Source organism: Thermobia domestica, chromosome 12, assembly GCF_964235325.1.
Source record: "Thermobia domestica chromosome 12, izTheDome1.hap1.1, whole genome shotgun sequence".
Classification (NCBI taxonomy): Eukaryota; Metazoa; Arthropoda; class Insecta; order Zygentoma; family Lepismatidae; genus Thermobia; species Thermobia domestica.
The window spans coordinates 185,956,114-186,028,202 of NC_137465.1; the positions used below are offsets into that span (position 1 = coordinate 185,956,114).

General features: G+C 36.5%; 1 protein-coding gene across 1 annotated transcript; it reads left to right on the forward strand.

Moving 5' to 3' along the window:
* The first annotated feature begins 20,197 nt into the window (after nt 1–20,197).
* LOC145666895 (uncharacterized) lies at nt 20,198–35,473 on the forward strand. The gene is made up of 2 exons (XM_081734480.1): nt 20,198–20,890; nt 33,536–35,473. Exons 1-2 carry the CDS (start codon nt 20,419–20,421, stop codon nt 33,823–33,825), a joined length of 762 nt encoding a protein of 253 aa, XP_081590606.1. The 5' UTR covers nt 20,198–20,418; the 3' UTR covers nt 33,826–35,473.
* Nucleotides 35,474–72,089: the final 36,616 nt, after the last annotated feature.

The following is a 72,089-nucleotide window of genomic DNA, read 5'->3' on the forward strand; positions in this document are numbered from 1 at the left end:
GGGAGCCCATTCAGATGCAGAAGGTATATACCTATATATGAGAATTTTAAGACAAATTACATTCAAATTATGCAACACCTCTGGTGCTTGAGGTCAATCGTTCGATCCCAGCTCGCGCCGTGTAGACTTTTTTGATGGACAAACACTGTGTTCGTGGGTTTTCTCGGGGTTCTCCCGTTTCCTCCCACTTTCTTCATTCCACAATTTCACTCATCTCTCATCATCAACGTCTCTTTTAGCCTACCGGCATAACCGTGGGACGTAAAACTTAAAGATTTCATTTCATTTTCATTGAGCTTTGGGGGGCGGGTCCCCTCGGGACCCCCAGGATCGGCGCCCTTGCTACTAGACAACATATTTTATAATAACAACCTATAAGAAAAAGAAATTTTTACTTAAATATTAACATTGTAAATAAAAAGTGTTTATTTACAAGTCCCTAAAATACGTACTAATTAATAAAATAAATTTTACAATTCTTAGTGTGTAAGCATTTCTAAATATTGGAGGTAAAGCGCACCTCGTCAGAAATCTCTTAACACAGCAAAATAAGTCTATTTAAGTGTTGTCATTAGACATACTCTAGGGATTAGAAATGAAATAAATGTTTCGAATTGTTTTAGATACGTCTGATATCACACCATAATCTCAGAGGACTCGAGCAATTTTGTCTTATAAAGCCTATTTGATAGTAATAACACAGGGGTCTTAACCATTATATACATCCCAACATTGCAAATGCAATGTACTAGATGAATATGATACAATGAACCTCTTGCTGTACCAGCTTCACACTTTTAAGTCCGAACTAGTCCTTGGTACCCTCTAAGAACCAAGGGCGCCGATTTCTCGTAAATTGGGGGGGGGGGGAATTCAGATGCAGAAGATAGGCTATATATATGAGGATTTTAAGACAAATTGCATTAAATTATGCCAAATATTGTATATTTATAAAAACAATAGGGGAGCCCACATGAGCTTTAGGGGGAACCGGGCTCTCCCGGCCCCCCCAGGGTCGGCGCCCTTGCTAAGAACCCTCGTTTCCCGGGATCTCTGAACTTTTCTTGAACTTGATAGTTGCAGCATAGAGCTTATAGCTAAGACTTTATGAAACTCCTTACAATGTACTTTACATTTAGGGAGTAAACTATTGACAGTTTCCGTTCTATACCATTCACAAAATATTATTGAAATTTTGAGTATTTTAGACTACTATTACTGTTCAGCGAAAAACAAAAATGTCCCAGGGCGAAACATACTAATTGATACATTTCATTCAGCTGATGAAAATGAAATAGATGAGTCTAAATCCTCATTCGTAGTTTTCGTTAAAAAAAAAAAAGAAAGAGAGAAAAAGGAAAAAGAGAAAAGAAAGAAAGAAAAAGAAAAGAAAAGAAAAAGTGAGAAAAACAACTATTATATTTTGTAAAAATTTTTTCTGCTGTACGATAACCATGCTACTTATTGAAATGAAATTGATAACTTCTTATGACACCAACACGATGGCGGTATAAAGTACAATTAATGAGATGTGGCCAAAAAGGGTCATATTAACTCTTAATTTTAATTTCTGTTTAATTAAGAAAAATATCAAAATATGAAACATATATTAGCTGATCGATCGTATCAAGCTACACAATACACGTAGAGTCTAACATGCTTTGCGTGTAAATTCTCAGGTGTAGTTTTTGAAGAAAAGTGAAAGAAACTACCAACTTGTGTGCTACTCAGAAAAAGAATATTCAGCGTATATCGAAAACGTATGGCAAAGTGTGGTACTAAGAAGTATATACAGGATTTAACTGAATCGCACTGCAAAGTGTGGTACTAAGAAAAACTGTATACATGGTGTAACTAAAAGATACAGCAGTGTGAGCTGACTTGATTTAGAGAGAGTCTCTTTCAGCAGTGAGGCTATATGAGAAGGGGCCTCCTGAGTAACGTTGAATCCGAACCACATGAGCTCACATCGGGAATTGAACCCGAATCTCCCACGCCAAAAGCGCAAACGCTAACCGCTCTGCCACGAAGCTCACGGCAAAGTGTGGTACTAAGAAAAAGCATATACAGGGTGTAACTAAAAGGCACGGCAAAATTTCAGGGGTGGATTATTTATGGGTAGACAAGCAAAAAAGTTCATATGATCATATGTCGGGAAATGCATCGTTACAGAGTTACGGCCATTGAGCCACCTAATGGTGTAAAATAGTCACATTCTGGTCGCTCCTTAATGTGATTAAGTTTAAATCTCAATAACTCAGACCCTATTTGAGCTAAGAAGATAATTTTAATAGCAACGTGATCCTGAAGGATGAAGCTTTCCGCCGATATGCATTTTATGAGTGTACCCCCAAGGAGGAAGGAATGTCACCCCAAAATCCTTATGCAAAAATTAAAGAACACGTAATTACCCTCCCATGTCCGCCGTGGTATCCCCACATACATAAAATACATACCGACGGAAAGCGTCGTCCTTCGGAAATACGTAGATACCAAAATTATCTTCCTAGTTTAATTTCGTGTGAGTTATTGAGGTTTAAATTGAGTCACATTAAGGAGCGACTAGAATATGACTATTTCATACCATTAGGTGGCTCAATTGTCGTAACTCTGTAACGATGCATTTCCCGACATATGGTCATATGAACATTTTTGCTTGTCTACCCATAAGGAATCCATCCCTGAAATTTGGCCGTATCTTTTTGTTACACCCTATATATTGTTCGTTAGCAATAGTGCTGTTTATTAACTTTTTTTCGTTTTCTAGAAGTAAATATTTATTTATATTCTGCATGTGTAGCAAAATATACTCTGTAAACAAGCAGATTGTTGTGACATATATATTCTTTACGCACATACTACTTGCTTACTGACGTAGACAATTGATATTAAATGGAATATAGGAAATTAAATAACTTTTTTTTAAGTGCGCTGATACTTCTTAGCGCCCTCTTTGGGGTTTTATTTTATTTATTTATTTATTTAACAATCACCAGATACAGCTTAGAGGCCATTTTATACTAAATATCTAACAACAACAATAACAATGGAAAGGATTTAAGAAGGTATTGACCAGGACCTGTTTCAGCGGCGCCGACTTTCCATAATTAATGTGGGTGCATATCAATGGCGGGGCGTGTTATATGTTTTCAAGGAAGTCTCGATATTTGATTGATTTATTTTTAGTTAAAATCTTTTACGAACACTATCATAAAGGGATGCGCTGTGATAAAGTAAACTATATCGAAACTTTAAGGATAAGTTGGGACTGCTCTAGCTCAATCAGTAACACGGCTGACTTAAACGCAAGAGAAATGGGCCCATACCCGGTTCAAAACTAAAAAACCTTGTGGGTGCCGGTGCCCCAGAACATCCACGTAGTCGGCGCGCATGGCCTGTTTAGTAAGTGCCATCCCGGTATTAGCCTGGTAGCAATGAGGAAAACCCTGGAAAACCCAAGTCAGGATGGTTGGCAGCGAAAATCAAATCCACAACCTCCCGAATGCGAAGCCAACGCTCTACCACTTCTGCTACTTCGCTTTATAACTACCGCATACATATAAAATAGAGGAAAATAAGACTGCGTCAGTGGCGTATATAGAAGGTATAAACTAGGGGCCAGGCAGAGCCCATACTATGATAGATGTATCATAACTACAGTACCGGCAAAAAAAAAAAAAAACTCTTTACAATGTGAAACAAATCAGAAATCATTGCAAATTCATAATATTGAAGTATTTTATTGTGGCTAATACTTTACAATTAGTATTTTGTCATATCGCCTTTACATTTTATCACCATCTGCAGTCGTTTAGGCATTGATTCAGCCAGGCTGGCGAAGTATGAAGAGTCCATGGTTATCCGCAGTGTTTTGATCGTTTTCTTTAAATCCTTGATATTGTTTGGTCGTGTTTTTCATGACGTGAACCTTGTTTTTCATGACGTTCAAGACTTTTTCGATTGGATTAATGTCAGGAGAATTACCTGGCCACTCTAAGAGAGGAATATTATAATCACCGAGAAACTTTTGCACGGCCTTGAACATGTGGGCCGGGGCCCCATCATGCATAAAATAATTACACTCATGAATGTCCCAAAAAGGAAGTAAATGTTCTTCCAAAACATTAATATAACTGCTTGCTTTCATCGTTTCATTCTTGGAAAGAAAGTACAAACCACCCCTGCCCTTGTTACCACTGAATGCCCCCCATACCATCACACTATCATGGTATTTAACGGTCTTAACTGTAAATTTCGGGTCATACCGTGAAGCAGTACTCGGACGATGCACCATCTTGGATTCATTCCAGATCAACCTAAAAGTGCTCTCATCACTAAACATCACTTTTTTCACTCTTCAGGTGTCCAATCTTGATATTTCTTACAGAAGTCGAGCCTCTTTTTCTTCATTGCTGCTGTGAGAAGGAGCTTCTTCGCTGCACGGCGACTTGTCAAGCCCAGATCCTTTTGCAGGCGGTGACGAACTGTCCTAGTTGCGACATCCTGGAGGAGCTCAAGTTACTTGTTTTTCAATTCTACAGCTGTTATGAAGGGATTTGACCTTACTTCACGCTTTAAAAGTTTATCAGTCTTTGGTGAAGTCTTTCTAGGTGCACCGGAGCCGGACTTCCTACGTGGTACAGTTCCAGGAGGCAATGACGCCGCTGAACGCTTTAACTGGTAAATTGTCTCTTTTGATACTCCAAGATCCCTGGATACAGCGATTACCGAATCATCTTTTTCCAGATGAGTTAAGGCCCTGGATTTCTCTGCCATTGTCAGCTTTTTACAACCCATTGTGTGTAGTCAGAACAAAGTTATAAGACCACTTACTTTCAAAAACTTAAACAAAAATCTAGCTGCAGAGAGCAAAGAAAGAACTATCTCGCCGTACAACGCTACGAGGTACACTGAGCTTCTGCTGGGTGAGGGAATATTGCAAGTGGCGCGCTAATCACTGACGTCATCATCAGGCTTCTCTCATATTTTTATGGCGAGAACGGCGCTTGACCACGTTACGTGTATTTTGCATCTAGTTTTTTTTTTTTTTTTTTTTTTTGCCACACACTATAAAGATTTTTTTTTTTTTTTTTGCCGGCACTGTATACAACTTTTCATAGGTAATACAGAAGTTTCCAACTTACGCCTCTCCCGATGGATATTATGACTAGGTTGAACGTTGATATTGTAGACCTCAAGTATTATGTTACACATTGCATATTTAATGTTCAAAAATTTTCAAATAAACAATAAAAAGCAATGTTTACTATAAACTTTCAAAAATATACAAATAATAGTTTGAATGACTTTTGTCACTCAAAAAACTGTGGAGGCCTAGCCCCCCAGCCCCGTGCTACTTTCGCCACTGGACTGCATATGTAATTTAGAAAACTGTCTTGCTTGTGGACACAGATAGATAGACAAGAAGCTAAATATTGTAGAATATGACTTGTATTTACATGATATAAAACTCCTATACTTTAAAAAAAAATCTGAACCTTTTTTTCATTCTTTGATTCTTAAGCACCAGATGACTTCTTTAATTGTTTCCCATACTCCCATTGGTATCATTCTCCTCGTTGGAAGGAAGTTAGTTCGAACGTAAACGTTCTAGTCTACTATTTACGCGGATGCTCTGTTAGGCTAGAAAGGTATGCTTTAGTACGGACAAAAAAATAATTTGTCAATTAAAAATCGCCAGGTCGGAAATCATAATAAAACGTATACTAATCGTTAAGTCTAGTTACTGCTACAAAATCGCTACTTTTACAAATTAGCTTTGAGGAGAATAAAAGAGGTGGCAATCGTTAGTGCTACGTTAGAGCCAGTTAGTGCTACAAGGACAACGTTAATTTTTCTACGTTAAGAAATTCACGTTAACCCAAATTCAACCACTTTTATAAAGTAACTTTGCAAGAAAAGGTGTCAATTATTAGTGCTACAAGCATAACGTTAGTGCTCCTACGCACGAAAAGTAATTAACAAATTAATGTGACGACATTGCCTTGACTTTTACAAATAAGCTTCACGGAAAACGAAAAGAGTGGCGATCTTTAGTGTTGGTTATTGCTAGAAGTACAACGCTAATGCTGCTATGTACGATGAGCTATTAGCATCTAAATATGGAATTCTAGCTTGACTTCAAACAGAAATAGCCATTTTTAGAAATAAGCTCTTCGGAATACGAAGAGTGAGTATACCATTAGTGTTGCGTTAGTTCAGGTTAGTGCTTCTACGTACGGATAATTATTAACAAATTAAAGTGTCGATACCTGCTTGACGTAAAGCCAAAATCGGCACTCTTAAAAATAAGTTTTGCGGAAAACAAAAGGAGCGTCAATCGTTAGTGTTACCTTAGTTTCGGTTAGTGTTACACGTTAATGCTTTTTCGTAAGGAAAGGTATTAACAAATAAAAGTTGCCATTCTTGTCGGAGTTCCGAAGTTTTCTTTATTTAAAAAGAAATACTCTCTGCCAGATCATAACTGTCTTCAAATCTAGAGTGACTCGAAAGTAAAAATCATACTTGGTAGGCCATCGTGATCTTAAACACAGAAACATTAGGTTATCAGGAAATGAAATATAACGGGAAGCTTATTGTAAAAATCTTAACGGAAGAGACAAATCTGTTTATTACAAGAATGAATAGGCCCTATATATATTTGCACGAACGTTTTTGTTTCGCACTTGCAATAACTAAACTTGTTGAACCTGTTAAAAGGAAACTGCAAGTCAATTCTAACAAAGAGCACTAAACCATAAGATTGACGATGAACATCTCTGGATCGCATTCCATTTCGTGAGTGACTTGTATTAGACAAAGAACCATATCGTGTGAAAACCTGCCAAATAATCATCTGTCGTTACATGTATTCGAGATTTAAAAGAAGAGTGACCTCTATAACCTTAACCATCTGTCAGCATCAGGCATTTTGTTTACTCCCACAAAGTATATCGAATCAACCAATAGGCTCGCTTCTGAATACCTTGATTTAAAATCGTGTACTACCTGCACATGATAATAAGTCGTGCTGTAATATTATTACAATTGAGAAGGCAAAATAAGGAGAATTGTTGCTTTGATAATATTATATTTTTATGAGTTTCGGAGATGTCATATGTCGGCTTCTGTTCATTATAACATTCGTTATTTGAGGACGAAGCAAAAGAAGAGAAAAATCATATAGAGAGGTGACATCCAACAATATTTATACTGTTATGGGGTTTTCCAAAATGGCACGTCGATTAGGGTTAAAATACTCTTACAGTTAGTACTAGTGTTGCGCACGAGACGAGACGAGACAAGAAATAAGGTTTTCTTGGCTCGATTCTAGAAGAATTTTTTCACGCCTCGTCTCGATTCTTGAAAAGCTATTCTCATTTCATTTTGTAAATTTATGTAATAAATATATATGTTTTTTACTCAATATCATCTATAAATAATCACAACTCTTCCGCGTCACGAAGACTGTGATATAATAACATTTAAACAATATTTATTATTTGAATATATTGTGTATCTTTAAACATTGATAAATGCACTTCATTGTATTCGTACAATCACTTTATCTAGCTATTATTTCAATTTAACGTCCGACGATTATGCCCTTTAGGCTAAGGGAGACGGTGATTAAAGAAAATCAATGATGATGGGAGAATTTGTGAAATGAGTAAATGGGGGCAAATGGGAGTACCTCGAGAAAACCCAATGACACGTTGTTGTACACCACAAACCTACTTGGCCGCACTTCATCTATGTGTACTTTTTTATACTAGTGTTGTCCACAAGACTTGTCACATTTCTCGTATCTTCTCGAATTTAAATTTCTCGTCTCATTTCGAGACAAAACGGGAAATTTCTGCTCTTGATAGCAACACTATTCTAATGTAAACGTTAGTACGTTTCTCGCTATATACTATAAAACATTTTATAACGGTAAATGTGCTGCAATAGCCATCATCTTTGGTTACCACAACTTGAGAAACTTACATACAATAATGTTTTTAGGAACTCTCTTCGTCTTTAACGTTACAATTAAGGATTTCAATAATATCTATCAATAATAATATTCTTGTTTCCACCTTTTTTTATCCACTATTTCTTCTTCCATGTTCCTGAGGATACAGCTCTTCACAGACTATATTCTAACCAGCATCTCTTCATTTAGTCACACTTACCTTCCGTTTTAGTCAAGGATGAAATTTTTATGTGACTCTTTAGGGAAGGGATCCAAAAGAATTTATTCAGTGAAATTAAATAAAATCGTTAGAGCTAATTCCTATAAAACCATAATTTTCGATTTTCACCCTCCAGTAAACTACATTCCGTTTGAGGGGTACAATGTTAAAAATGCTTTCATAAATTGAAGAAACCGTTTCTTATCTATGCACCGAGACAATATTTTCTTATTACAAAACGAGATATAACAATTCTCATTCATGAGAAAAACGAGTTTTGTGCCTCGTTTATCTTCTCTTTCTTTCTCATTAATGAACATTTCAAACTCTCTTTACCGAGAAAATATATTCTAGATGCGTAGATAAGAAATGGCTTCTGAAATTAAAAAAAAAAAAAAAAAAAAAAAAGTTTTTAAACACTGTACGAAAAAAAAAAAACTTTGAACGGAGAATCTCATTAAAGTCTTGAGTTAAAGTTTGATACGGTCTTTTCTCTAGACCTGTGTGTATATATAGTCCAGACTAAGAGATGAGCATGCAAAAATAACATTTTCGGTATGTAGCGGCAATGGAACTATAAATAAGGTAAAATCTCGTATTTATTTATTTGTTTTTGAAGATCACAAAATGTTATGTATTCGCTCCTGTTGTCACTTGAAAGTAACAACTGGAACAATTTTCGTAATTAGACGATATTTCGCCAACGGTTGCTGTCTCAAGGAATAAGACATCTTAAGGATATTTAAACCATTAATAAGCTCAAATCTAAATAATCAATTTATTGGTGTTTTTATTAGTTAAACATTAATAGATTTAACATTATTCAATAAATTATTGTTTGTGTGATAAATATCTCTGGAATACAGTATCTCGCACAAAATTATTTTGTTTCTTTGTGTATAATTTCGGGTATATAGCTACTGAAACTATAACTTTTTTTTAGTATTATGTTCCAGGATTATCCTCCAGGGCTGAGGAAGACAGTTACTATGACGAAACAAATTAATGGAGTAAGGAAAGAGGGACGAAACGGAAAAACCCTGACAAAATCCACGGACACTGTGCTCGCCCGTCACCAAGCTCACTTGGGGCGAACTGAGATTGTCATATGGACCTTACTACATACTACTAAGTCAACTACAACTAAGCCACGGCGGCCCTGTCACATCTTGTAGTTTAATGAATTGTCTGGTGAATAACACAAATATTCCTTCCATTTTATCACTCTCTGTTCTAGTAATCTAAATAAAAGTATTTCTAGAAAGTTCACTGCGTTTTGCCTAACATTTTATCATTATCCCTTTCTTAGATCAGCAATCTCTCGATCTCTTTAACATGGCTTTCCATTCTTCCTATCCTTAGCAAGATTTCTAATTTCTTTGTAGTTTTTTCTAATTTCTTTGTATTTGGTCCGTATCTCAATCTCAGCCTTCTTCTGGGTCTTTTTTCTCTCGCATTTCCTTCATAGAGAATAGCATAATTCTTCCATCTTTCGTACTATGTCCTATCATCCTATTTCTTCTATTGAAATGGTCTTCAGTAAAGTTTCTTTTTCTCCTACCTTATTTACCACTTTAATCTTCAACTTATTTTATAGGACTACATTTCGAAACTTTACGTTCTCCATTTTTCTCCTCCTGCAGACCATATCTCACACCCTTAGAACGGCACACTCTATAAATATGTTTCCATCACTATTTTCTATAGATCTTCATATAGATCTTTCTGATTACACATTCTGTTCATCTTCACATGCCTTCTTCGCCAGAGCGCCCAAGAAAATATTATTCCCATCTGATCCTTTAATTTATGAAGCACCTTACCTACAAAACAAGAGAGCTCCCTCATGGATAAGTGGTTAGCGTACAAGCCTTTGGCGTGGGAGACCCCCGTTCGATTATTGGCGGGAGCTCATGTGGTTCGAATTCCACGTTAATCAGTAGGTCCACGTCTCATACAGCCCCGCTGCTGAAAGGGACACTAAACTAAAATCAACTCAACTACAAAACAAGAGGTGAGGCTGTCTCGTCTCGAAATTGTATCGTGATGGTGTTTCATCTCGGATAGTGTTTCGAATTGGAAGTATCCGTGATGAAAATGGTATCTCGTCTCGCCTTCTCTCTTGAAATATACATGAAAGTCAATGGTCGCTCGGAAATCCTATTTTTATGTTGTGCTAGCATATTGGTTCCTTAGTTCAATATTTCTAGCTTCCTAGCCCGGAGACTACTACCTTGTTAGTTCAATTAGCTTCCCATTGACGGGAGATGTTGGATTAACCTTAACTACTCTGGTGGAAAAAGGTGAGGTCTGACAGGTTTCAAATGTTTGCGAATATTGACTTTGTTGAGTGTCTTTTTCTAATTCCACAACTAAGTCAACGTTCTTCTGCAGAGTTATCAATATATATTTAAAATCATTGAATGATTAAATGTAAATCTGGTGAGAAATTACTAGTGTCACTGTCACGTTGAGAAATATTAGCCTGGGTATTTTTTTTTTTTCACGCAAACAATGAATGTATTTTCTTCTCGGTTTTCTTTTTTTTTTTTTTTAGCTCTAGATACGTAATGTAAAACTGCACTTAATATAGCTGTCACTTCTTTCTTACATATCGTCATAGTGATGTATTTCCTCAAGACAAAACTCGTCACTAATGATTGAGTGAGTGAACACTCTTCCACTTTATCTTCACTTACATTGCTTTCAATTTCTTCGTTTGTTTCCTCTTCGAACTTTCTTCAAAAAAGTCAGATAATTCTCCTTTTAGATTTAGTCCTTGCCTTCGAGTTCTCAAGTAAAACTTAACGTCACATACTGTACATACTCCAAAATATATGTCTACAGTGTAATGTACTTTATAAAAAAAATATGTAATTTCATTCTCATTTGTGAGTGGACTAGTCACAGAAGGTAATGCTTTCTCTACGGTCAGTGGCATGTGGTGTGTCGTTTTGAGAGTTTTATGTATAAAACACAAAATTTATAGAAGCAAAAGTTAAAAATACACATATAAATTGAGTTTACTATTTTTGGCCTTCCATAAAATAATACTAATGTTTATACTCTGGTGGAGTTTATCAGATTCGAAGCAAGTCATATTACCAAAAGTCACAGCACTTGTTTTCGTTCCTTATAGTGATAATTAAAGCCAAACTATGAGAATAAACAAGAAATTAGCGCTATCTATTGAGCACCTTTAAATTTAGAGAGGGTGAAGGCTGGAGTCTATGAGACCTCAGAAGACCAGAGGCAGATAGTGATCGAAGTCACACTGGTAAATATTAAGATATTTATGGTTTGAAACTAAGGAGATAACTGTTATCTACTATATTAATTGCTCCATACAACAAGTAGTATATTAAGAAAGCTTTGTTCTTTTAGTTTTAAGAGAAAAAGACTAACTTTTACCGGCGTGACTTCTCTCACGAGCCGCCTCTGATTAAGAGCAAAAATTATGTTCCTTCGGAAATCGATGCCTTCCTTCGGAGATCATGCACACTATTTACCTAAACCAAACACCAACAGAATATCAGAGTAAAAAACTTCGTGTCCTGCGTGAGAAGGAGTCAAGCCTATTAATCTTCCCATTTCTGTGTTTACAGATAATAACATAATAAACCCATCACACATACCGTGCTTTTAAGTTACCAAACATGCTATTTCAAGAATGGAACTGTGCTTTATGGTGCTGCACGTCACTTAACATAAACGGAGGAAGTCACGATATGTCGTTCATATATATGTAAACAGTTTAAAGTTCTCACACAATTTGGAGCAGTCCATTCTTTTTGAAGACCATAATGTTTATATGACATAATTTTTCCCCCCTTCATATCTTGGCGCTATATGGAATTTGCTTTAAAGCCTGAAACAATCTAAGTTCGCATGAATCGCGCATCATTTTTAATATCCAGAGGGTAATGATATAATTTTCCGGGAAAGCCGGTCTTTTACAGCAAGAGCGGAGGGGTGCGGAGAAGAGTTGCTCCGTAGGCAGGAGGCAAGCAGACATACTCACACACCTGTAAACCAGTATGGATATATTTACGTAAACTACAGTACAAGGTCACGGTCGATCTTTGATCACACATAGACGATTTTCCAGAAAACATAACAGGTCTATACTACGACACACACGCATATGAACGAGTTTTAGTGTGATGACTGACCGGCTCCGTTATCACAATTATGTGATATGTTGTGGAACTGGTAGCTGTTGAGCGAACATCTTTGAAATCAATCATCTACATCCTATACTTGAGAAATATGATAACCAAAACTTTTTTTAAAAATTCCCTCCTTTACAAAAGTTGTCAATCTCTGATTCTCATAGTCTTGATTTTAAAAAGAGAAGTTAAAATAGTTCTTCCTACTATAAGGTGACCAGACATACTGATTTTCGCAGTACAGTTCTGTTTCCCAAAGAGTTGTCCACCGTGTTGCAAAGACATCTAGAAAATTGAGAAATGCCCTTCATTTTTTTTAATATGGGGGGGGGGGACACGGTGGTTCAGTGTTAGAGCACTTACTTCTGGGTCAAATGTGCAATTTAACATCTGACTGTACTTTTGAGTAAAAAGTAGTTGATATAGGATCACACTTCTGGATAAAAATAGGAATAGGATGAAACAAATGTGCCTTCTAAAAGTAAATATGAAATTATATTAATTAACATAACAACGTCTGGTTTTGCCTTTGAAATGACTAGAAATAGACAAAGTGAGAAATAACTTACAAGGAAAATTTTACCTCCCTACCAAATTTTCTAATATAAAATCATCTAATCCAAATTGAGTACGTCTGTTAACAGATAATACAGAATGGTATCAGTTTGTAATGTAACATTTGAATTTGTCTTTGAAGTAACGAGGGATCGACAGAGATATCAATTTCCTAGGAAAATATTACCCTAAATTAAATTTACGGATATAAAGTCATCTTGCCCAAAGTACGTGTGCTAAGATATAACACGATATGGTATCAATTAATAATTTAACGTTTGATTTTGTCTTCGAAGCAAGCAAGAACCAACAGGGGATATTAATTTCCTAGAAAAACAGTACTCCCTATCAAGTTTTCGGATATAAAGTCGTCTTGCCCAAGTGGGGGCCTTTGTTTTGATAGTAGATAATTCAGAATGGTATCAGTTTAAAGTGTAATATTTGACTTTGTCTTTGCAGAAAACCAGGAACCGGAAGGGAATATTAATTTCCTAGGAAAATATTGCTCCCCTCATTTGGATGTTTTTTTTTCTGTGTCTTTTGATAGTAAAATTTTTCAGTTCAAATATTTCCAATAAATAAGATTTGGATGCGTTATAATTCCCTTTCGTGTTATTGTCCCCTCGTCGGGTTGTTTTATGTATATTTTGAAACATGGTTTCCCGTTTAAACACTTCAAATAAATGGGAATTCGAGGGGGATAATAATGCCCTAGGGTTTTCGTCTTCCTCTAACGATGACACACATGCCCCTCACAGTGACATATACTCCTAACACTCATGTACCACTTAACTGTGACACATACTTCTAGCTATGACACACACACTACTTATAAACCTATAGTGTCACTTGTTAGACGTACAACACTTTCAGAAGTAGAGTTTCGAAATGGTAGTGTAGAAAAGAATGAAAATTAGGTGACGTTAGAGGAGTTAAAACCAACAACGAATTATTAGGAATTAAATATACAAAAGAGCAATATTATGATCATCATCATCATAGGTATTCTGCCATTATTGGCAAGTCACTTGTCGCAAATGAGAAGCTTCCATGCCTCATGGTCTTCAGGCAACCTCTTTGTCTTCGCATATGATTTTCCTGCTTTGATACCGTTCATCAATTGTAGCCTCGTTCACTCCTTTCCTCTCTTTCATGTCCCCATACCCTCTAGCATGTCCTTCATGATACAATTCCTTCTTAGTCAATGTACCAACCAGTCTTTCTTCCTCTTTCAATAATATCCAAAATTGTTCTTTTCTCCCCCATCATTTCTAACGCCCTCTCATTCTTTTTCGCTTGACCCAGTTAATTCTCTCTACTCCTCTCCACACACACACATTTCGAATGCTTCCAGTCTTTTTTCATCACATTTGCATAATGTCCACGTTTCTCCCCCATAGTACAATACTGTACATGAAATATTTTATGAGTCTTTTTATCAACTCTTTATTCAAAGATCCACAATATAGACTTTGCTTCCTCCTAAAGCCTCTTCCACCATTCCTATCCTTGGCTTTATTTCATATTCATACTTCACATCGTCAGTAATAGTATTACCTAGGTATCGAAAACCAGTCATCTCATATGTTCTTCCTGATATTTCTGTATTTGATACCGACCGCTTCGTTTCAATCACCATGACTTGTATTTTTAACATTCATTTTCATCCCATATTCTTCACAGTCCTTCCTCAGGTTTTCTAACTTTTTTTTTTTGTAGTTTCCCCAACAAGCGTCATATCATCTGCAGACCGTATACACCTGATCATTCTACCTCTGAAGAAATGCCGTCTTCATTATGTGGGCTCGTTTTCACTATCTCTTCTAGATATACATTAAATAATGTTGGCGAGAGACAGAATCCCTGTCAGACCCCCCTTTCAATTGAACTCTGTCTTGTCATTTCCTCCCCTATTCTAACACTTACTTGTTGATTCATATATAAGTGTCTTATGAGTCTTCGATCTTTCCATTCCAACCTAATCTTCTTTAGAACTCACAACGATAATTTCCAATGTACACGGTCAAAAGCCATTTCTAGATCAATTAAAATGAGGAAGATAAATTGTTTGGGTCATTGGCAAAGAAAATGTTGTATATTGACCCACTTCCCTGTAGGAGTCTTAAAATAAGGGGTGGGGTGTTAAATAAACCCATGGTCATGCCCATAGCTATTATTATTATTATTATTATTATTATTATTATTATTATTATTATTATTATTATTATTATTATTATTATTATTATTATTATTATTATTATTATTATTGGGGTCGTGGTGGCTCAGTGGTAAAGCGTTCACCTCCGGTGCTTGAGGTACCTGGTTCGATCCCAGCTCGAGCCGTGTGGACTTTGTGGTGGACAAACACCGTGCTCATGGGTTTTCTCGGGGTTCTCCCACTTTTTTCATTCTACCATTTCACTCATCTCTCATCATCACCGTCTTCTTTAGCCTAACCGGCATAACGTGGGACGTAAAACTTCAAGATTTCTTTTATTATTATTATTATTATTATATTAATAGGACTTATACGGTTTACTATTAGTCCGTCGGTTGCTTAATACTTTAAATCTTGAACAAAATCGATTTTTTTAAATTCTGTTTTTCTTCTGTAATAAATAGTTAGCGTGATTATCACTGCCAATTTGTTAGTGATGTAATCCTTTAATATTTTCAGCATGTAAAGGTAAATTAAGCGGTGGCTATTCAAATTCTGTTCAAACTTTATGACACTCCCTAGCTTCTATGCAACCTGCACAGTATTAACGAGTTGTTGGTTGCCTGTGATAAAAGGATATGTAAGATTTCTTACTGCAAAATGTCTTTCAAAATATTCCATAAAATGGGATCGCGTGACTCTCATAAACAGATTTTATTAACATCATAATTTTTCTGAAGGAACATTTACTCGTACCCTGGTGATGAGATAGATTAATCTACTTTTCACATTAATCGTGTTGAGTCTGCAGGCGAAAGCTTCGGAAAGTGCCAATATAATAATTTATCCACGTTTTATTTCATTAAAAAATATGTATTTTAGTTCCACGGTTAAGCACGTTAAGTTAAGGGAAATGAATGATTAATAAAAGTTTGTTGTTTATTGAAGTATAGCGTTCGCTTGTAGCACCAAGACAATCAGAGACACGCACCTGCAACTTAAGATTGATTCCGATCCATCGTAATGCGTTCATTTTTTAAAATGTTCTTCCACCGGAAATTAAATCCGGAACTACATGCGCCGAAGGCACACTCACTTGCCACTAGACTAGCGGGAAGGGGGGGGGTTACTGAAAATGTGAATAATTGAGACAGAATTTGTGGAATGAAAATGCGGAAGAAAATGGGAAGATCTCGAGAAAACTCGCAGACATGAAGTTGTCTACCATAAACGCATTTGGCTAGGAATGGATAAAAAGAACATTTATCACTACAGCCCGGATTTATATGCAAAATGCACATTTATAGTAACATGCAGAATCGTATGGAATGTATTCTCTACTTTCCCACAAACTTGTAAGGATTCGTTTGAGATACATATGATATCGCATATAAATGCATATTTTGAGTGAATTTCGATGTGCATGCAAATTTCGTAAACTTTACAGAATACTGCATATTTCTGAGTTCTATTGCTGCATACTAGCATATTTCAGAGTATATCACAAGTAAGTAGGTTATAGGAAAAGTGAAATGAATTACTTTGTAAAGGCATATATAGAATAAAATTTATACAAAATAATATAATAAGTATTGTATCCTAAATTAGTTCATCTGACTTGTTTCGCAAACTGTCTCCATCGCGCACCAGAAACAATCAGGTGCTAATATCCGGAAGTAGATTGTACCAAATGTAAAGAAAGTATTTGTGAAACCTCTATTGCGCGTACGTATCCATAGTAAAGTTGCGAAAAATTTCCTCTACCAGTTTTAACCCAATGGGGTTCGTGGCTATAAGCTGTGTCGTATTATGCAAATAACTTAAATCAAGCGAAGACAGTTGTATACTCACTAAATCCCGATGATGCAGCCGCTATTTATGTCACAAAAATGTTTCTATACAAGTGGTAACACAATCACCTCTCGAGAATACCTGAAATTATCAGACAGTTCGAATCCCGTAACAATGCTTTGCAGCACTCACTCTCCTTGTTGGGCAAATAATCGCAGGCTTTGTCCAGTGAAACTCACGGTGTTGCGAAAATAGCGTCAGATAAACTTTGCCAAATATTCGGCAAAAATCCCGGGTAGAAAGAAATCTATGGGATGTGACACAAGAAGACATTTAGTGTTTTTCACATGCACCAGTGATTTTTGCTGATGTAAAAAGGAACTTTTTGCACTACAAAACGTTTCTCACTGATAAACGCAGAGGGTTTACAGAAGAAAACGTAAGAAAGGCGTTTAAAGTTCATTGCAACAGAAGTCATTAAGGCAAGATATTTTTATCCGAAATTGAAATTTTATTTTCTTAGTGTATGCTTCAGCGCATGTGTTAAATTTTTAATGCATGTTTTAGTGTACATTTTTTATATTTTTCGTGCATATTTTCATGCATATCAAAGAGTTTGTTTGTGCATGGAAATCCGGGTTCTATTTATTACGAGTGCGAAATAGGTTGTAAGGTTTTGAAGATTGAATTTTAAAAGATGCTGAAGATCGTTCCTATTCAGAATTTTGATTCCAGTTGTGATAGAGAATGAAAACCTTACAACATGTTGTAACAAGAAACGTGTTACAACGTGCACCCGAATTCCCTTTCCTTCTTCGCCACTCTGCTACTTCCTAACATTTTATTTCAATTATTTTAATCAAAAAGCATGTTTTATTTTAATTAATTTATTTTGTGCTATTCTAACTGTACAGCCTAAGAATAGAAACAGCAACCTTCTTATACAGAACACTTTTAGTTTTTATTTGTTTACATTGAGTATGACTATTTTTTGGTACAAAGCACATTTCTTTCTTCTAGTTTTCAATCATAATGTCGTCTGTAGTAATCGACTGTTAGTATTCGTAAATATGAAATTTCGCAAGTTTATTTTGAGATAATTTATCTCAAAACAGTAATAGAAACAGCTTTAGAATTGCTTCATATTTTCAAGTACAAACTGCTTTGTTTTTGTTTCTTTCTTCCTGTGATGATAAGGCAGTAGACAGGAGCGCACAGAGGCGGTGTGCGCTCGTAGTATAAAAATATGGTTTGGGTACAAAACCTCGCGGCCAGAACCTCGCGGCGACAACCTCGCGGACCAAAACCTCGCCTCCCAAAACCTCGCGGCCCAAAATCTCGCCTGGCCGAAACCTCGCCTGGCCAAAACCTCGCTTCCCAAAACTTCGCGGGACAAAATCTCGCCTGGCCAAAACCTCGCCGCCCAAAACCTCGCTTCCCAAAACCTCGCTTGGCCAAAACCCCGCCTGGCCAAAACCTCGCCGCCCAAAACGTTGCGGGCCAAAATCTCGCGGGGCCAAAACCTCGCCTGGCCAAAACCTCGCCTGGCCAAAACCTCGCCACCCAAAACCTAAGAGCACAAAACTCATCAAATTAACATATTAGAATCAATTTTGATTCTATTTCTTTTTTTTTTCGTATCTTCTTCTTCTTCTAACTAGTTAGTGCATATTTTAAAATTACACATTGCCCAGAAATATAATAAAAGATATTTAGAGTTACATTAAAAATACAGATATCGTTACAAAGCATACACCTTACTGTGGTGCAAATTGAACGTTAGTGTGTCTGTCTCATAAATTAGCTATTTTAAGTTGGTTGGCACATAGTATCCCCCCCAATCTCCAGTTGGTAGAAGATGTGATTAACAAACAAAAGTGTTACTCCTAGATGGCAGTATAATAAATAGCTGTTGGTCTTATTCCCTATAGTGTTCACTTCAGTAGATTTTTGTGAAAGTTTTTAATTTGTTATTTAATTTTAATAGGTGAGTACAAAACAACCCTCCCCTTGATAGTCTAAGTTACAAAATATACCTAGGTAGTGCGAGACACTATTACATCTTATAACACATAAAGAAAAAATACGAAAAAAATTGAATAGTATGTAATCTATGTATAAATCTAAATGTTACGCTTCTGTCTACTATTGTTGTGAAGTTTCCTCTTATTTTGAAGGCTCTGTACACGAACTTTACACGAACTTTATTAATCAACATGAAAGTCGGTACATTTAATTCTTCGAAATATCGGGACTATCCTGACTAGTTCGGGACTGTCCTGGCATAATCGAAACGACTGGTAACCCTAATTGGATAGGAAGAATTTCATCATAGATCTGTACAAGAACTAAATGAAAATGAAAGTGAAATCTTTCAGTTTTACGTCCCACGTTTATGCCGACTAGGCTAAAGGAGTCGACGAAGATGAGAAACGAATAAAATGGTGGAATGAAGAAAATGGAAGAAAACGGGAGAAACCACGCACAAGGTGTTTGTCCACCACAAATCTCACTTGGTGCGAGCTGGGATCGACCCAAGGACCCCATGCACCAGAGATGAACACTTTACCACTAAGCCATCGCGGTCCCTGTACAAGAACTAGTTATTACACATGAAATTATATGTAAGAAACAAAATTATATTCCTTAAGTTTGTTAGTTTCTGTACTTATAAATTTCGTGTTTTTACAAATTCAATAAAACGCGAAACTTTACACGAGAATGCTGAATATAACTTGTTTTGTGTGTTTGTAGTGATTCTCGTGTGGAACTTGTTGCAGACAAAAATTCACCGGTTCTGCTTCTGTCACGGATGAATCACTTCAGTTTCTCCAGCAATAGAGACACAGAGAGAGAGAAAAAAAATACCGACAACATCAATGAACGAATGAAAACCAGGATATGTCTCTCTCCCTCTTTTTCTTTCTCTTTCTCTTATTCTTCTGGGCTGGGTCGAGACGATACGATATCCTATCCACTCATCTAAGTCATATGGTCATGCCGATTGCGCATCCCTGATTTTTTAAGTCCAACAATAATAATGCAACAAGCAAGAGACGCAAGATGAGCAGAGCACGGTAGCGGGAGAACGGGGAAATGGAGTGGGGGAAAAAAGAAGGGGACACATTTGACGTTATGAGTTTTAGTTGGTCTTTTTATTATTATTATTTCTTTTAATTTCTTTTTCTTCTTCCACGGAAGAACACTTGAAAGAATCGAGGACGGTGGAAAGTCGTTAAAGGTTACCCTATATTTTTGGTCCTCCTCTGACGTTTGGTTTGTTGTCGGAAAACCTCTTAAAGTAGCTCTTCTTCATCTTTAATGGATACTTCTCATATATATGTGTGTGTGGATGTTTGTGTGCGTGCACCACATACCTTGACTTCTCCAGTTGATGAAGCTTTTAAAAGCATTAGATAGACAACATTCAAGATCAGTCTGCATTCGGAGTTCTTGTAGCAAACAGTGCTCTTCATACTAACCTGCTGGTCAGGTAGTCTTTTCCCATATTTATTTTCCTTCCTTTTTTAATTACAAAAAAGACTTTTTTCATAAAACAAAACAAAACATGCGTCCTTTAATATTCGGTTTATTGTTTGCCTTCGCTGTTCTGCGGACAGTTGTTTCGGTACCCATAGAAGATGACGATGATGCTCGGTCTAGTGATGACGTTTTTGGAGATGTGCAATTCAAACTGTTGTACAAAGTTTTTGAAGAGTGCAGCAAAAAGGGAATTGTGCCGTGCCTGAAGATGAAAGCCTTAACAATGGTGGACAGAGCTTTGCGTAAAACTAGCATCCAAGTGACCGAAAACTTTGCGCTTGTTAAGGACACCAAAATTCCTGAATCTGAAGAAACTAGTCGTGCTATCACCGAATCTGAGTTGGAGTCCTCGTTGCCAGAAGACTACGAAGAGAAAGATGAGAAGCTGGATGAACTTTTGTTGGACAGAGTGGGCAAACTGCTTAAATATTATACGCTTCAATGTAAACTGTTTGACGGATCTGATGTTGCAGCTTTGAAAAGGAGTGTCAGTGAAGGTAAGAAATATTACATTTTTTATAACCATTAATTAAGAAGATTAAAGCCTTTCAAAAACATTAGATATACGTATTTTTACATAAGAAGGTGTCATGAACGTGTGTAATAGATTAAAGATGAAGAATTGACCTGAAACAACACTATAACAACTAAAAGACTTGTTTTCTTAATGTATTCGAAGTCTTAATTAATATAGTATATTAGAAGTCTTAATATATTAATATATTAGAAGTCTTATTTTCTTTCATTAATCCAATTATGCTTCGTGATAAGAATATATATATACATAGATCATCGTACTTTTTGACTAATAGTAGTTTCAAAGTAAGGAGCACTCGTTAGATCAAATATATTTGCTATAACGGTACATGAAAGACATTGGATACATTCTTTTGAAGTATAATATAGATATTAGCCAATTATTAGGTAAACATTTGTCGTGATAAAATAAACCTGAAAACCACTTTTTAAAAACCTGCATTTTAAAGTACCTTTATTATATAATTTCTTGCTACAATTAAAGTCATTATTTGAAGTAGTCCGTAGGGGAAAAAATCATTTTGTTATTCACGTTTTGAGTATTGTTTTGAAAGAATTTTGTCATAGCTAGAAAAATAAATCTAAATTTCTAATGTTGTTACAACCTCTTATGTTCGACTAAGATCCTCTAAGTAGTTTGAAATACAGTTTAATTGTATTTTAATTAGTTTTCACTAAACAAGAATACTGTGAATGTATGTAAATTGTAAGAAACGTTCAGACTAAACTACTTATCCATAAGTTTGAAACCAAAGCTTGCAATATAGTACGGATGTAATTGTAGTGATACCAATAACACCTATAAAGAAAGTATTAGTTATGAAAAATATTTTTTTATGCAAAGTGTACTGTATAAAAATTCAAAGCAAAATTATAAGAAATTACTGACAAATGGGATGGCATGATATCACTATACAATTACGCTCAAATTAAAAGAATGAATGCCTTTGATATTAGACAGTGAATTATAATTATTTCAATATGTATTGTTACTGTTTTGATTATTAACGGTATTTATTTCAGTTTTTACAACGACGTTATTACAGTACACTCATTATATTCTTAAAACTATTTTATAATTTACGAGGATGTAGAATAAGTATTCATTGTTGCTTTCAGAGGATAAAATCATGACTTTTTACACTTCTTTGTGTGAAATTTATGAATTATAAGTTTGTTCCATTACGAAGGATTATGTGATGCAAAATTTGCTTTCAATTCATTTTTTTAAAAATTTAGTTCGTTTGTACTTAGGAAAACTTGAAGACTAAAGGGTTGAACAAATAGTAATTTCAGTACTACTCTAAGTGTTAAACTTACGGTGTATAGGTTCAAATATGCAACTTATTTAAGGATAATACGATTATTATAATCACTTACTTGGTTATTTATCATAGTAAGGTTTTAATATAAAATATTGAATTAATAAGAGTTTTAAAAAATGCATTACTGTCAACTAGAGCTGAACAATGAATAAGAGCGGCAAATGTGTCCCAGTAATTTTGGTATAGCTTTGATAAGGTAAATGTAAATTTCTGTTTTAGACGTACTTACAATTCTATAGAGAGTGTTTCCTGTAGTAAATGTCAATAGGAAGTACTGCTGATTATCCTGAGTAAAAAAGAAAAAGCAATTATAAATTCAGTAGATGACACGCTGTAATTATTAGAGACCAACACTTAAAATTGAAAGGTTGGATGAAAGAACCAGGTAGGTCCATTTTTGAGCGGATTTGAGATTTTCACATGTTCCAGTAGGAAAATAACACTCTACATTTTGTGCAAGAATCATGTGAATCCGATGATTATATTCTGTGTTACAATGCAAAAGGGGTACCAACATAAGTGTTCATCGTGAAGTTAGAGCAAGAAGCAGGCAGCTCCGGAAAAAATTCTAAAAGTGGACTTACCTTGTTCTTGCATCCAACTCTTAATTTAAAACAAAAATAACAGGGTGTTTTTTTTTTTTTTTTTTTTTTTACTTGAGAGTACAAAATATCTGGGAAAATAGGTATCGGACGAAAAAAAATGTTCCAAATGAAATATTATTTGGGGGGGGGGGGAATTCACCTGTGATAATAAAAAAATAACCCCCTGGGATGGTGTGAGGTAGAGTCCAACTTTGAAAATTTAAATGAGAGTCCCATTTTTTTAGTGCAGATTCGGATTCTACGCAGGGAAATCAGTAAACAGTATTCGCAATATTCTTTTCTTGTAAAGTCTAATTCTGTAATAAAAAGTGAGAATCCCATTTAAGTTTTCAAAGTTGTTTCCCAGCCCTCTCCCAGGGGGCGGGGCCGGGTTAATCTTATCACAGAGAAATTTCCCCTTTCAAAATAATAACTATTTATTTCGAACATTGTTTTCGTTCGAAGCGTATTTCTTCAGATATTTTGCAGTCTCTGGTTAAAAATTTTACCCAGTTTATAGACAGTCTTCGATTTAAATAGATAGTTCCAAGGTTCTTTGCGCAAGTCGAAAATTGCGTAAGACAATTTTTTACCATAACGTAAGATTTCTTGGAAACACGTATGAAAAAAATAAGAAAAATACTGTTTAATAATACTGCAATAAAAATCAATTATATAATTTACTTTATACCGTAAATCGGGTACAGAATCTTACATGTATTCTTACACCTCAATAGAAAAAGAAAAACTAATTATTAACATTTCAACATTTAATTAATTAATTAGTTGATTTCCACTCACTGGATGACTCTTAAAATAAAACTTACTTCAGATCTAAGTACCGTTCATGAATTTTATATATATTGAAAATTTCTTACACAAATATGCATTAAGCAACTTGGGACTGTCTGTCCAAATAAGTCAAAATTTGTACAATAAGCAGTAAAAGTACTTATCTCCCATTAACATATTCTCTTCTCGATAGTTAAAAATCTATAATGAAGCCATGAATTTGTAAAATACGTAAATCCTGCGTTTAATTATCAAGTTATTTTCAAATGAAAGTCTGGAGATAATACACTTCGAAGTGGAGTTGGAATAAACTGATGTTCCACCGTTTTTCGCCTTCCGAAACTACAAATAAGTTTTCAAGCATTATAATAAAATTCGGAAGGTACTTGCATAGACACATTTCACCTTGATTGGTGCATTATATCTCTTTCGCACTGATTGTACACGAAACAGTGACTTCTGATTGAAGTGAGCTACTACCAGTACCAGGTGCTTATTTTATGCTTAGAACCCCAATCAAAAATCCAATTCAGGAGCAGCGATGTAATGGGGCGTATACGAGGTGTTATCAAAATGTTTCAAGACTAATACTGTTTACAAGAAAATACTTTATTTATCTACGTTTACACACAATCACCTTCAAAGTGGTCACGTTGTTCAGCAATACAGAGCTCCCAGCATTTCTTCCACTAGTGGAATGTGTCCTAGAAGCCTTCTTTACGAAGCATGTCAAGCACCTTCTGCAAATCGCGCTGAATCTTCGCAATGATGTCCAAATGACGACCTTTGATCTGGATCTTTTCAAGTTCGGGAAGATAGCTAAGTCCGCCAAGGATAAATCTGGCGAGTAGGATGGGTGCGAAAGTGCAATTACCTTGTTTCTGGTGAGAAACTCACCTGTGAGGAGAGCACAGTGACAAGGTGCATTGTCGTCGTAGAGCAGCCAGTTTTTCGCGTTCCACTGATCTGGTCGGTTTCGCCAAATATCTCTGTCAGTCGCCTTGACACCTGGGAGTAGAACTCGCTATTGATGGTCTGTTCCCTGGGGATGAATTCGTGATGCACAACCAGCTAATTTCGAAAAAATGAGGGTGCGCTTGGTCGAGGTGCGGACCTGCCTCGCCTTTTTTGGTCGTGGAAATGATGAGCTCCTCCACTACGAATAATATTGCTTTGTTTCAGGGTCGTACCCGTACGCCCAAGTTTTGTCACAGGTAATGATCTTCGACAAGAAGGACAGATGCTTACGGAGTTCTTAGTATACTTTGACGCAGTGTTCCTTCTGTTCCTGGGTTAGCATCCTGGGGACAAACTTGACAGCAACACGGATCATCTTCAAGTCACACTTGAGGAATGCTGTTCTGTATTACATACCGACAATGGCAGCAATATTGTGGATAGTTTTCCTCATGCACAAGTTGCCAAATGGCTTCGATATTTTCAGATGTTGTGCTCGTAGAAGGTCATCCTGATCTCTCGTCGTCTTCCAGTGATGTTCTTCCGCTCTTGAAGCGCGCGTGCCATTCAAAATACCTCGAACGACTCATTGCAGCATCACTGTACATTTGTCGAATCATCTACGAGGTTGAATCATGTCAAGCATCTCTGTGGCGAATTTGCCCAATTTGACACAATATTTCACGTTTGCTATTTGTTCTAACTTTCTGTCCATGATGAAATCGCAGACCTGCTAACGCACGTGGTCAAATAGCACCAGCTGCACAGCTCTCCATGTATACAGGATGACGTCTCTTAGCACACACACATATGAAGTTGTGGTCCCTGTGCCTGTCCTTGCAGCCTTGCGTTGCTATCTGTCGGCTTGTTACGGAACTAGTCTCGAATCTTTTTGATACTACCTCGTTCGGCGAATACCCACCTAATATTTTTATAGTCTGCCGTATACATATCTTAAATTTACAAATAAACCAGTGTGTATGGGGGGTGGGTTTATGCTATATTTTTTTAAAACAGTCTAGCGTGTACACGCCGAAAGTTCTAAAAGTTCTAAGCATTACATTACTGTCCGGGAGGGACCATGCACACATAAACAACTCCGCTGAAAAGGGAAATACACACAACACTTTACTACAACTTGATGACGAATGTTTTCGTGCCCCACTGGGTCTGGTGATCAATATGCGTGTCTTCGGTGTAAGTAGTCTCAGATTCGATTTCTGGTAGAAAAGAACTTAAATTTGGAGGCATTATTATGGTTCAAATTCCACCTTAGGCTGCAGGTACATGGAACGCTAAACTTCAAACTACGTACTAGCGAACTGTCATAACAAATTCGCTCATCTAAAAAAAGAATAATAAAAGAAATAAAAAATAAAAGAAAAGAAAGGAAACGAAAAGAAAAACACGGAAAGAGAATCTTCTATGAAGTAACTTGTATTATAATTGATAGATACTCTGTTGTAACGTAGATTGAAATTTCTTTTGGCAAGATGAATCTCCGACACATTATTATTTCTTTACATTCAAACCTGGGTGTGCTCACCTTATAGTTCATGAAGTGTCCCAACTCGACGAAAAATCCTCATGACTTTCATTTGTTTTCCTAAAATATATCATATTTTAAGTTAACTGAATGGCCTCTAATATAGCCTATTCCAGATAAAGGAATAATAACCGTAAAACTACTTCGCCCCCTAAAGTTTGAAAAAGCGAAACAAGATCCCAGCTCACATGATATGAATGTAAATAAGGGAATGGAATTTTCGAAACATAGAAAATAGGGAGTAACTATGTACATATTTTTCTTTCCCCTACACATACTTTTTTTTCTCGAAGGAAGATACTTCCAACTTCGAATTGAGCTCACGTGGACACGTTTAACGTTACTAGAATCACCAAAAGACTAAATATCTCTCACTTATAATCACCTGTTCGTTGACTTATGCTTTTCGAGGTTTCGTGTCATGGAAAATATTTTTAATTGCTCTGTATATATATATATATATATATATAGGGTGTTTCAAAACAACAGCGACAACGTTTGGAAGGTGATTCATAAGACCAAGACACCAAGATAAGACGAAAAGTATAGACCAACCTGAGTGCACAAATGCTTCCTTTCGGAGTTATAGGCTGCCGAAAACACGACGGCCAATACTACGGGGCCTACCGTAGTCGGGTTAAGTCTTCACTTAGGAACTAGTGTCTGATCTATCCAAATATCTATGTTTCAGAATCCTAAGGTATTCACGCAACAATGTTTATAGACTTTGTCAGTGAGTACTTCAAATTATATTCCCATAGCCAAACTGCCTCTATAAGAATTGTTGCGTAAGTACCTTAGCATTCTGAAACATGTATTTTTGGATAGAGCACATACTAGTTCCTGAGTGAAGACTTGACCCTACTACGGTAGGTCCCATAGTATTGGAGCTATGGACCTTTAAAGTTAATTTTTTCATGTTTTCAGCAGCCTACAACTCCGAAAGGAAGCGTTTGTGCGCCCTGGTTGGTCTATACTTGTTTTCTTATCTTGGTGTCAGGAATCACCTACCAAACGTTTTCGGTGTTGTTTTGAAACACCCTATATATATATATATATATATATATTGGAAGCGTCAGCACCAAGACTATTTGTCCACGTCTTTTTATTTACAAGAAAAATGTAATAACTTTGTTCTGTTTGGAACTCGGGAGATGTCACTTGAGATTATTATTCATACATTAAAATATAAGTTCGTAATAACAAATTCATCCAAAATCACATTAGCTAATTAGTATGAGTATATTCTGTTTTTTTCTTAAATAAATAATGAAAACAAATTTTATTTCAGAAAAAATGTTAAACACAATCTAAGTTCTCTTTCTCGTTGACAACAAGCATTAACTAGTTTTATTAATTCCTAGCTAGTAGGGTTGAAAATTGATGTACAAAATTTCGTAGCTCGTGACCACGTGTGTCGGTAATATGTGGTTTACAACTCGACTTTGGAGCAAATTGTGAATATGAATTCAGTCTCTTTCCTGTGTAAGCTATATAATTACATTCTGGTCAGTATTAAAAGGCCTTCACTACGCTTCCTACTACATTTTCTTGTATGTTAGAAAGGAAAAAAGAATAAAAGCATAATATTTAGTATGAATAATTTTGAAAGCAAACAATTCAACACGAAGTGCTATTAAATGATTTGCGAGCGTATAAGATGCACTTTACCTTTCTATTCAATTTTCTGGATAACTACAGGTACTTATCAATTTAATTGGGTAGTATATCAAATGACACGGATGATAACGGTCAGGCGGCGACCGTATTGCAGGCGTGTTGGTGATAGCGTGTTAGGGCAAACTCTGTACTACATCAGGAGCAGTGGAATGGCAATGTATAGTGAACTGAGCAGATGGTGATACTGTAAAATGGCCGACCTCTGATTTCTAAAGAGAGCAAATTGTTGGCACTCGGTTATGCGGTGTGCAACATTGTGTCCGTGGGAGTTCTATGGGTACTCCCGTTTCCTGCCAGAGCTCCTTCGCGTCTTTGTCGTGGGAGACTCGAGTTCGATTCCCGGCGGAAGCTCATGTGGTTCGGATTCCACGTTAATCAGTAGATCCCGTCTCATATAGCCTCGCTGCTGAAAGGGACGTTAAACTCAAAATCAACTCAGCCGTTTCCTCCCACTTTCCCATTTCACCAATTCTTTCACCGTCATTCACTTGCCTAAATCATCATATTTCTTAGCCTAAAGGGCATAATTGTGGAACGTTAACTAAAATATTTCATTTCATTTATGTGTTCCGAGTATGACGAAAATGGCAAGGGTTTGTGGTGTGTCGCCAGGGATAGTGTCCAAAGTGATGACGGCCTATATAACTCATGGCGAAACCATATCGCCGACGAGGAACAGTGGTCAGAAGACAATTCTCAGTGAAAGGTCCCACGAGCATTAAAGCGGACTATCAGTCAGAAGAACCATCGTGTGACTGTGGTGCAACTAACGAGGAAACTCAAGTAGCACCTCATAGCTTGTGCCGACAATCACAACGTGCCGTGAATTACATAACTTGTACATACGGGGTCAGATTGTACGGGCGAAGCTGCTGAAAACGGGTCATAACGGACGCCAATGATGTCGTGAACATACAACATGTATCGCTGTTGATTGGTAACGTGTGATACGAGCATGATCGGATGAGTCGTCCTTCACCGTATTTCAAACTCACGGGTTGTGTTCATATGATTCGCAGTCTCCCCACGCATCAATGAAACATGGTCTAATTGTTGTTTCATGGAATTGACGACATATTCCAGGATGACAGTGTGTCCTGTCATACAGCTAGAGCTGTTGCGACGTGCTGTGAGAAATAAAGTTGAACACCTTCTTTGGCCTGTTCAATCCTCGGACTTAAACATAATAACACATTTGGAGTCATGTATCCGGCCCAGATTTCCTCCTCCATCTTCTCTCACGGAACTGACTGACGCATTGCACACATAATAGTGTAATAATTCCATTTGTTAATATTCACGACCTTTATGACTCCATCCCACGTCGCATCTAAGGTGTTCTGAAGCTGAAAGATAGTGCAACGTCACATTAATCCGATAAGTTGCACTTTTTTACAGGTGTTTCTATTAAATAGATAAGGATCTGTATCTTCATTGCATATCATAAAGATTTTTGTTTTGAATACAAAGTAATATTTTTTTAGCAAGAAACAAATGAGGAATTAAGAATGCTTAACTAAATGTAGTAGAATTCTACGCATGCGTGGGAATGTCTATAGCACATGTGCACCGAGGTGAAAGCATACTATGAAACTATAAATAAAGCGATTGTCTCCAAAACTACATTTAAGGCGGCAGACTAGTAAATATTTTTGAAAAGCTAATAATTTTTCTTTTGCCCGTTTTTCGTAAGTGGAAAGAGGTAATAAAATGTCATTTACTACAATAATAGATAATGTTATTCTACACCTGAAAATACGAATCGGAAGAATTTTCAGTGTTGCCATCCATAGAAATTACAGTGTGACCAGAATTTGAATTACTCAAAAATCTAGGTAAAGGCAGCGACTAGAAAAATGAACTCAACGGTAATTGATGACTTATCATGCTGTCTACCTTTCTTGTTTACTACTTTTTTTAAAAAATATTTCTACTTATTTTGTAATAACTTATTTATTTTGTAATAATTTATGTAAGTTTTATAAAATAAATAGAAATGTTATTTAAAAAGTAGTAAACAAGAAAGGTAGACAGCATGATAAGTCATCAATTACCGTTGAGTTCATTTTTCTAGTCGCTGCCTTTACCTAGATTTTCGAGTAATTCAAATTCTGGTCACACTGTAATTTCTATGGATGGCAACACTGAAAATTCTTCCGATTCGTATTTTCAGGTGTAGAATAACATTATCTATTATTGTAGTAAATGACATTTTATTACCTCTTTCCACTTACGAAAAACGGGCAAAAGAAAAATTATTAGTTTTTCAAAAATATTTAGTAGTCTGCCCCCTTAAGTTACTGAGTCAATGAACTGTACGTAAATGGAACGCTATTGCACAACATAGAGAAACAAGGAAGACCACAAACAACACAAAGATGGGTAAACCTTATAGAAATTGAAATAATCAAAATATCTGCATCGGGATATCCATTCCACATTTGGACTTATTCTCAAAGTAAAACAGAAGTGTGGTTTAAATGCCAGAATAGAACGGCGATATCTGTTTTGAAATGTTGTTCAGAAATTTGAATATCCGACAATTAAGATGTAGGTTGTGCACTCAGATTTCTATCTTCAAGGAAAGACCTGAAAATGCCTATTAATTTATCGAACATTATATTGAAGATAATATCTGCCTCACTTTCTAAATTTTTGATATTTTGAATTGTTTTTTAACTGATTCACCGATTTTTTAAAAAAAGAAATTTGATTTGCGAAAAGCTCCTTTATATATTTATTCTGTCTATCCCTGTTACGCTCGAGAGCAATAAGATCTCAAGAACTTCTTGACGGATCACCATTTATTTTGACCAGGATGTAGAAAGAGTGTCAAAAGTTAGAAAAAAAGTTTGTTAATGGAGATGATCCATTCAGTCGACACTGTAAGAAATGTAACGCTGCAACTTTTTTTTAAAAAAAAAATGTAGTGGCGAGTGTTGTAGTATAAGCGTGAAGTTAATTAATTAACATTGAAAAAGATGCATTGAAAAGTTAATTTCTCATTTCTATTTACACAAAGAATTTTTGCAATAGCAGAAAAAAATTATTCCACTTTTTCGTGTTAAGGATGATTCAATAGTATTCTTTCTACAGATTTTATTAAAAATATCCCTGATAATTTGAATTTTTCGCATGCATAAGTCGCACTTTTTCCCCCCTTCAATTACAAGAAAGTATTCACGTGTTTAAGCTGAGCCTTTCTTTCTGTCTACAATTTCAGAAAAGTATTCACGTGTATAAGCAACAACTAGCCTAGAAGGTATAGGATGTCCGAAAAGTGTTTGCTTCATTATAAAAATTAATAATTTATGTTATGTTAATAATGAAAATTTGAAAATTGTGACAAGTTCTTGCCAAACTAATCCCGTTTTTTTTTCTTGAGATATTAACAAATCTGAACCGAACCGAGCTGAACAAGTTGGGGAGACGTAGCAAATACATGCATGTGTGTATTGTGTCTATAGATTTTTTTAAAGAATGGTGATATAGTGGTGTCCCTTATTTTCACCTGTGCCTACGATATCTTGTACACCTTGCATGGAGCCTTTTAACGTTGAACAATAACCACTCAAACAATTCGAAAAAATAACGATATTTTTTTCCTTATTATGATTCAGTTAAGTAAAATAAAGATATATTTAAATGTGTTTTGTTTAGCGAGCAAGAAAACGAATAGTGTTGTTGCTGCGTAATCTCGAGGTCCTAGAATCGACGCCCAGTCAGTAGTCAGCGTCATTGAGTATTTCGTCAATTCTACTAGGCAACGTTGAGATCGCGCCTTTAATATAGTTAAACTTAGAAAAATAAGAAAATTTAGACACAAAAACCAAATCTACATAAGTCAATCTGTTAACACAAAACGTAAGTGAGAACTTCATTTGACTACCAACAGATGGCAGTGAAGTTCCAGTAATAAAAGAAACAGCTGACTTATTATAGTATCTTTTGCGTTAACTTTTGGAAAACAAAGAAAATGTGACTTCCACCACTGTGATTTTAAGACGTCTATATAATCCGGGACTGATTTCTTTCTGAAAACTTTATATTAAGTCTTATCTGTAGTGGTTAATAATTTTAGTTACGATTTTTAAAGGATATTGTAGACTTGCACTTAGGAAGTTCCTGCTCATTCCTTACTTTCCTTAGATTCATGGTTTTGTACGTTATTGTCTTCAGTGTAAATGAGGATTTTGAATGACATCACCCACACACATGTCTCACGAATCCATAAATTAGGGAGAAATTGGGGAAACTTTTCCCGAAACTTTTTTTTAAATTTGGACAATCCTAAAGAGGTCCCAAGTGCAATTGCTGGTACCTGCACAAAAGTAATCTCAAAACAATACATGCCCTACTTGAAAAGATTTATTGCAATACGATTAGTATCTATGAAGATAAAATGAGAAAGTAAACAAATCCGTAATTATGATATAAAACTACACACTTCCTGGCTCTGTGCCAATGTAGTGTCATAACCAGTGGCGTATTTAGAAGTTATCGGGTTCAACCCCTCCGAAATAAATTTGTTAGTTTTTCGTATTCCACGCACAACAATAATCCTTCATATCATTTCTAAGAATTTCATTGACTTTCCATTTTCTTATGCTCTCTGCTCAGAAATAATACTGTATCTGTCAAATTTCATTCCATGTAACAACTGCGTTCTTTTTTTTCTTTCTTTCGTCCATTCTACTCTTCTGTTTCTTTTTCTTAGTTGTTACTTTCTTTCGTTTTTCCTATCATACTTTCGACCGTTGTTAGCTGTGATTCAGGTCAGCCGTAGTCAGTAACACCAAAAATTAGAGGAGCTGATGAGCAAAACTGGTGTTCCACACCAATCTGCACAGATATCAACATAACGGGACTTTAGTTATGATAACAAAGGAATATTTACATCATTTAGTTATAAAGAAAGGTAAATGTTTGAATTAAAGAAAATCAAGAGGGGAAATTAGGTAGGCCAAGAGGATTCTTCCTTTTTTATATATATATGAATAGAATAAAAGGTTAGATTCACTGCTAAGATTTTGTGTGTATAATATCACATAAAATTCAACAGACTGCAACCTCTTGCTATTAAAACTGCAATCAGTATATTTCAACTTCAACTTGTCTCAACATTTTCTTTCAGTTAAAAATATAAATACAGATAAAACTGAATATTGCCATTTTTTCTGAAATGAAATAAGTTAAGTTGAAATGAGATTACAAATATTAAACGTGTGCTTGCAAGAGCGTCATTTCAGATTTGCTGGGGGGGAGGGTAAGATCCTCCACGAAACATACGAGTTTCACGTTTTTTTCTTAGTATATTAGTAGATAATCGATTAAAATATATTTAATTCTCAAACTCAAATGGACAATTGCCCCCCCCCGCTTCCCCGTGTTGTCCATAGCCCCCGGAAACAAAATCCTAAATACGCCACTGGTCATAACCCTTTACAATCGCGGTAAAACGGCTTATTTCTATTCCTAAATTGCTGCATGTATCTTCCTGAGCAAAATGGTGTGCGGAAAGTCGCATACAATGTAATTTAAACGTATTACATTAGGAGACAAAGAACAGATAAATCACAGCAGGTGGCCATGACTCAGCTGATGATTTTAGAATGTTGTAGAAGTTTGTGGTTTCATATGTATCTGCAGTTGTGTTAATGTGAAAGTTAATACTAAACCAACATTAACTTTAATATTAATGTATTTGTCTTTTACTTTCAGCTCGTGGAAAGCTTAAGAAAATCATTGGACCTCTCCTTCTTGGTTTCTTGATGAAGGCAGGCACCCTTCTCGCTCTTGGACTAGGTTCACTCGCATTGTTGACCGGAAAAGCTTTAATTGTCAGCAAGATTGCTCTGTTGTTGGCAGCCATTATTGGTCTCAAGAAACTTGCAGGAGGTGGAGAAACAAGCTCTTACGAAGTTGTCAGTCACGGAGGCCATGGAGGATACGCAAGAGAGTTCCAAGAATCTCAAGATGCTCAGGATTTGGCCTACAGAGGGCATCGATAAAAGAAGCAGAACATGGCGTAACTAATGGATTATTAGGTTTTTATAGAACTGTTTTTCTTAACTCTTCCAAAGAACACTACCGTCTTTTGTTAGTAATTTATCCAGTGTTGAGAAGTTGAGGACATTTTCTACCTACCATTCCAGGAAACAATAGTCGTAAAACTTTTGTAAGTTAATTAATTAATAATAATGATATTTATTCAAAGTATATGTTTATATCCCAAATATATTTTATATATGGAAAGGTGAACAAGTTGGTTTTTCTGGTGTTTTTTTTTAATTGTTTGCTACGGGTGACGAACTACACATCAGGGAACCGTAGTCATTACGAAGTACATATCTGGAGACTCAAAGTATAATTTACCCATAGACATAACTTGACCACAGACTTCAGACACTTTTTATCTTTACGTATTTATGGGCGTCTAAAGAAATTTCTAGTACAAGACAGATATTTGAGTACCCTAAACCATAAAGCTACTTAGTTCCTTGTAGAAGCTCTTTAAGACTTCTTCCTATCCTAACATAATATTATTAGTTATCCCTTCGTCTAGTTCCCGCGCCCATAATAATTATTAAAAGACATATAACTACGTATTTTGGAACAAATATCTTGAACAGACATGCCGTTACATAGTGATAATTTTTATATTTTCCTTCTTCTTTGACAATATTGTCAAATGTAAATTATATATATATATATATTTTTACCTGACAAACTTCAGAGACAATACCAAGAAACCAAAGACTGTACATACGTATTTTTTTTATTCTTAAAATCAGTCTTAAGGTGCTATAGTTTGGTTTAAGATGGTTTAAGAATTTTCCTTTCATTCCTTCTACTAAACTGTATAATTCTCTTGTTTACTTCTAGAGTGTACCTTTGCTATTAAAAAAAAACCATATATATACTGTATGTTTGTCATTTATCTGAGTGTTTCCTATAATTTTAACAAAGGTCAGTAACTTTTTATAATGTTTGACAATTACACCTATTACACTTATAGGTTAGAATTTACTTTGCAACTATTGTTTCTCGTCAATTCTTAAATATTTTCCTTCCTTTGTAGTATTTATATTGCCTAATTATACTACTTCTCCTTGTTCTAATAGTTTGCCATTGTTTTTCTCTCCAAGCTAACTAACATTCTTATATTTCTATGACACTTAATGGAGATGAATCTACTTGTTCCTTTCGTTTTACCTAATGTACTTGCATTTTTCTCCATCCATGATCATTGACGTGTAACAATTAACATACTGACGGTCAAACAAACTAACAACAAAACAGGACAGAACGACAATGACATGGCAGGTAAATTTAGACTATCTTATTTTTCCAAGACATTTTATGTACAGTAAGACTTACATTACGATTGTTTTTATTGTTGTTGTTGTTGTTGTTGAGCTGTATATTTTAAATACTGTTTCTGTTAGCGTATAGGCACTGTTTGTTAAATATACTATGTATTAAATAGTTTTTCTTTGTGATTTATGTACAAATATTTCTTTTTCTTTTTTCTTTACTCCGCTAGAGCAGATTTATACTGAACTATATTTTTTAAAAAAAGGAAAACAAAGTTTAATGTATTTTCTTCCGAGACTGAAGCATTTCTCTAATAAAGTCTTAAATGTTATTGAAATGTAATTATATCTAGTTTTATTGTTTATCATATTATCTTCCTAAATTCATTCTACTATTTCTGGTAAGTCACAATGCTGGGAAAATCTCAACACTCATTCAGCATGACCAATAATCCATAAGTTATCCCAGGATTCTGAAACATAAACTACAGTCTCACCATGACCATCCAATAATCCATAAGTGATCCCAGGATTTTGGAACATAAAGTACACTGTCTCACCATGACTATCCAATAATCCATAAGTGATCCCAGGATTTTGGAACATAAAGTACACTGTCTCACCATGACTATCCAATAATCCATAAGTGATCCCAGGATTTCGGAACATAAAGTACACTGTCTCACCATGACCATCCAATAATCCATAAGTGATCCCATGATTTTGGAACATAAAGTACACTGTCTCACCATGACTATCCAATAATCCATAAGTGATCCCAGGATTTCGGAACATAAAGTACACTGTCTCACCATGACCATCCAATAATCCATAAGTGATCACAGGATTTTGGAACATAAAGTACACAAATTACTTATCGATTCAGTACTTGAACATTGTTGATATAACATATGAAACTTAAGGCTCATGTAAATATTTTTTGTATCTGAAATTGAATTTACCAAGTACATAAAATTCTACAATAATGTTAGAGAATAATGAAAAACAAATATCTGAAACGGAACACACGTCAACCGGAAAATCTCATCGAGATGATCAAAATGTTATGATTGACCTAAAATCTTCATGCGTAGTTTCCGAGAAAAACAACCAAAAATATCATTTATACGGCGCTAAACAAATATGTCATGCGCGCCTATCAAAACCTTCCCACTTATTAAGATAAAATTACGCATACTTCTAAAATACACCCTCATTAAGCCTTTTATTACGGCACTAGGATAAAAGTACCTAATTAATTTTAATGCTCTCAAAGTTAGAAGTACTTATTGTGAAAAATACTGTAATTACATATTGATTTATGTTTCATACAATCAGTCTTAAAACATGCACTGCGAAAAATAAATCAGTCTTTAGACATTCTTTAGAAATGAATTTTGGTCATCATTTAACATGTTCCAAAACGACCTGAAGTGTTTTACCAGTAAACAAAAAATGTTTAGAAAAGTTCCTAATATAAGGATTGGGTTAATAGGGACTGACCTAAAATGTGCCTGAACTTCTGACGTATCCAATGCATATACAGGAACCCCTTATAAATGTGTAAAGCGTTCTAACACTGGTTTAAAAATAGTTTCTATACCCTATGTCAGTGATCGCCAAACTTCTGAAGCTTCTGACCTACCTTACCGTTTTTAAATCATACTGTGAGCTACCAAACAAAAGAATTACCAACTTAAAAAAAAACATTTGTTTATTGCCTATAAACTTTCACTACTCACATAGAAAATTGGAGCGTTAACGCGATCTACCGAAAATATCCCCACAAGCTACTAGTAGTACGCGATTGACGGTTTGGCGATCACTGTCCTATACTAATTAGACCAGTGGTTCTCCAACTTGCTGTTACCGCGACCCACATTAAATAATAAATAGTATTTTGTGGCCCATTTACTTTTATTCAGGTACACATTGACATTCTAGGTAATGGTGGTGTATTTCAAAGCAATTAAACTTTCTAAGTCATATCTCTAATTCCACTTCGTTCAATAACAGTCCGTATGAGTGATGGACATGAACACCCCAAGCGACCACGGTGAAAATGGAAATAAGTTTTTTGTAATGTCTTAACTTTTGGATACGTTCATAACATTATTTTTTTCACAAGGACTATGTAATCAACAAATAGTTGGAAGAAGAAGCAAAATAGTCAAAAATCACCTGAAGTCAAATAACAATGTTTTTTCAGTAGTAATTAACAACTCGGATAAAATCACAAAAAAGACGAAAGCAAACCTCAAGGTAAATTAAAGTTCAAAAATACTTATTTTTACATCATTAGATAACGACAATATCTTTCAGAAAATGTAGTTAGAAGTTTCCTAAGATTTTGTAAATTTTTATATTGGCTTTTGGCAAAGTTAAAAGAAAAAAATAATTAAGGCAAACAAGGACAATAGTCCATATAAAATGACCAAGTTTGCAACTAAAAAATCATTCTTCATTCTGGATCCTAAATCCAGCATCGAAATGAAAAGGTCTATAAGAAATTACAAATACCGTAAGAGAGACCGTTTGAAGAGCGCCGGATACGCTAGTTCGATTCTATGGCTGGGTAGCCAAACTTGCGGCGTCACCTTTTCCAATAATTAGAATTTTGGCTATGGGAACCAAACCTGAAATGCGCTACCTTGCGTCTTATATTACCTTAAATTTGTATCCGTAGCTGACATTAAGGAAACGAAGGAAAAGAAAAAAAAACATTGGGTCGCCATTATTCCTCCTTACACTATAATTTATAGACCAGTAAACACAACGCTACTTACTCCAGATTCTTGTACACTACTTGCGTTGTCAATGCTAAGGAAAAGACGAGGAAAAGAAAGAAAAAAAAACATTTAAGATAACACCATATATCTTGCATCTCTGTTTATTTAACCTTCCTTGTAATAAACGTATAACAAAAGACTCTCATTGACATTTATGATCGTGGATAGCTAGATTTAGGAAAAAAAAACTTTGTATTCAGTTTAAGTTTCTCAAACCCTTTAGCGCCAACACAACTCAAAGGTGAATAACAATATAAATTAAGCCACACTGTACTAACAGTAAGAGAGTTGTTTACATTTCTAAACAATAGCATAAAGTCCTTGGTAGGCTACTTCACCAAAGGAAATTTACCGATTACATTACCACTCGTAAACATCTCCTTGCAAAGAGAGAGAGACCTACGGCTGCGTCGATTAACCTTCCCCCTTTTAGTACATAACTTCTCCACTTCACCCGCATCCAACTGCTAAGAGGGCATTTCCCTCGACATTTACTATTAGCAGCGGCGGTAATAACATTAAACTCTGTAGCACATTATGGGGAACACAAAACCAGCCAATGAAATTAGACTCGACTTCTGACACTCCCGCATTGAAGTACGAGTGGTATCGTACACCCACCGTCTTAACGTGCCTCACTGATCTAGTGAGCAACATCACAATCAAACGTAACAGGACAATTCGAGAATGCAAACTTGGGGTGCGGCGACTTGATGCTTAGATTGTAAATTATATAGATATACTTACGTATATAGTTATTGATGAACAATACGGAATGCCCGCTGCTGGACAGACGTAAACTAGCCATCGCTAATCAATCCTTAATTTATCAAATAGAATACCTGAGAGAATAAACAATACGGAATACCTGTTGCTCACATACATGTGCTAGATGGCAGCGAGTAATATATTATACATCTAGACAACTCTAAGAGATGATTTTTTATTCAGAGCAAGAGAGAAACGGCTTTGATATCAGACTACCCCGCTGGCGTATGATTCAACTTACTGGATAGAGACTCACTCTCGTTTACTCGGACATATTACGGACAAAACTCATTTCGGACAATATTATGGACATTATAAACTGACTCGGATAATATATATATATGTATACACCAAGAAAACTGAGAATTATTGAACGTATATTATTGTTTGTTCATAAGTAATCTGTAGTAAGATAATGAACACACGAAGACATTAATATGACGTTAGATGTTATATTTTAAATAATTTGGACAACTATAAACGGTGGACAATTTCTTCCGCAACTTCCCGGATGATACCAGTTTCTTCACAAGACGGAATAAAAGAAATAGACATATTTACCTAGTAGACAGTTACCAAAGCTCACCCGACCGTGGTTTCACTTTACGAATAGGGACACCGAGGAAACACTGTGAAACAGCACTCCAGGGTGGCGACCGGTCCTGACGACTCCTCCAACATCTCACCATGTGTACAGCCATAACCTCGGCGTGGATTGATCACACGACGACCCCTCCTTGGTTAACAGCAAAGCATACGTTCCACTGCTATCTCCACCAGGTAGACAAACAATCACTGCAAAGCTGCTGCAATGTTCATCCTCACAACAGCGACCACAGTTAGACACATTAAATTCCGGAGAGGCAGGCTGAGCTGACAACAAGTAATATAGGACGAAGTCCCTTGCCAAGAAAACGTAGTAAGGGTGGACGGAAATTTACAACGTCAAGAGAAGGAGGCCATACATCAATCGAGTTCAGTCTCGGAGACAGCACAAAAGGGATTTCTGAACTTCAGCTTTCATCACATTAACAGTTAGGAAATATCTAACCAATCCCAGCCATATTCCAAAACGCACAGGTCGAATATTTGAGTAAGTTCTCTTGTGATTCTTGTTTATACCCGCTAGCCTAGCATACCGTTCGACTAAACAGCTTCTTTAAATATTTATATTAAAGAACGGCCACTCACTGCATAATTCACTGTAAATTAATATCCGAAAATATGGACAATCGTGCTTTTCACCTCACCACGGCCATGTTCGCAGTTCGTAGTACAAAGAAAAGGTGAACCAGAGGGGCTCTCCGCAGCCCTCTCACTTCCGGATTGGTCATTCCATACTACGCATCAGAGCGTAGAATGGAAATAACAGATTTTATAATAAAACAAATATAACTAAAGGAGAATAAAAATTATATAAACGGGCATTTATATATGCAGATTCATAATAATCCTTCCGTTTTACATGAAACACAAAAATTTAAATTATTTCAAACGATCCGAGCTACTCTCAAAAGCCGCTCAACGCAAACCATAGACGTACAAAGGAAAGTAGCATACTACATCTACACGCACTAGTCCAATTGTCGACCATCTTGAATCCTTCATGAGAGTCGAGAATTGAGAAAATAAAAAGAAATAATATTAGCTGAGAGCTGATTGAACATTTCCGCAAATATTCTCTTTGAGAAAATGTAACGCTCAAAGAGGAACGTTACATCCACCCAGAGGACAAGAAAAAAAAAATTCTCTCTCTTTTTTTTACCCTATATATTATTAGTTAGAAGTTATTTATATGGATAATTTCGAAGAAGTTCATCTCTTCGTTCTTTGGAACAGTTGAATTTCTTCAAATTATGGAAATTCTGCGTTCCCACACTTTCCCCAGTGAGGGTATGCAAAATTACTGAGTTTTTCAGAACCCTTCTAGCCAAGAAAGGGCCCGAGAAACATTTCATATATTTAGCAAATTCTCCTTTAACTGAAGAGGAAAGATGGTGAAGTTTAACCATTACTAGGTCTCCTTCTTCTAACTTAACCTCCCTTCCTGTTCGTTTTAAAGATTTCTTAGTTTTATTAGTAACTTTAGGATACAATGTAATATGACGATCTTGGGTAGGTGTCTTCTCTAGAACACCAGGCCAAGGAAAATTCTTTTTAAATGCTTCAATAGCAGAATAAGATAAAAATAGCTCTGCAGGCGTACAATAATACTACTACATAATGAATAATTTAGGAGTTCCTGACATCGCTTCAGTACAGTACTCCACTTAGAATGATTACTATGACACTCTAAACGAATAATTCGGTTGAGTTCTTTATGGCTCCTTTCTGCCAAACCATTCGAAGACGGGGAATAACTAGACGTTAATACGGATTTCATATTATGCTCCTTACAATAGTCCTGCCAGAGGCGCGAAATAAACTGTGAACCTTTATCCGAGACAATGGCATTAGGATAAGGGAACAAATAAAAATAATTCTTTTCCAACACTGAAATTATACCTTTAACATGAGCAGTCTTTAAAGGAAAGAAACAAACAAACCTAGAATAAACATCAATAATAGATAAAATATAATAATAACCATTACTAACTGGGAGCCTCCCAACGAGATCTACCGCTAGGCGGTCGTGAGGTCGACTAGCTTCTATATGAATTTCTTCTTTAAGAATTACCTGATTGGCGAACTTTGTCTCAGCACAATCAAGACAATCTCTAATATACTGTCGAATTGACAGTCTTTGTTTCTTCCAATAAAATAAAGAACGACATAAAGACATACATTTCCTAGCTCCGAAATGACCACGTGAATGGACTATTCCAATTATTTCTTTTATTAACTCTTGAGGAATAACCAAAAGCCATTGGTTCGAATTCCTATGCTTGAAATATAACAAACCTTGATAACAAGTGACATGTTCCGAGGAACTATCCAATGAAGACCTTAACTTAATACAGAAGTCGTCATACTTCTGCTTTTCCCTGACTTTCTCCAGGTTAAAAAGAGACGAATCTTGAACAGACAAGAAATTGACATGATACTCTTCTAACTTCGAAGGCACTTCCGGTGGATTTCTACTCAATGTATCCGCAACAAAATTTAGACTCCCAGGACAATGCTCGAAGACAAGGTCAAACCTTTGTAATTTAAGAAGCATACGAGTCGTCCTAGTATCTAAGTTCTTCATAGAAAAAGAATGAGTGACTGCAGCATTATCCGTATGGATATACGCAGTTCTTCCAAGAATATATTGTGAAAAACGTTCACACAAAAACAAAACAGAGAGCAATTCCAACTGAAAAGAAGACAATGAAAGTTCGTGAGGTTTAACTCTACGACTAGCGTAGGCGATGACATTTGGATGATCAGACCCATCAGGGTACTGTGCCAGAAAACCAGCCAAATTCTCAGAACAAGCATCCGAATGGATGTGAAATGGCAAATTGAAATCTGGTTGTCCCAACGCAGGTGGATTACTGACGATTTCCCGCAATTTATAAAAGAGATCCAAAACTTCAGGAGTGAGTTTGTACTTAACATCTTTCTTAATAAGATCGTACAACGGAGAAGTAAGAGTCGAATAATTGGGAATGAACCGCTGTCGCCATCCCAATAATCCTAGAAATTGACGCATCTTTTTCTTGGTTTTCGGGATGGGATAGCAACGGATTGGCTCATTATGACGTGGGTCAACTTTAACAGTCTGACCACTAATGATATGTCCCAAGAAGTTCACTTCCGTCAGAAGGAAACGACACTTCCGGAAATTCAGGGAAAAATTCCCACGTTCAAAAATTTCGAACACACGCTCCAGATGGGCGAAGTGTTCGTCTAGAGAAGTGCTAGATATTAAAATATCGTCCAGAAACAAAGTGACAAAATCTTTAGTACTTTGATCGAAGTAACTATGCATGACGCTCTGGAAAATAGCGGGCGCACTCTTGATTCCTTGAGGTAAGACCATCATTACGTATTGTCGCCCTTTATAAACAAAACTCGTACAGGGGTATGACGAAGGATGGAGACCTACGCCATAGTATCCTGACGAACAGTCAAACTTTGAAAAGTATTGCGCTTTCGCTACACGGTTCAATATATCACCTATTGGTTCCACCTGAGCCTTAGGAGCTCGGACACGGTGGTTCAGTAGGCGAAAATCAATTACAGGTCTAACAGCACCAGACGCCTTGCGAACACAATGCATGGGGTTCCGGTACGGTGAGGTCTGTTCACGGGCTATGCCTAATTCGATCCATTTTTGTAATTCTGCCTCAAATTCCATTTCCATGGATTTTGGCACAGAATAACACGGTCCTACGACAGGTTCTTCGTCAGTTAATTCTATCTTGTACAAGGGCGTTCGTATCCTACGAGGATACTCGCAGAAAATATTACGATATCGGAGTAACAAATTATATAAACGTTGCTTAACGTTAGTATCTAAATCTTCTCGAGATGAGATATAATTCTGAATTTCAGTATCTGAAAGGTTAGATTCAGGAACTATATGCACATCTGACACAGAAAAGGTAACTGGATTTTCTACTGAAGGAGGAACCTCTAAAATGTTGACATCAGAACACAAAAGTTCGGAAGGAAGCGATTCCTGCTCATCGGACGGCCATTTAATCCTCCCGATCTCAACCTTGTTCGAAGACAAAGCTACTATAAGAATACTAGGTTGATTAGTCGGAATTACGACATGACTACCAGCATTATCACGCAATAGGATTTCTTTCCTCTCCCTGTCGATAACAGCTTTGAATTTGTCTAAAAATGGACAACCCAAAATAAGATCTGTTCGAAGATATTTTATGACAAACAGCGGAATATCAAATAAATGACCCTGAATATTTAAACTAAATATCTGGACACCTTGAACCGAAAACTTCTCTGTACCAGCAAAGGCACCTAACGACAAACCAGTATATGGTCGCAATTTAGCAGATGAAAATTTTAATTTTAACTGCTTCCAAATATTCCAGTCCAAAAGGCATAAATCTGATCCACAGTCAATAGTACAGGTTAATTGGACTCCGCCAATGTTTCCTTTGACAACGGGGGAAGAAGAAAAATAATAGTCGGGCTTTTCCTTTTCTTCATCCTCCTCAACTACAAAGTTTACGTTAAATGATATGACATTATTACTCTCGTTATTATTTACATCTCCAGATAATGACTCCACCAAAACATTATAAGTTTTGACGTTAGTTTCTGAATCATTATCTACGGGGACCGGAGAAATACAGCAGTCGTTTCCCCCCGTGTTCGGAAAAGACTGCAACCTTAGTTTTCCGAAGTAGATGAAGGTTGATCTTCCCTTGGATTGGAAGATGCTTCATCTTGTCTCCTATCATTATTTTGATATCTTCCGTTACGTCCTCGATTTCTTCCACGATAACGGTTTCTACCATTTCCTCGATATCGATTATTATACTGATAATTATTACCATTATTGTTACTGTCATTGTTATTCCTATTTTCAGTCTGAGCATAGCTTAAAAATTCAGTTTGACAGCTACTGTCAACATGTTCTGAATTACGATTAATGATTTTAGCTTGCTTAGCGAATACTTTCTTTGTCGGAGGCCTAACTTCATGCATAGAAGTATCCTCAATCCCAGATAATAACGCTACTTTACTCATTAATTCATCAACACTATTATACTGCTGAACGGACAGCAAACGCATGTCCCTAGGCGGTAAACAATTCAAAATTAATTCCACAAGTTCCGAAGTACTCGGGGTTTCGCATATATTGTAGTAACTTTCAACTACAAACCAAACGTAATCTAACAATGAAGCAAATTTCGTCTTATCATAGCGCAAAGATTGCAACGACTTCTTCTGTGCACGCTCTATCTGAGGCGAACAATACTGATTCTTAAAAAGACGCACAAAATCTTGATAAGTTTTAATTTCAGGAGCTACTGAGCTATACCAAGCAAACGCGGCTCGCACCATACAATGTTCTACGACCCGTAGTTTATCTCCATCAGTAAGTGAATACATACTTAAACATTTCTCAAGATCCCTCAAAAACTTCCTTGGGGCTCCAGGTTTGATATCCCCAGAATACGAAGGAAAAGATTGTAAATCTTTCTGCTTAATCGCAAAAGGCAATGAATGCGGTGCTATACTACTAAAGGTGGCAACACTGTTTCGCGGTACCGGATTATTCGGCACAATAGCAGTGTGAAAAACACTAGGATCATAACTAGGCTTTAAATAGCTAGTATTAAACACTGGTGGGCTATTCCCAACATGAGAAGTAATCCCTCTCGACATTGACCATGTGACAGTGTCAGTAGTACGAGTACTATTACTTACATTATTGCTGTAATAAACAGAAGAATTAACATTTGGAAAAACATTTAAGGCACTAGCAATTACTTTGGTTTCACTAGGACTAGCTGGAAACTCGTATTTAATATCTGGTTCTGATTGCACAAACACAGGTTTACTCAGATAGCTAACAGAACTAGTAATAGACACATTACGTTCAGCAGGCGTACTAACAATAGTATTGACAGGCAAATTATCCCTTGACTCAGAAAACAACACTACAGAATTTTCACTAGTACAAGGACGTTTACAGGGAACACCTTCTTTACTCAGGCTCCCACACTCAACTGACGTAAATTTAGGTTTCTGCAATTTATCCACTTTGTTAGTTAGGGTTAACACTTCAGAGAAAAGCTTAGATTGACTATTATTGCACCCTTCTAGTTCAATTTTCACTTCCTCATTTTCATTTTCAAGTTTCTTAATTTTATCAAAAACAACCTTTAATGCTTTATAATGAGATTCTGTTTCCTTTTCTACAGAATCAACACGAGATTCAACAGACTCAATACACAACTTATTATTATCAACTTCCGTTTTCACAGTATCTAACTGCGCTTGCAAATCTTTTTGATTAACAGTGAGAGAACTACAAAGGTTTTCTACACTACCTATTCTTTCATCAATTTTATTAATTGTAGTGGAAAGGTTATGTACATTTTCAACAATGCACTCCTGAATTCTAGCATTATTAGCTTCAGCTTTTTCATTACTTTCTGCTATCTTACTTTCTATTTTGCTATTAATATTAGCATTACTTTCTTCTATCTTACTCAATACAAGAGCGAACATTTCAGCAAGTTCACTCATCCGCTCCGTCCCTTTTTCGCTACCTTGCGGGGACTTAGGTGAAGAAAAATGCTTGGGAGGTGATTCATTCTCACGCTCCGACACTTCAGGAGAAACATGCACGTCGCATTTAGGACAAACCCAAACAAAAGAATCTGAGCTAACAGCTTCAAAAACACTAGAAGTATCTTTTAACTTAACACAAACAAAATGTGACCATTCGTGACACCTGTCACAAGATATAGCACGTTTCTTATCAGAATCAATTTGTTCCGCGGCAGCAAGAGGTTCACTACGACAAACACAAATAATATCATCTCTATTAGGAGGAAGATTCCTCGACTCAGCCGACATTCTTACTTACTGACTTATAAGTCTAATAAACATAAACATATGTGAGCTCTATCCAGTATATCTCATCAACACCAACGCGACAGTCCGTATCACTCGTTTCTTCCCGCATGACACGACAAAAATAGTGTAACATTTTAGACAATAAAATAATCCTACAGCTGGGTTCGCCAAACTTGAAGAGCGCCGGATACGCTAGTTCGATTCTATGGCTGGGTAGCCAAACTTGCGGCGTCACCTTTTCCAATAATTAGAATTTTGGTATGGGAACCAAACCTGAAAAGCGCTACCTTGCGTCTTATATTACCTTAAATTTGTATCCGTAGCTGACATTAAGGAAACGAAGGAAAAGAAAAAAAACATTGGGTCGCCATTATTCCTTCTTACACTATAATTTATAGACCAGTAAACACAACGCTACTTACTCCAGATTCTTGTACACTACTTGCGTTGTCAATGCTAAGGAAAAGACGAGGAAAAGAAAGAAAAAAAATCATTTAAGATAACACCATATATCTTGCATCTCTGCTTATTTAACCTTCCTTGTAATAAACGTATAACAAAAGACTCTCATTGACATTTATGATCGTGGATAGCTAGATTTAGGAAAAAAAAACTTTGTATTCAGTTTAAGTTTCTCAAACCCTTTAGCGCCAACACAACTCAAAGGTGAATAACAATATAAATTAAGCCACACTGTACTAACAGTAAGAGAGTTGTTTACATTTCTAAACAATAGCATAAAGTCCTTGGTAGGCTACTTCACCAAAGGAAATTTACCGATTACATTACCACTCGTAAACATCTCCTTGCAAAGAGAGAGAGACCTACGGCTGCGTCGATTAACCTTCCCCCTTTTAGTACATAACTTCTCCACTTCACCCGCATCCAACTGCTAAGAGGGCATTTCCCTCGACATTTACTATTAGCAGCGGCGGTAATAACATTAAACTCTGTAGCACATTATGGGGAACACAAAACCAGCCAATGAAATTAGACTCGACTTCTGACACTCCCGCATTGAAGTACGAGTGGTATCGTACACCCACCGTCTTAACGTGCCTCACTGATCTAGTGAGCAACATCACAATCAAACGTAACAGGACAATTCGAGAATGCAAACTTGGGGTGCGGCGACTTGATGCTTAGATTGTAAATTATATAGATATACTTACGTATATAGTTATTGATGAACAATACGGAATGCCCGCTGCTGGACAGACGTAAACTAGCCATCGCTAATCAATCCTTAATTTATCAAATAGAATACCTGAGAGAATAAACAATACGGAATACCTGTTGCTCACATACATGTGCTAGATGGCAGCGAGTAATATATTATACATCTAGACAACTCTAAGAGATGATTTTTTATTCAGAGCAAGAGAGAAACGGCTTTGATATCAGACTACCCCGCTGGCGTATGATTCAACTTACTGGATAGAGACTCACTCTCGTTTACTCGGACATATTACGGACAAAACTCATTTCGGACAATATTATGGACATTATAAACTGACTCGGATAATATATATATATGTATACACCAAGAAAACTGAGAATTATTGAACGTATATTATTGTTTGTTCATAAGTAATCTGTAGTAAGATAATGAACACACGAAGACATTAATATGACGTTAGATGTTATATTTTAAATAATTTGGACAACTATAAACGGTGGACAATTTCTTCCGCAACTTCCCGGATGATACCAGTTTCTTCACAAGACGGAATAAAAGAAATAGACATATTTACCTAGTAGACAGTTACCAAAGCTCACCCGACCGTGGTTTCACTTTACGAATAGGGACACCGAGGAAACACTGTGAAACAGCACTCCAGGGTGGCGACCGGTCCTGACGACTCCTCCAACATCTCACCATGTGTACAGCCATAACCTCGGCGTGGATTGATCACACGACGACCCCTCCTTGGTTAACAGCAAAGCATACGTTCCACTGCTATCTCCACCAGGTAGACAAACAATCACTGCAAAGCTGCTGCAATGTTCATCCTCACAACAGCGACCACAGTTAGACACATTAAATTCCGGAGAGGCAGGCTGAGCTGACAACAAGTAATATAGGACGAAGTCCCTTGCCAAGAAAACGTAGTAAGGGTGGACGGAAATTTGCAACGTCAAGAGAAGGAGGCCATACATCAATCGAGTTCAGTCTCGGAGACAGCACAAAAGGGATTTCTGAACTTCAGCTTTCATCACATTAACAGTTAGGAAATATCTAACCAATCCCAGCCATATTCCAAAACGCACAGGTCGAATATTTGAGTAAGTTCTCTTGTGATTCTTGTTTATACCCGCTAGCCTAGCATACCGTTCGACTAAACAGCTTCTTTAAATATTTATATTAAAGAACGGCCACTCACTGCATAATTCACTGTAAATTAATATCCGAAAATATGGACAATCGTGCTTTTCACCTCACCACGGCCATGTTCGCAGTTCGTAGTACAAAGAAAAGGTGAACCAGAGGGGCTCTCCGCAGCCCTCTCACTTCCGGATTGGTCATTCCATACTACGCATCAGAGCGTAGAATGGAAATAACAGATTTTATAATAAAACAAATATAACTAAAGGAGAATAAAAATTATATAAACGGGCATTTATATATGCAGATTCATAATAATCCTTCCGTTTTACATGAAACACAAAAATTTAAATTATTTCAAACGATCCGAGCTACTCTCAAAAGCCGCTCAACGCAAACCATAGACGTACAAAGGAAAGTAGCATACTACATCTACACGCACTAGTCCAATTGTCGACCATCTTGAATCCTTCATGAGAGTCGAGAATTGAGAAAATAAAAAGAAATAATATTAGCTGAGAGCTGATTGAACATTTCCGCAAATATTCTCTTTGAGAAAATGTAACGCTCAAAGAGGAACGTTACACGTTGTTTGGTCAAAACTAAGCAGAATTTGCAATAAGGTAAAGTATGACATCAGAGAACTTAAACTATCTATTTGCATGTGACATAATATTAGGAGGTCTCTGAAAGTGACAGGCAAATTTGAATACTTAAATATTTGGCATATTTCAGTTACAATTGGGTTAGCATCATGTGAATTTACAAGTTATCTGTTATGCAGTTGAGCTAACATACTATGTCTGGTTATAAACTCAAAACTTTTGAATGTTCACAAATGAATAATTCAATTGTTATAAAAAGTATCCACTATACTACCGTTATACGCTAGTTATTTCATTAATAAAATTACTGTCGCTCGTAACAACAAAAAATTGTAACCATTCGTTTAATTTCACTCTTTAATTTAATTATTTAATTTAACTTACTAATTACTGTTTCTTTTTAGTTACTAACATCAATTAATTTAATCTTTATTTCTTTAGATTTTTTTACTTATGCTACATTAATAAATCAAAATTTATTAGGTTTCTTTGATGTCTATCGTAAATATCTCACTTTCAAACTAAATTGTAAATTGTAAGGTAAATTTATGAATATAATGACCCTGTCGGTGACGAAACTGTGACGAGAATATCAGACGCTGACGATCGAGCAATGAAATTAAACGCATGAGCAAAGAGGGTTAAAATGTTTCCGTAGAAAGGTAACACAGAGATAACTCTACTCCCGACGCAATGTCCTACCCTGTGATAGATTTTGACTCACCCATTCTAACCCAGCATCTCAACTGACTGTACAACAGGGCAGGGCTCTGAGTAACCACTTGCTCATCACCTCATTACCAAACACTTCAATCTTCATTTTCTGAATAGTACTTCACAACATATGTTTCTGCATCAAAATAAAATTTTCATAATTAAAAGGATAAAGTCTCACGACACACCGAAAAACGATCAAAGGGTCGAGACCCACACTTTGACAAACACTGCATTAGACTCTTCAGAGTTTTAAGTACGTACGTCTTGAACACTCTCAGGGTAGTTCCTATTAACTACTGTTAGGATTCATTTTAGACAATTTTTTTATTTACTGATAGAACATGTCCGGACATTTTGGTTAAACAATGGCCAAACTTTATCTTTAAAAAATGTTCAAAACATACTAAAAAATTTATTTCTTTTCACTATTGGGCAGGCCTGGTAGACGGCCTTCCAGAGTAAAAGTTCAAAATTGTGATTTCGGCATTTTTTAAATTATAAATCTGTTCAGAACGGAATCTATTTTCCTTATATTTTAAGCACAACAGTACCTTGTGTAAGGTGACTATATTATGCGAACATTGACACTAAATAGATATATTATTGTCAAGCAGGAAAGAAATTGAAAGGGAAATGTTACCAACATGCTGTGACTTTGATTCCAAAGACCTCCCCCCAAACAAAAAATCTTCAATACATGGTTAATCAAGATAGTCGGTCGTCTGTAACGTCACACTTTCGCCATCAGGCAACGATTGGATTCCATAGCAGAAGTTTTTCTTCCCAAGAAATCGTTGAGATGCCGGAAAAAATTTAGTTAGTGGGAGAGAAGTCAGGAGAATTCGGTGGATAAGGAAGGATTTCATACTCTAACTCCATGAAAAGACTGCAACGTCCCTTGAGTGGCACTTACGAGTGCATTGTTGTACAATATGCGGGCAAAATTTTATTCGAATAAGTTCGGATCTTTGCCAGTAAAGATGTGGTGCATTTTATTTAATTCAAAATACATGATGAATAACTAACACCATACATCATCACACTAACATATTCCTCAAAGTATTTTGGGAACCGTCCTGATTTTTATCAAGAAACAACCACTGTCCTGACCGTTTACTATTGTTGTAGCAGGCCGTTCTTTATCTGAAGTGACCATAAAATGCACAAGACTTTTTCGGCTGTCTTTTACACTCAGAGAACTGCATACCTACAAACGGAGATTCTGGGTGGTCGGCATTAACTCTTGTAGCACACATGAGTAGGAGTGTAAAACCCTTCTCACTCACTGTATTCTCTTGACGTTCCTTCCACATTTCCTTGCATCTCGATCATTTCTTGGCAGGAAAGATCTTGACGATAGGATGGTGCAATGTGGAATTGAAGGCTTCTTCGCAACAAAGACGACATACTTCTTTCATCATCATCGTTGGCTAAGTATGCTGCCGTAGCTGAAGACTACTTTGACTAAAAATCAGATATTTTAGTTCCCATATTTTTGTGCCTTTGAAATTGATACACGTCAGTAGAATATTGTAATGATACCTACCAAATACTTTCAAATGAAGGACTTCTTTTTAAAAGAGAAAATTTCCACATTTTTTTCGATATTCACTTTTCAGCTATTACTGATACTTTAGGATTAACTCTGTCGAATTATGCAACAGGGTATATACGATCACGAAAGGTTTTTTTTTTTTTTTTTTTTTGTTGAAATCACATTATAAAGTTGGTCGTTTCTTCCACATCCACCCCGTTCATTCACTTCGGTATTTTTCATTCAAAATAGTATATACCAAATCTCTTGTTATAAATGTGTTCAGGGATTTTTTTCAAAACGGCACGTTTTCAGAAGGGCTTTCAAGTTAATTTTTATTTCCTTCTAGTGCAAAATTAGTAATTGTGGAAATGTTCCCTTTTATAAGTAAGCTTCTCAAATAATCATATGATGTTGGTCATTCGTATATATTGAGGTAGCAGATTGTCTGAAAGGAATTCTGCCTTTGAAGATCAACATTGAGAACATATTTACAGTGATTTGATAATAACGTTATGAAATCACATAAAATCCGTTTTGATCGATGGGTTTCTGCCATTTATCCGCCACAGCCACCATTACCACCATAATACCGCCGCTATATAGCTTCTCTGGTTTCTGTTTTTTTAAAAAAAATGACAGGAGGTTTTAGTAGGTCTCTTTTGAAACTAACCTAAAACTATTCTACAAAGGCCGAAATAATGATACTCGGACGTTACCGGTTCCAGGATATATGATGGAAGCATTAAAGCTTCCCAGCCAAGTTTTCACACTTTCTGAGCGTTGTTAAAGATGTGTGTGGTCTGGTGTTATTAGCGTGGTATACGATACCCTTTTTGTTGACCAGTTCCGGTCGTTTCTTTTCAATTGCTAGGACTCGGACTAATTGTTGACAGTACACATTCGACTCTATCGTTCTGCCTGATGGCAGCAGATCTTGATTCACGATGTACTTACAATCCTATCAAACGCACAGCATCCTGAGCGTCCGTATGGGCTTTGTTATAGACCGTCGAGCTTCTCCTCGCTTCGACTCATTGTCAGAACGCACAAGACGCTAGCGAGTTCCCACTTACATTAATGATGTATTACATGTTTATCCACTCTGCCAGCGTTTCTAGTTCGTGCTCAGTGTTGTCAGTCTCATTACTTTATTTACACATCACATATGAAATATTATTTTGATAACGAAAGACATAGACCCTACTTTTTAGCGACACAAACATTCGTTTTTCTCAATTTTCTCGGAGACTACACATCAGAACTTACCCTCAACTATGTGATCTTGTTCATCAATTGATTAATGTCTCATCTTTGCGCCATAATCTAATTAAACAAAAATTAAAGTTTTAGGATCAATTATAATTTGGAGCTATATCTCATTAACCATACCACAGGTACGTGTTGTCCTCTTGCACTCTTAGTAATGTCATAATGAAGAACTTAATGAGAATATATTTTAGTAAAATGGAGAAGGAATGAAGAGTGGAAGTATTTAATAATGAGAGTAGTGTCTGTCATGGAATCAGTGACGACCGTGTACGTATTGGTAACGCCACAGATGAGAAGTGAAACTCCACACGTGTTCGCACTCTCGTCACATAAGACGTAGGCATTTTGGTATGAGAGGCATTCAGCTACACATAAAAGTCGCAAGTCGTCTCTAATTCTTATTTAGGTAAATCTGACTAAAGGTGTTGTACATTCGTCCGACCTTATCCGGACACTTTGTGTTCTCCTTCATTCCAGCAGGATAATACGTTTTAATACCGCTAGAACAGCCCAGTGGGCTATTCTCTCATTACACCTTCTATCTTAGCCTGTTAGACTTCCTAACTCAAGACCTATCGACCACGTGTGAGCAAGGTAGGACAGCTCCTGAAAATTACCAATGACAGCTACGCCAAGATCTATAATCGAAGATAGAGTGCCATACCCCATGCAGACATTCTGTTTCTGAATGAACTGGTACCTGCTTTTGTGGTTGCTCGGGCTGCTTACACGTATTCTATAAAGATTAATACTATGTTTTTGAAATACCTGTATAACACCTTCGGAATGTATCATGTGCATGTATTGAGATCACTGAAGCCAGGGATTGCGATCATCACACGCCTTTTGGCATTAAATTTGAATCATACTCAAGAATTATAATACGTGTTCTTAAATGCATTTGCACCAGTATATTTATTACAGAGGCTACATATTAAGGCTCACATGACTATTGGGATCCATTTTTATACCACCGTGATTTCGTTTTCGATTACTTCCACTTATGGATTTCAATTGTGTTATAGGTTTAAGTAATTCTATGCTACAGAAAAGGGTCATATGTACTTTTTTTTATTTTCTACATATGAAATAGAAACACATATGATATTAACAAACTAGGTCGAGTCCATTTGAATCTCATTCCCTATAATTTCAATTATATCTAATTACACTTTAAAAAAATAAATATCAATGAATAACGGTAAAAGTTTCTGATGTAATTATTAATATAAAACTAGTGTTGTTTTTTGTAGATATAGTTGGCGTTCAAAATACACCCCAAACGTAACATTTGTTGCTTATTTAACACAGGAAAACAAGAGTTAATAATCTAATTCTTTATTTGACAAGAAGAAAGAAACGTACCAGTAAGTTTTGATATGTTAAAATACAATACATCGCGAATCCTTTATTAGGATCATGCTAATCGGATTTATACTGTAAGGTTGTACTGTTAAAGTACTATTTCGTTGCAACTGCCCATCGCGACGGTTGACACTAACTTACTGGCAGGTCACAAACTACTTTACGTGTTGTAAAATAGGAGATATTTCTCAGAAATTGCTTGACCGACAGTGGCCGTGAGCCAATTACTGCGGGCTGACGACTGAAAGCTGTCGACTTCTCGGGAACTAGTCTAACAGTCAAACGCGACGGTTCAGGAAGTTTCTCTTCTGTTTCAATGGGATTCTGTACGATATTAGTAGCTTTCCTGACCAAAAAACCCAGGCTTAACACGAAATTAAATTCTGATATGTTAAGTTTGAAGAATTTTTCCCGTGACCTCATCTTTCTCCAAATAACTTTTTACCAATTTTGCGAAATACCCTTCGCTCTCCCTACATTGGATCGCTTCATTCGTCTCCAATCTTAATGTGAAATGTTTCCTTGCAAATTATTCTTCGTCCTCCTCAATCACAAACATTGCAAATGTGTCTAAATCCATCACCACTCACAACCTGCACTGCACTAGAAGTTGCAATCTCCACTCGACAGTCACGACAGCATAGTGGCTGCGCCTGTTGTCAGTATCAACAGTATAGAATCTTAATTCCGTCGAGGGTGCGAATTACGGCCAGAGATGAGGGGGGAAACACCCCTCTAGAAAGCTTTTATCGTGGCCGGAAGTCAGAAAAATTCCCAGGGGGGATACTATTTTCCTCTCCTACCCTCAGTTATATTTCTTATATCATTCAAATTCTTCAATTCAATGTGCTAAACGTAAATCCGTTTGTAAATTGTTAATAGAAAATTCGTTGTAAAAAGTAATTTTAACTCATAGCCACGTACTTAATTCTAGTAGCTTGTGAGGAGTGTATGAGATTGATAGGATCTGGCAATACTAGTTGACAACTGACTGTGGATCAGCGCGACGCGAATGTGAACATCTAACAAGTGAAGACTGGTGTATGTTGTGTCATTGTACTGTGTACTTCCGATGTTTTTGTTGTCAGCATTGTTGGTACGATTATATAAAGTTAGTATAAACGGGGTGTTTTTTTCTTTACTTAATCCCCCCTTGGAAAAATCGCCTAATTCGCACCTTGATTCCGTCCGTCCCTTACTCCACACGATAACTCTTCAGCGAAAGCGAACGTTTAAATTCTGTTTTTCGCAATAAATAGCTAGAGCATTTATCTCGTTTGAGATCGTTAATGAGAGGTTATCCGTTAACATTTTCACGGGTAACAGTAACTATAACGGTAGCTATCCGTATCCTTTTTAAAATCTACAAGATTCTCTAGCTTGCATGCAACCTGCACATCATCAAAGAAATGTTGGTTGCCTACAATAAAGGGGTATTTGGCTTTTCTTACTGCAAAATACCCCTCCAATATTCATGTGTTCTCAATGTTGTAATACTTCGATCCACAACTTTTCTTACTGGTAGAAAAAATAATAACCATCTAGGGAAAAATCAAATCTTTCTTTCCCTTTGGGCCAAAGTTGCCTTTAAAGGGCCAAGTATACCCAGTTTACGGTAATTGTTTTGAAAAAGCCCTCCACGCTGGTCTAGTGACTACAGCACAAGTCTCTGGTGCACGACATCTCGGTTCAATTCCCAGTGGAAGAGCATCGAATACACTACAATGGTTCAGCAGATCCCAGTTTAAACTGAGGTCTCATTCTATATAAGGGGGGATACATGACTCAGTGGTAGAACGCTTACCTCTTGTGTGGGAGGTTCTGATTCGATCCCCAGCCACGTAAATTTGTGGTGGACAACATTGTGTCCATGGTTTTCTCGGAGTACTTCCACCTTCTCATTCCGCCAATTCTACCATCATTATTCATTTGCTTTACTCATCGTTTCCGTTAGTCTAAAAGACAAAAAACGTGGGACTTGAAACGGTAAGATTTCATTTCATTTTTTTCATTCTATATAACCTTACTGCTGACGAAGGGCGCAAATACAATTCAAATCAAATGTGAAAGTGTCAGTATCCAGATCTTTGGTAAAGCGTTATTGTCAGTGTGGAGTGTGGTAAGGGTCTTCACTACAGCGAAATTAAACTACCGCTAATTTTAGAGTTTTTCTGTAATATCTTCAAAACAAATAAAAAATATTCGAAAAGCAGAAACGTAGTGAACTAGACAATACGATTTTGCATGTGATACCTTTACCACAATTAATTCATCCGCTTTTGCTATCACGCTATTTACAGAACCCGCAAAAAATGCTAAATCTTTCTACAGTTGCAAATCGAAAGCAGATATATTAGTTGTGATAACGATATCACATGCAAAATCGTATTATCTAGTTCACTACGTTTCTGCTTTTCGAGTATTTTTATTTGTTTTGAAGATATTACAGAAAAACTCGAAAATTAGCGGTAGTTTAATTTCGCTGTAGTGAAGACCCTTAACTTTAAAAAAGATTTAAAAATCTTCAATGTGTTTCCTGCTGTTAACACACAAATACTCGTCACTGCTGTTGATCATAGAGAGGTTTATATAAAACTGATCACATACATAAGGTAAGTGCTTGACCTCGAAGCTCTGCGTGACGCATACAATAGAAAACGCTGCATTCTCCCCCCCCCCCTTGCCAGTTTTAAGTCCTCTTGAGCGTTCTAAGAATAAAGAAAAGGATTCGTGATAGGAAGAGCAACCGGACAGGGTGACACAGGACGTATTCATATGTGGAGCACACACCTGTCATTATGTATACAAACCGTAGTCTGTATAGTTTTTTTTAATTATTTATTTATTTCGTTCTTCTGGTATTTCAGTTCGCTATGCTTTAACGTTATATATATACATGTCTATGTTTGTGTATGTACTCCAGTAACCTCAATACCTGACGACGATGGCCGCTGGTGTCCTTCTTTGTCGACGAATCACGCACTTTCCTCAGCAAATCGACATTTAAAGAAAATCACGAACATGATAGCTGGTCAATTTTTATGCCAAACTATTTTTAAAACGCACATTGTACAAATTCGACATGTTAGCAGAGAAATAATTGTTTATTATTATTATTATTATTATTATTATTATTATTATTATTATTATTATTATTATTATTATTATTATTATTATTATTATTATTATTATTATTATACAATTAGCAGCAGCAGCAGAAGAAGAAGAAGAAGAAGAAGAATAGTATCTAATGAGGAAATTTAAATGTTGTAGAAATTATCCCTGCCAGTGGCGGATCTTGACCGGGGCCAGGGGGCCTAAGCCCCCCAGTTTTTTTGATTGACAAAAATAACTTAAGCTATTATTTATATCCTCTTCAGCCCATAGGTCAGGGCGCAAAATTTCAAAGTCAGACGCACTCGCCAATCCAAAAGTGATGGTCGCCAATATCTCTCACGTACAAATTATGAGATCCCCCCCTCCCCACATACACACACACATAGGCCTTTGCTTTAACAAAGAAAGAGATTACATCAGGGCATAAAATTTTAAAATCAGACAACTAAATTCAGGGTAATCAATTTGAATTGGACAACTCATATACATGTTAAAAAATATCTTACCTTAAGACCACGTTTGTGTAACGCTCTCTCTCTCTCTCTGCACAGAAGTACCAGTTGTCGATTACTGTTTTCGGATCAACGTCCTTAAATGAAGGGCCACTGATGGAAATTGTGAGCAAATTATCCACTGTGTCAGTCTTAAGTGCATTCCTGTAGGCAGTCTTAACTCTGTTGAGACTGCTGAAGCCTCCCTCACACGAAGCAATACTAACAGGTAAAACTGCACAAAATGTGACCATTTCAATTGAGGGTGGAAAAAAAGGGGCGAATTACTACGCTGTGAAGACTTTTCTTTCCATGTCCATTGTTAAGACTTCACACTCCGGGTTTTCTCCCACTTACGAGGGAACCTATCCAAGTGCAACTCTGACTTCGAGTCGAGACTATGGTCGTTGGATACCTTGTCCCAAAAGAACATAACACGAAAAGTGATACATCCTCGATCGCAACCGTTGCAGAGATATAAGCGTGAAAAGTTAGAAATTGAGCTCCATACTATACATTACAAAGTCAGCTTCCGGATCAGATTTTTCGGAAACGGTCAGGTAAGGAAACTCAGCGAATACATATCAAATTAGTGTTGGGAGCCCACCACCTTTTGAATGAAAAAATGTTGCCCCCGGGGCACTCGCAGGGTCCCAGGCGGGGTCCAACTCAAAATTAGTAAATAGAAACGGGGGTCAAGTAGCATATTGTATGAAAGCTATTGTTAAATAAAAGAAGATAGAACAAATCTGAACTCTCTATGATGACCCTGTGCAAACGGGCAACTGGTCAAAATGTCAATACAACCTACATCAGAAAATATATGGCCACTCTTCTAAATCCGTTAATATGTGAGAGACTCTGCAACAATTTGTTTAACTTCAATACCTTGTACTTTTAAACGTGTTTTTCTGTTTTGTTATTGTCACAACTTAACGGATTTAGAAGAGTGGCCATATATTTTCTGATGTAGGTTGTATTGACATTTTGACCAGTTGCCCGTTTGCACAGGGTCATCATAGAGAGTTCAGATTTGTTTTATCTTCTTTTATTTAACAATAGCTTTCATACAATATGCTAGTTGACCCCCGGTTCTAATTGCCAATTTTGAGTTGGACCCCGCGTGGGACCCTGCGAGTGCCCCGGGGGCAACATTTTTTTCATTCAAAAGGTGGTGGGCTCCCAACACTAATTTGATATGTATTCGCTGAGGTTCCTTTCCTGACCGTTTCCGAAAAATCTGACCCGGAAGCTGACTTTGTAATGTATAATATGGAGCTCAATTTCTAACTTTTCACGCTTATATCTCTGCAACAGTTGCGATCGAGGATGTATCACTTTTCGTGTTATGTTCTTTTGGGACACCAACGACCATAGTCTCGACTCGAAGTCAGAGTTGCACTTGGATAGGTTCTCTCGTTAGTGACAATTATTTTTGTTTGAAACATAAACTACGCAGTCCTATGAGTTTAGGCAAAAATCATTCCTACTAAACCTGGTCGCCAGCTCAAAATTTCTAGTCGCCAATGGCGACATGGCGACCAGAAATTTTGCGCCCTGCCATAGGTGAGCATATATGCACCTCTGGTTTTTATTTTTTTGCTTCTATTCTGAGGCTTGCATCGTAGTAAAAACTACTTTGTAACGTATGTGTACCTCCTACGTGTGGTTATTACTAATCTTGTTCATTAGATGGCATCAATAATCATCATATTTCAAGCGATAGTTACAAAAACAAATGTGAACCGCTTAGTACCAAAGATGATATACCTATCATAGTCTGGATTCTGATTGGGCCTCCCAGTTTTTACCTACTAGATACACCTCTGACTCCTGCAACCATTCAGTAGAGGATTTTTGCTTCTTCCTTAATTTTAATAAAGATGTTATACTCCAAGTTTCATGTCTCTAACTTTAGGGATTCGTGAGATACTGTATTCTTGACAAAAGAAAAATTGAATTGCCCTTTTACCACTTCTGGGTGCTATTTCAAAGTGAAGTAATGAAACACTTTGCATGATCCAACTTTTTTTTTTTTTTTTTTTGAAAATTCATTGCAAAGATTCTGCCATTTCCTCGCATTGGGCATTTTATGAATAGTAGTGCGGAAATTAGAATATTATATAAATTGTGTCCTTTTTTCTCTTTACAAGCGGAAAAAGCTGGAACGATAGTCCACTTATTTTTAATGATGAGAGGGTGGCTCGGTGGTAAAGCTCCTGGTGCGTCAAGTCCCTGGTTCGATCCCTGGTCAAGTTAGTTTGTAGTAGACAATATCGTCTCCGTGGATTTTCTCAAGGTACTCCCGTTTCTTCCCACATTCTCATTCCACCAATTCTTCCATCATTATTTACTTGCCTTAATCATCCGTCACCTTTAGCCTAACAGGCATAATCACGGGAAGTTAAATTAGAAGATTTTTAACGGTGAGTTTATATGCCGAGATTCATCTCCCTAACTTGAGGGTCTCCTGAGATACTGTCTTATTGGCAAACAATTTGAGACTCCTTCCCTTTCCACTCCTCTTACGACGCACATGTCAATCAAAATGAAACCTTAAAATCCCGGCACACGCCAATTTCCATGTTTAAAAACTAATTTCATACAGTTCAGCTGTTTTGTCGTGAAATTGCGCATAAAAAATCGATTCCATTTTTCTTTGAGTTGAGTTGATTTGGGGTTTAACGTCCCGTTCAGCAGCGAGGCTATATGAGACGTGGATCTACTGATTAACGTGGTATCCGAACCACATGAACTCGCGCCGGAATCGAATCCTGGTCTTTTTAATAACCCGGTTTTTTGTCTATATAGGGATGATAATCTATCGTTAGAAACGAAAAATGTAAAGAACAAACAAAATGTTCACAAATGATCGAACTTGGATCCCAAATTCTGGATTTTGGATCAAAATTGCAAATTTAAACTTTTGCATTATATCCCATAGAGTTTATTAGGATGTCTCTCATTAAAGGACAACGCGTGAAAAGCAATTTTCTATAGAGAGATATGTGTTTTTTCTATGGAAAGGTATCTGGTGGAATAGTTTTGTGTTAATAATGTTAGTTTTTATTCTGCTGGAGTAGTTTTCTGTTAATAATATTAGTTTTTATTCTGCTGGAATAGTTTTCTGTTAATAACGTTAGTTTTTATTCTGTTGGAATAGTTTTTTGTTATAATGTTAGCTTTATTCTGCTGGAATAGTTTTCTGTTAATAATACAATTATATCAAAAGCATGAATCGTTAAGTAACAGATTTCATCTATTGTTGTTTGATTTCTGCTAGATGTACATGCAACAAAACTTCATTAAATTTTATCGGCCTGTTTTAGTTGTTTGTTTATAAAATTAACTCTAAACCAAACCTAATCTAATGTAACCTCCTAGAGAAGCCGATATGTTTGATAAATATACGTGCTAAAGTTTGTAATGATTTGGTTTAGTTACTTTTTTAATGTAAGAGATATAACCAACATAAGTCTTAGTTTCCCTATTAAGAAAAGAAATATTACTACTATATTAACCTTATAGCGGAAATGATTCCTTTTGTTTAATTTGGATCCTGGCTTTAGAATTCACATTTGAAATATATATATCAAGATCCACGTTCCGTACCAAAACAGTAAATAAAAAAAGGAAGTACAATTTTATTCCACATCTACTACTTGTAGAGTACGATTGGTTTAAATATGAAGTAAATAAGTTATAAACAAATAGAAGATTCCAAAAGAAATAAAGCCTTCCCTCTCCTAAGGTTCACGATGTACTCCCTCTCCAACTACTTCCGAAATAAAAGATGAGCACCAATTTTAAATTTAGTCAAGTTTTGACCTAAAATATCTTTTCCTAGGATTGACTGAGAATTTATATATGAATTGTTTATTTTTAACATTATTTTAAAAGTTACAAACTGCATAATGACGCCCATGTTGTAGTTTCCAAGGGGGGGGGGCAAGTACAAGCGACGTTTCAAATATAGTTTCAAATTTTGCTGCAACTAATGTAAAAAATTTATTGGGTTTTCGATATTCTGAAGTACAATTTCTTCTAGGGGGGCGAGCGCCCCACCTTGCCCCCTTGATGGGTGCTCTTGAACTTTAGGGATAACAATGCAGGCGGGCTCGTCATGCTTTAATGCCCCACAGACTCCGTTTATTTCTATTTGAGAGACGCCAGATTATGTATTACAGTAGTTTTATAGTATAATCCTAAGCATTCCTTCGAAAAACATGTCAAAACATATTGAACGGTATTCAGAGAGAATTCTTTAATCAAGTCTTAATCACACGATCAGTTAGTGCCGTATTAGCTCCGTACTAAGAAGGGTATACGTTTTGGTATTCAGAGTCTGCTTGAAATTCAGCTAATAAGTTGATTGGTTATGATTAACTAATATAACCCAATACGTCGGTCGAGAAAAATTAATGTGGAAATACGGAAATTTAGATGTGCGCATACGTAGTCTGTAACAATGAAAATATATGAAATACGAAATTCGAAATGTTTTCTTTGTGGTTTGATATCAAAACAACTTATAAATAGTTATGAAATTGAATTATAATTAAGGTATTCATTTCTGAGGGATGTGTTTACGGGGAATAAGCAGAAGTCAATTAATATTAGTAAAGTTAGAAGGATTGTCTTGTAATTATAAGGAAAGATAATTTATCAATCAGTTGTGTGTATCTCTCAGAAAACTGGAAATTTTCTACTCATCTCTCACTGTTCACTTTAAAAAACTGTTTTGCTATTGTATAGTACTCGGCCTAATAGGTGCTTCGTAGTTAATTCACCCAATCAGGTCTAAGGAAATAAAGAATGAAAGACACGTAATTAATTGCCTCTGTATTCTCATAATGTTAGTTTATTGTTTCTAAACCGTGGCTAAATAGGGGTATCATCTGCTCTAAATTAGTTAGTCATTTGATTAACTTAGTCATCTACTACGTGCTATCAGAGATTCTGAATACGCTTCTGATAACTATACGTTAGTCAAACTCTTAGTATAGCGCTAATCATATGCCAGAATGACTTTGCATAAGCTTTTTGCTTCCTCACTGCAGTATTTAATATGTTTACTGTAGTTAATGAAATTATACAATAAATGTAAATAATAATCGTTTTACATGAAGAATTAATTGCATCAAGATATGTGTATTCGCAACTTCGTTTGTGTATTAATCTGGCCATCCACTGTGGATTGGGAAAGATCCTGTGGGTGTTTCTGGTCCTAAATATTCATTACAGGTATAACAGATTAATTGTCAAATTATAAAACAATTTCGTATTTAATTTTGTGCTTAGGTCGGTGCAGTTTTTAAAGTTGGCCATACATTTACGTATTTTTCCGACGTAACCATAAAATTTTATATGGTATTCTTGTTAGCAGCTGTCAATATGTTAGTGTATGAGACGTGTCATAAGTTTACGTACCGAATTTTTGTACGCTGTAAAAGTCCGGCTGCTTTTAACTACGGGCGTAAATACGGCGCGTAAATACGGCTCACATGAAAGAGTTTTCGAGCAGCAGGTGGTCTCTTGCAGTTTCCACGGCCTTTTCCCTGGTCTGGTCTTATTGTTTTCGGAAGAGAAAACCCGTTGTTGAGTTGTCCTCGCGAATCGTTGCTAAGGTTTGCTGGTAGACTCACCAAGAATCATAATTCCAAACTAGTTTCAGTCTTTCTTTACAATACACGATTTCGGCTAAATTAATATTTTCTATTGCACAAAACGATACGTTGTTTCCTAATTAAAATTCATAATTAATTTTCATTGCATGAAGAAAAATATTAAAATCCCATACTTCCTAATCTGACGACTTCTCACATGATAAGAGCTCCTCCATGACTATATAGTCAGCGTACGCGTCCTCGGTGCGGGATGCCCTGTTCGATTCTCGGCGCGAGCTCATTCGGTTCGGATTCTACTGCTCATGTAGGCTCGCTCAACTTAAACCCAATCCAATCGAACCTGATGCCTTTCGACTAGGAATTTAATAGGGGTGGTACCGAGACCGAGACGGATTTTTATTATATTGAGACTACATTTGTACAACTAAGACGAGACCGAGATAGACCTCTATAAATCAAGACGAGAATGTCAAAGTTTTCGTTCCAGCAAAACATGTAAATGTAAATTGTAATTGAAATTAAATGTAATTGATAACTTTTCAGTAACACTAGTTGTTCCCCCTAAGCCTTAGGCCTGGTGTACACTCTTAACTAAAAACGTGCTTAGTTAAAAGTTCTAAATACACCCTAATTACATCTAACTTGTTAAGTTTGATTACCGACTACCTCAAACTCGATCCATAACATATAGCTATATGCAATTATTCAAGGATATACTTAGTAATACACATTGTGTTGATTTTTGATTTGTTATGTTTTAGTTTAGCGTCCTATGGTTAGGCTAGGGCGGCTAAAGGAGACGTGGATAATAGTGAAATCCGACTACTTCGGTCGTTCAACTGCACCGGGAATCGAACTCGGGACCACGCGAACCAAAGTCAAGCGTGCTAGCCGCTAGACCAATTGTGGGTCCTCACGTTGTGTTGATTTAAATCATTGAGTCAGTGTTGCCAGATCCGAAGATCAAAAAGTAGCGTGTCTGTGCTCCAAAAGTAGAGGATTTGAACTATTTGTAGCCCAAAGATACAGAAATGAACTATTTGGCAACTATGACTGGTACTAATGAAATAATTTTAACATGGATTGGAAAATGTGCTGGACACACTGCAAGAAGAAATTATGATCGATGGACGAAAACAATTCTAGACTGGATACCACAAGGGAAAACAGCCTAGGAAACGTGCTCATACGTGACAAAATCAGGAACCACTGGGGAGTAACCTGGAAAAGAATTGCTCAAGATATATAATTGTGTAGAAGACTTGGAAAGACCTTCATTCAGCAATGCATTGATAATGCTTGCTTATGATGATAGTGATGATTTTATTATATCTGGATCTCAGAGATGAACTAAACCAAGCCATAATTTCGTAATTTTACAGAAGCAGAAAACGCTTCCTGAACTAAAACCTATGATACTGTTTTTCAAACTATACTAAGAAGTTACAAAGTAATAGGATGCTTTTAGACTTGCATTATTATACCACTAGAAAGAACATAATCTATTAAAAAAGTATTCATAACTCAATTTCGACCAAAAAGTGACTTAGCATAGTCTATATCTAAAGTTCATATATATATATATATATATATATATATATATATATATATATATATATATATATATATATATATATATATATATATATATAACTTTTACTAGGTAAGGTAGGGTAAAAATGGATCTATAATTTAACGAAAATCGAACAGCGAAAAAAATATTTTTGAGTATTCAATCCTGTATGTTGCTGTAGAACTATGAAAATTAATACAAAAGAAAACTAGAAAGTTAAGAGTCACTTGTTTAGCGCGAGAAAGAATATAGATACAGATAGCTCGAATTACCTACATGCTTATATAATATGTACTAGTATGTCTATGTTTCGCAAGTAATTTTCAATCAATATAAAAAATCAACGTAATGAACGCACGGTTAGTTTTCTCGAATAAAGATCACATGACCGCTGAAAGCTCAAGAATAAGCTTAATCAATGTTACAGCACTCGATATATTATATGTTTATGTAATGCATTACGACCTTATGAACTGGTATAAGAAACATAATGTACTTAAAGTGAGACGCGAACTATGCGAAACATCGGAATTTGAATCTTAACTTGTTTGGTGATCCAACCCGAGATCACACATAGCAAAGATGAGTGCCGTACCACAAGGTTCAGGAAGTTCGTGTTATAAAATGTCAATTAAACACGGAGATGTGAGACGGTAATAAAATATTTGATCAATTTGAAACTAAAGTAGTAATAATTTACCCTATTTGTCTAGATAATGAACGTTATATTCTGTTTTTAAAATGACAGTCAAAGCAGAATGTATTGAATAATAAATGAGAAATAGTAAAATTTCAATTTCAGTACGATTAAATACATTTACGCTGCTATGTGTTGCGTTATCCGTCAGGAGGTATTGAATTATTTTGATTCAAAGGAAGGAAGTAAACTACTATATAGTACTGGAGTTAATTTAATAGAGTTTAATTGTATAGACAGTACTGAGGCTATATGAGACAAAGTCTATTGCTGAAAGTGAAATATGGATTACTATTAAGGTTTCATCTCAGGTATTATATACCTACTAACGTTTGAACTTGGAACACACGCATGGAAAAAATTAGTGCTAGCAAACTAGGTATGAAGAGGTACACCATACCATAATTCTAAGTCAAGAATGAAAGCAAAAAATAAGAAGCGGAAACGACAGACTGTACGATAATAATACTCTCGCAATTTTAATTTCATACTAATTTTTTCGAAACTTTCTAGACAAAACCGAGACGAGATGGAGGCTTGACCCTCGAGACCGAGACCGAGATCAAGACAAGCATCGGGAGACCGAGACAAGAACGAGACTGAGACGGTGATTTCTCACTCGAGACAAGATCGAGACCGAGACCACTATTTGCCAACCGAGACGAGACCGAGGCTGTGCAAGGCTTTGTCTCGATACCATCTCTAGAATTCGGAGTTATAGGCTGCCGAAAACATAAAAAAATGAACTTTAAAGATCCATAACTGCAATACTGTGGGACCTACCGTAGTCGGGTCAAGACTTCACTTAGAAACTAGTAGTGCCCTATCCAAATATCAAAGTTTCATAATCCTGCGGTACTTGCACAACAATTTTTATAGAGGGTGTTAGGCTACGGGCATACAATTTGAAGTACTCACTAACAAAGTCTATAAAAATTGTTGCGGAAGTACTGCAGAATTATAAAACTTGAATAATTGATAGGAAACATACTAGTTCCTAAGTGGAGTCTTGACCAGACTACGGTTGGTCCCACATTTTTGGAGCTATGGAACTTTAAAATTCATTTTATCATGTTTTCGGCAGCCTATAACTCCGAAAGGAAGCATTTGTGCACCCAGGTTGGTCTATACTTTTGTCTTATCTTTGTGTCAGGAATCACCTCTCAAACGTTGTCGTTGTTGTTTTGAAACACCCTGTATAACTGTGTAGACAGTCTTTTAACACAGTATGCACATAAAAAAATCACACCCGGAACGCAAGTGGTTAATATTTATCAAATGATATATCGAAGGAGAAAAAAAAGCCCTGCCGAGGTCTAGTGGTAGGTCGTGTGTGCCTTTGGTACACATTGTCCCGAGTTCGATTTCCGGTGGGAGATCACAAAAAATTAATCTCACAATTATTTGCTTAGAGACATTAAACTAAAAATCTAATTTTGGAAGGAAAAATCTTAGATTTCATGCTTCTTTTATAGTACATAGTCACTAGAAATTGAATTTCTGTCTCCCTTTATTCATATTTAAAAAATGCTAACAAAATGCTGAATCATCGGAGGAGTGAGGTGTTTCTCTACCCTAAAAATATAAAGCAGGAAATATCTGCGGTAATGATGCTTTCTATTCAGAGACACTGATTAACATCATTTCAGATTTCAATCAGAAGGTAGTAGAGAAATTTGCGACTCGAAACCAACGAAAAATGGATTTCTATTTTAAATAACGTATGATTAACTTAATTAAATAATTTTATTGAATTTATATTCAATATTCAACTTTTATTCAATAATGCCGGTATAGAAGTTTTGTATATAAATTATGTTCAAACGTGTAATGGCATTGATTGTTCTGTAATATGACTGAAGCGATTTGGTAAAGGGCAAATAATATTTTATTAATTTTGATATTAATATTTTGTAAACTTTCATATTTTAAATGCAAATAAAACTCAATTTCCATTCTGGTGCTGTTAGGTCGTTCACACGTGTAAAGAAATTAAGGAAGTCTCGTAACAACTTAAAAAGTATGTCTAGATAAAACATTCTTTTAATAGGAAATATAACTTATGTTATGTAGCAATGTGTCAAGGCAATAACAAACACTTCCTACTTCAAGTTATGAGGTAATTTTGAAAATGTAATTGTAAACGAAAGAAATGACGCTACCAAAAACTGGGAAGAAAAGGTAGGTGGATAAAAAAAAAAAAAGTAGTGTACTCCAGAGAGTTTTGAAGTGACCATGAGACAAGAAGGATCAACCTCTCAAATCTTCACAGATCAAAATCTGGGTGAGTACATGCTAGTTACAAATTGATAACACACTTCTATTATTTAACTTCGTCACCAAATTCATTCAATTCATAACGTATCTTCTGAATTCAATATGACAGTTGTTATTGATTTTGACATAAGGCCACAGCACCAGTTTGGGTAATTACCTGATCTGATATCTCTATTTTTATTTATACAATCATAACTATCCATCTTAACACATTAACCGCTATACCTAAATTAAATGGTCAAGTTTGTTATTTAGAATGCTCCTTAAATTGCCCCCATGTTAACATGGTTATTAATACATGAGCTATGTGTGGATATAAATTGTGTATGTCGACGCCCGGATTTCGGTCCAATATGTTGGCATATGTTAGTTCATTTTGTTTGAAAAAAGTAGCCTGTGTATTAAATAAACATTAGGGATTGCACTTTAAATCAATAAATATAAAAATAGAACTTCAAGGATCTTTACTCTTCATATTTCCTAAATATTTTAGGACAAAAGTGAACAAAGCAACGGGACGGATCACTCACGCACCTCCTAACTTTTATATTGCAACCGCTACTTTTGTTGACCACGAACCGCTACTGAGAAATACATAATTCACAATAACTATTACAGTCGTATTGATGTGTATATCTACAAAGGAGAAATTTACTGTGTAAGTACACTTAATTAGGACACATAACAAAAACTCCCTAATTTTGTTTTTACAGAGTTTGGTTTACCAAAACTCCTTTATATAACGTTATTTACTGTGTCCGTGTGTACATCTGCCCGGAAAACTCAAAATCTCAAAAACTACTTAAGAGTCTTCATCCCGGCGAAATTAAAATACCGCTAATTTTACAGTAATTATGTGATATCCTCACATAGATAAAAAGATAATTGAAATATGGAACAAGAACGCCCTAGACAATATTATTTTGCGTGAGGTACCGTTTTCACCTAGCGGCTTTCCGTTTTCAGCCGTTTAGAAACGCGAAAATAAATGCCGATTTTTAAAATGGCTCGAAATCGAAAGCAGATAAGTGAGTCGTGATAACGGTTTCTCATGTAAAATAATATTGTCTAGGGCGCTCTTGTTCCACATTTCGATTATCTTTTATCTATTTGAAGATATCACATAATTACTGTAAAATTAGTGGTATTTTAATTTCGCCGGGATGAAGACTCTTAATGGATTGTTGTCAATTTTGGGCAACACGTAGAGAGTCAAAAGTTAGGAATCGGTTTGGTTCCCCATGTATTCCTATCGGAGAAATTTTGAGTATTGTCCTTTGTTGAGTAGAGTTGATTTTAGTTTAGCGTCCCTTTCAGCAGCGAGGCTAAATGAGACGTGGACCTACTGATTAAAGTGGAATCAGAACCACATGAGCTCCATCCGGGAATGGAAGCCGGGTCTCCCGCGCCAAAGAGGCGTACGCTAACCACTTAGCTACGAGGGAGCTGTTGTCCTTGCTTGATAGACCACCTGCAGTGTTGTTAAGATAAGCGGGTTTGTATAATGCTCAGGATACACATTACTAAAATGGAGCTAAGTGAATTTCAACCAAACTTCTTCACGTAATGTTCACTGTGACATTGTTACTTATTCTTTTCAACGAAACCTTAAAACGTCATGGGAATGACATTCATGTGAAGAACGAGCAACATATGCAATAATTTCATTGACAGAGTGCACGGATTGGTTTGTATTTATGTTATTTCTCAGCAGTGAGGCTATATATGACAAGTCCTACAGCTTAAATTTGGGATATGAACCACTGAAATATGTTTTATGTTCTCCCATCGGAAATCGAACACAGAACCTCGCGATGCACTAAATAATCACGCTAGCCCCAGAATCTGAGAGAAGGGCTATGTAAGATCTTGAATTGCAACAGTTGTAATGATCTACACAGTAGTGTAGGTAGTATTCCTTTAAGGGAGAAAGTGGAGGAAGTTGTGCTAAACACGTTTTTAGGAATAGGCCTAATGAAAATTTACTTGACGCTAACTCACCTAGCATTAGGAACGTCTTTGGAATTCAATACTCGGTCATTATCCTGACTGAAGTTTTTCCAGGGTTTATAGCCAAAGTGCAGAAGTTTCATTATCTTTAGTCAACTATATATATATACGACTATATATATCTTTAGTCAACTATATCACGATCTCGTGCGATCTGCCGCGAAGATACATGACAATTTACTGCAATAGCGGCAAGTACATCAATGGCAACGTCTTCATTTTGTACGACTCTTCTCAGGACACCATAGCGTCCACGCATGTTGCCTGTCTGCCGCAATCGTGCTGCTAATTTCCGCAGCAGATTGTGGGAAATAGCTTGTCGCTGTGGATAGCGTTCAGCGTATAATCGAGCTGCAGCCCTATAATTTTCCCGGCATTCCCCTAAAATCATGAGCATTTGGAATGCCTCCAAATTCGTATACCGCATGAATGTTATTAACTACCGACACTTCCTACTACAATCACTTAAACATCAACACAATCGAAGATGTTTCACTGCTTGTAAAAGTTTCGTATTCGTCCCGTCACGAGCTTGTAATGCACACGGATACAAAGGTTGTTCAGCCTACGTTTGGCCGATTTCGTTCCTTCCCCTCCCGGGCAGAATGGACTCACCCGACCTGGCTCGTGGAGTCCTTCAGTGTTGTGCAATAGCTTCCTGGGAACGGAGTTGTTTCTCCCCGTCGACAATAACGCACAAAACAGGACCATTGTTGTGAGTGTTGTGTTAAATTTGTTTCCAAGTGTGTGGGTTTCCGCTCTGTGACCAAAATGCCGCCCAAACTAACCCGGTTTTGGGAAGGCTATGTTGCGGCTCTTTATGACGCCCGCTTTAGTGTTTCTGTCATTAGAAAACAGTGCAAGAAGAATGGTTGCAACATCAGTTTAAGTGGAATAAAAAATGTTATTAAAAAGTACAAGCTCCACCATTTGGATCACCAACAAAGTTGACTAGGAAGCGGGAATGCACTAAGGACACCTCCACCATGCAGAGAAAACTTCGCAAAACGGCAATGCAAGAAAATCCGCCAACACAAAAGTGTATGACGTGTCTTTGGGAACTGTGAGCCGGACGTTACACCATCAACTCAAACTGGAAAAAGTCATGAAAGCTAGTCTACCAAAAGGAACGAAAGTGTAACTCCCTGAAGCTGTACGAACTGCATCTGGCAAAACAAAGGTGGATGTACGTCGTAGCGCTCGATGAAGTATGGATTTACCTTTCCGACTGCGGCAAACCGAGAGCCGTCATATACCGAGAGAAAGGCGCCAAGAACTTCAGAAGGTGGGTCCGTGTCTCTAAAGAATCCTTCCCAAAAGGGTTCACGGTCGTTGTTGGCTACTCGTACCGAGGTAAACTGAAGATCGTAGGGTGGCGAAGAACTGCAAAATAAATTCGCAGTATTTTCAGGAGCAGATCATGCGGCCGATCTACGAGCATGAGATTCCAACAATGTACGGAAATGACGCCAATCTGGTGCGCATTCACATGGACAAGGCCTCATCACATGGACAAGGCATCAGGAGGCAAGTGGTATACTGGTGATACCTTTCAATGAGGTACCTGTCAAATCTCCAGATGCAAGTCCTATGGACTATTGTGGATTTGAATTGCTGAAGCGGGCTTTGGGAAAACTGCGTGTGACAACTGTGGAGGACTTTGGAAAGCTGTGCAAAGGAAATGGGACAAGATTCCCCTCCCAGTTCTTCAGAGAAGCCTATTACAGTGGAAATTACGCTGTCGGGCTATTGTTAGGAACCAAGGGAAACACATCGACACTTACGGACCAGGCACCATTGATCCTTCTAAATTTTTAGGTAAGTCTAAATTGGCCAAATGTAGACTGAAAAACCTCTGTAGTAGAACTCAATGCACGGAACCTTGTCTAGTACACAGACCAATTTAACTCACTGCAGAGGTTAATCACTCTCGGACTCTACACGCTTGTGTTACCTGTTTTGGCTACAGCATCGCTCCTTCTGCCCTCTGTCTGACATAGCAGCAATGTTGAATAAAACTTGTGACGTATATGTGCATCACATGTACAGGCGTGCATTTATACAGATGATGCACATGCTGCATCCATGCAATTGTACATGTACTATACGGGTACTGTACGTGCATTGTGCTGTCTGGGCTCTGGTGCATGGGGTCTCTGGTTCTATCCCTACTCCCGCCAAGTGAAGTTTGTGATGCACAAACAGCATGTGCGTGGGTTTTCTAGGGGTTCTCTCGTTCTCTCCAATTTTCTTCATTCCACCATTTCATTCATTTCTCACCATCACCGTCTGCTTTAGCC

Coding starts and splice junctions, on each gene's coding strand:
- LOC145666895 (XM_081734480.1), top strand. CDS start 20,419: ATGCGTCCTTTAATATTCGGTTTATTGTTTGCCTTCGCTGTTCTGCGG. Junction 20,891..33,535: donor GAAAAGGAGTGTCAGTGAAG/GTAAGAAATATT, acceptor TTTTACTTTCAG/CTCGTGGAAAGCTTAAGAAA.